Genomic DNA, 72,089 nt, shown 5'->3' with positions numbered 1-72,089 from the left:
AAATCATCTCACACTTAGATTTATTCACAGAAAAAAATTATTCTGAAATAATTTTGCTATAAATGTTAATCAACCAAAGAACTAAAACCAGCTTATGCAAAGTGCAACTATCAGAATTCATGGAGGAATGTCGTTCTAATCTTGTTCCTTTGTAGAAATGGACTCTGATTTTGTTATTAATGTCGTGGTTGGAACTATTCTACACCAAGGAACACAAACTATTAATGTGAATGAACCGTTGTGAGTATTATCTTAAGAAGCTAGTTTGAGAAAGATCTGTGTCATCATGTTTTCATGCTGTTCATCTGCCATTTAATTGGCTATTGGCTATAGGAGGCCTGTCAAGCCTAAAACAAAGTCCTCTGTAACTTTGGGTCTGGTATTTGGGGAAAAAACAAACCCAAATATTATAATCACTGTAATAATTACATAACTAGTACATTTTGGGTCTATAACAGAACAAATTATAGAAAAACTAAAAAATTTTTTTTCAATTTTAAAAAGGCCAATCTCGGAGCCCAGCTCAATGTCACTAAGCCTGGGCTCAAAAATAACTCAAAAAGAGCTCATGACCAAGCAACTGACAGCCACACTTGGGGATAGGAGGAGGGAGTTGGATTGAATAAGGTCCTTAAATACTAAAGCTGGAAGGGGAAATGAAAGAGAAAGGAAGTCTCATTTATTTAGCAAATACTATATGTCAGATCTATACTGACTGTCTTCATCCATTAAAAAGCTGCCTTAATCAATGTTTACAATGACCTTGTGAGAAAGGTAAGACTAGCCTTATTTTACAGAAAACAAAATCACTTATCCAGGGGAGCAGCTGTGAAAGATAGAGCTGAAGCAGAAATCCAGCTGTCTTCAACCCAAAGACCTCCATCTTTTCACCAGTCTATGCGAGGGGAATTTTCCCTGTACAGGAAGAGAGGATGATTTAGGGCATCAGTCTGTATCTCCATCACCCACTCAAAGATTGCCATGAGTTCTTTATCTATTTGGTGGTCCTCCTGAGCCCTGAATTTCTAGAAAGAAAAATTAATAATTTGCTTTTGGTTACTTAGTAATCTCTGACACCATCATTGAACACTTTATTAGTGACTTTTTTCCCTGCAGCACCCAAGAATCACTGCTCGGTACCCAAATGTAACATAATACTAATGGTGCTATAAAATCAGGTACAAATGAAAAAACTTTCTCTCTTATCACAACCAACTTAAGCAGTACTATAGGCATAAGAATGTAACCTCTCAGTGTTTGCTATTAAAGTAAAAAAATAATTCTATTTTCATATTGTAACAGCTTCCCCAGCTTTCCCCAGTTAGAAATAAGTGCAGTAGTTTGAAGATGACCTTAATGGACATGTATGATACTTGAAGTGTTGTGAGGCTGACTATCTATATCAATTTAATAAACAGCCCATCAAAATTTTAAATTTCCATTTTAAATTTCTTACACATTAGGCTAAATATACAAATAATAATAATAACAATAATAGTTACTTGTATTTGCTTTTTAATCTAATGTATACCATGCTAAAATTTTCTTTTCTCAATTTTGTTCGATGATTCATATTCCAATAAACTGAAATAACTATAACTTTAATGTTCCCCAGAGCAAGTTTCTATTTGTTCAAGTATCTCTCTTAGTCCAGCCAAGAAAAGGAGGTAATTAAATTTGATATAGTTTGGGGACCATGGCTAAAACTATCAAGCCCTGAAACTCCTCTTTAATGCCAAATCCAGAATGCTAAACCACAGATCTTTCCAGCATATGTCTCTTTTAAAATAAGACTGGGCAGACCAACAACCTTGAATTTCTCACTTTCCCCTTGACATTTCATCCCAATCACATCTCAGTATCCAATTAAATGCTTTCACTTACCATTAGAAGGACTGATTATTGCCAACCTTTTACAACAATGCTTATAGCCGCCTGACAAGCCAGCATCAGTTAATCCCAAGAAGGTCCACTTCAATTTGTCATTGTCCTAAAGGTTTGATATTCCTTGGATATAAATTCAAGACAGGGATGCTTAAACAGTCAGATGGCTTAGCTCCAAGCTGAGCACAGCTGGTTTATGGATGCATCATTATGGGCAGAGTCAGTCAGCATCTGCTCTGGTAGTAGACGTAAATTCTTGCTTCTAAGTGCCAGATACTTGGGCAGGCACCAGCACAGCCTTCTCACTCTAAAGCACAATGACTGCTTCAACATCAGCACGCCTTCACCTCTTTGCAGAGGGTGCCGTGACACCTACACTCATAAAACCATTTCAGGAACAAGTCTCCTTCGCTTGAAATCTTGAGAAAGATGTTTTCAAGCATTGGAGAAAGAATGTTCTGAAATCATATTGTATCCAACAGTATGAAATTAGAGCATTTAGGGCCAAGGCAGCAGCATTACTCCTTTATATTCATGAAGAGAGTTTCTTTTACAGCATTTTTCAGATACGATAACATCTGTCTGCACAACCTTCCCGCAAGGGATGCCAGTGGGAGGATGATTAACCAGATTTTGTACACCAGTAATGACATACAAAGCTCAGAGAGAGAGCGCAAGGTTTTATATTCCTTGTCCCTGGAGAGCTGAGGAAATAATTCAGGTCTTTCGAGTCTCAGGAAAATCTGCTTTCTTTTAAATAGTAAGCTAGCTTTGTTACTCATTAGAGAGCTTGTTTTAAGGGGGATACTCCTTTAAAAGCCCATTAAATGCTTTTATATCAATTTGAAGGATTTGAATCAGAAATGAAGGATGGCTATTAGAAGGTACATGCTGTGCCTGTAGCACAAGGGAAGAAATTGCAGTTACCCTGTCAGATCCAAAATTTGCTTAACGTTTACATTCCTAGGACTAGGACTCTCTGCAGACTTTGGAATTGACAAATTTAGTCAATTTGTTGTACCTCTTATTTCAAATTGGAATCATGATATTTATCCATTCTTCCATGAACAGGGATAAAACAAAAGTCAATCATTTATAGAGTCTCTTAGCACTATTTTAGGTCTCATGTGATATTTAAAATACAATAAATCATCCACCAAGTTCTCAATACTTAGAATGACATGTTGTTCTAATACAAATACACATGCCAAAGTCAAGAACACATCATTCCCATCCATCCTACTATGGCCTCTCAGCCTTTTATGCAACTTAGCATATAACCTCACATCTCAATTATTTTCCATAATTTATTCATTCTCCTCAGAGAATTTATAGTCAGAGAAAACCACAGCCAGAGAAACTGCCTGTATCTCTGATTAAATATTCTTCCCCGACAATGGAAAAGCCCTGGTCAAAATTAAAAGGCCTAAGTAAAATTTATTTTTACTGCTTTACTCCCAATCAAAAACCTTCCTAGCTTAATTTTGTGACTTTTCTTTCATGCCTCAAAGCCACATGAAAATAAAGAAAAAGGAGTGATAAGCATTTATGGAATGTAAAAGGATACCAATGCAGTGTCCTAACCCTCCCCTGCCTGGCTTTTCCTAACACCTACCCACCTCCCTCCTCAGGGCTGAACGCAGGGCAGGCTGAACCCAGGGCAGGCTGCCCCCTCGATAGTGTGTGTCTGTTGAGCACAGTTCCCCATTTCCATCCCATCAGCCACCTGTAGATTGTGCCTGTGAAATATTTCTCAATTTTACCTCCTTTTCTCTAGTTCCACTTCATGTTTTTAGTTAATGCTGTTTTCATCTCTGGCCTGAAAGCCTGCAATATTTTTCTAACTGTGGTCCCAGATGCCAGGCTCATTCCTTCAAATCCATGAATTTTCTAAAGCAAAAATGTGATCATATAGGCTCTGCTTAAAATTCATCAACCATTCCCCATAACCTTCTGGAAGATAATACCAAAACAAGGGAATCACAAGGCCTTCATTAACGGACCTGCAGGCCACTCCCGCCTCGTCCCTCCATGCCCTCAGTACGTCAGACACACAACTATTGCTCCTCTTCTTCTGCTACACATTGTGTCTCTGCCAACATGCAGGTCTTGCTTTACAGACTGCTCCTCCTCTCCCTTCCACAGTTAGCTTGTACGCGTCCCTGAAGATAGCTCAAATTTTAAATCCCTGGTAAAGACTTCTCTATTATTGGTATAACCTTTATTTGCCCTTGTTTTACTATATTAAAATTATGTATAATTTTTATTTACTCAATATTTATTGAGTTCCTCCTCTGTTCGAGCCATATAGATGTGCCTGAGCTCTGAGCATAAAGTATAAGCAAACCAAACATAAACTCAGTCTCATGACAGTTACAGTTTGGTGGGGAAGACAGACCTTCACCAAATAATCACAAAAGAATATGATTACAAACTACAGTAAGTGTTATGAAAGAACAGTAAATAGAGCAACGAAAACGTGAGCAGGAAGACCTGATCTAGTCTTCAAGGTGAGAGACGGCCTCTCTGAGGAAATCACTTTTGAACAACTGTAAAAGGGAAGACAGGAGGAAAGGAAGGAGGAAGGAAAAAAGGGAGGAGGGAATCCAAATAAGTTCAAGGGCATCCCAAGCAGGGAAAAGAACATAGCTAAAAACCCTGAATCAGAAGAGACCATGAGTTAGACCTAGCCTACATGTTGGTATACAGAATGATTCTTTGCTACAAAATGGTTCTTTGCTATCTTTCCCAACGTAAGACTCTCTGGTAAAGTGAAAACATATATATTCCGGTTTAATATGGAACTCCTAGAATAATCTCATCTAAGTCAAATGATAAGGATTAGACTCACAATGACACAATCAGGATATGTATAAGGCAAGTCCTATGTACTTAACACTGGACTCTTATGATTCGTCAACATTTTATGTAAGTGACATCAGTAAATTTCTCCTGACCAGGACCTTCCTGCTCCAGGAAGAAATTATTCTCCAATTGCACAAGTGTAAACACTATGAATTTGAAAAAAGTGGAATTTTTGCCTTGAATAATACAAATCATGCAACCCTCAACTTTGTCTCAGTTGCATAGATCTGTTCTTATCCAGATAGAGAGCATAGAATTCAGATCTAGAAGGCTGCTGAAGAAAGAATATAGCCCAGGCATACATCACTAATTGCCCACAACCATCTTTCCCAAGGACTGTCAACTCAGCTTCAAAATCTTTCTCCTGGATCACTCCAATTAATTACTTTTAATAAATCAAAACTTTTTTTCAATTCAGATACATTTTGGCGTTCCAGTTCTAATCCAGCCTTCTGCCTTGAAGTTGAATTATGTATTTGTTAATGTAATTTTTGTTATAGTAACTTTTAAAATAAAATTATACCTGCATTTTCCCTAACAAACCCTGATTCTTCATTCATATTACAACTGATGGGACTGGACAGTGTCTGTTTTCCATTTGGAACACTCTGAAGAATAAAAATGATTTAAGAGTTCCAAAGGTTTGAGAGTAAGCATTAATCTACACTGTTGGTGAGAAAGAGGATGGATGCTCACAAAGTAACAGCAGGGTGGCCCTTTGCTCTCCTTTGCTTCTAATGAGCTAGTCCTAAATAAAAGTAGTGCATTTCAGAATATGCTGCAACTGGAATTCTGGCTCCATATCAAGACAAGACAAGTCAGGACCAAACTCCTGAAGAAGTCATACACCATCCATTGTCATACATAGAAGGACCTGCTTAATTATACTAGGAAGAGAACATGTGCTTAAAAGCTACTGAGGAAGGCTTCAGCCACAACTTGATCTTGGGTAGGAGGCAGTACCGAAATGCTTGAACCAACTAAGACAGAGAGTTGTCTACTCTAAAAGTTACCTTAAAATAAAAATCAGTACTGAACCACTGCCATGACAGTATGCTCTATTTTGTTTTTTCTTAGCTTTACCTTGAAAGGACTTTAGAAACTCATCATTTTTAGTCCTCTTACCTCTAGCCGTGTCCTGCTCTAATTCATTCTTGGCATTACAATCCAAATGATATATAGTTTTTTAATTACAGGATGTTTTATGCCCATCGTCACTTAAAATTCTTCAGTGGCTTCCCTTGCTGTCAGTAAAAAGTTAAACCCTTTGATAAGGTTTATCACAATATCCATGACCTACGTCCAGCTTATCTCGCCAGCCTCTAGCCACTCCACCCTCCCTCCCCTTGCTCTCTACTCCCACCATACAGTATTGAACCACCTTCAGTTCCTCAAAAGTGATGCTGCCCCTTGCTTCCCTATTTTTGGCCATGCTATTTCTTCTTTCAAGGAGACAGTGCCACCATCACCAGTTCACCTGGCCATCTCCAGTTCCTCTGTAAGGATCAGGTGATGTATCTACTCTTCTAAGAAGGGTCCTTGGACCCCTAAATTCTGTGCCACTGCTACATGCTCCTATACCATCCTGCCCTTTTTCCATCACAGCACTTATGGTCTATTGTAAGTGCTTAATTAATAAACTGTGTTCTCTACTACTTTGTGAGTCTAGGAGGGCAGAAAAATTGTCTGTCTTGCTCACCAGTGAATATCCAGCTCTAAGTATAATGCCAGGCACATAAAATATGACATGGAAATCATCAAGTTCTCCAAAAATCAGATACCAAACTTTTCCTCAGTGAACAAATGAGTCTGATTCTCTCTCTGATATAACTGCATAAAATACAAAATCTACTTGGGTTTCTTAAATATTTGTATGAGTCTCCAAGAAAACATCCCACAAACCTGTTCCAATTGCTGCTTCTCTCTTCAGCCTGTGTTCTTTCCCCAGGTCATCACTCCTTACCCTTTGTTGCTGCATATCTGCTTCTGGAGGCTGCTGCCTTCCCATGCTATTTGGCTCTCTACTGGTGTATTAGTCTTCTATTGCTGCTTAACAGAGTACCACAAACTTGACAGCTTATAACAACACCATTTATTATCTCTCAGTTTCTGTGGGTTAGAATTCCAAGTACAGATCAACTATTCCTCTGCTCTCATCTCTCCAGGCTGTGATTAAGGTGTTAGCTGAGGCTATCATCTTATTTGAAGATCAATATCCTCTTGCCAGCTCACTGGTTCTTGGTCAGATGTCTGAGATACCTGTTTTCATGCTAGCTGTTGGCCAGAGACTGCTCTCAGTTCCTAGAAGCCGCCCTCAGGTTTTTAACACATGGCCCCCTTCTCTCACAACATGGCAACTTACTTGGTTAAGGCTACTAGGAGAGTATCTGCTGCTGCTTATTATCTCTTTTAAGGGCTCCCTTCAGTAGGTCAGGACTGCCCATGTAACCTCCCTTTTGATTAACTCAAAGACAACTGATTAGGAACTTACATTACATCTGCAAAATTCCTTTGCTTTATGAAATAACATAATCATGGGAGTGATATCCCATAATATGCTTAGGTTCCACCCTCACTCAAGGGAAAGGCACTATGCATGGCATGAACACCAGGGAGAAGGAATCTTGGGAGACACCTTAGAATTCTGTCACATCTGGAAAGAGAAAACTTCCTCAGTTCAACAAAATACAGGGATGAGTTGGCTGTGGTGTTTAAAAGAAAACATCAACAAACTGTTGAATATAGCCAAAGGAACAGCAACTTAGAAAACTTAAAACTGAATCTGATCATCAATGCCCCTAGAGTTCAAAGGTCTAACCCTCTACAGTACACCACCTTGCAGTCAGACCAGCCTACTCATCCACCAAGGAGGGCCTTTGAGTGTCCCTTCCCACCCAGAATCCAGTATCCCTTGCCTTAGCCAAACTGGGACTAGGAGGAGAGAGAAAAATAAGTTTTCCAATTATTTCCTGTCTCATTCCCATACCAATGGTTAGATTATTATCTGATGAGGATAAGCTCACTTTTTCAAAAAAGAAAAACATCTTTATAGAAAGTTGTTTACCTCTTCATTGTCTTAAATCTTTCCATTCCATATCAGAATCTTAGCTTTACTTTTACATAACCAAGAGGCCCATAAAAGTGCTTTATTTTCTTTAAAAAAAAAGTTACACACACACACACACACACAAACAGAGCAATCTGTTCCCAAGCATGGAATTCTAGCTTTACCTCTACAACAACTGGAAAAATAAACTGCTGGCAGTTTTAAAAATAAAAGTTCTTCCCCCCTTTCAACTGAACAAGTTTTCAGAAAGATAGACAAAAGGCTCATCTATTCCTTCTTCATAACACCTTTCCCAAAGAAATGTTGGCCTATCTTCTGATTGCCTGTATCCTGCCCATAACTTCTTAAGAACCACATTGACATTGCTCTCTTTGAATAGTGTTTTATCATAGAGCCTAGAACACATTAAAATTGACTGGGAATTTTTTTTTAATCTTTTTATTTCCTTCTATCCCTCCCCCACTCCCTCGACTGAGAAATTTTTGTTCCTTCATGTGTTTGTTTGTATGTTTGTTTTTAATACCAATGAACAATGAACCTGAATCTCTGTGGGGGAGCTTAGAAAATAATTTTTATTAACCCATTCTATTTCACACATTCACAGGACTGCAATTCAGGCTGCAGATCAGCAGATTGGCTGAGGTCATACTGCTCCATGCATTCAATACCTCCTCTTGGGATCCAGGCTGGAAGAGCAGTGGCTACCTAGGGCACCTCAGTGCAGAGGTGAATAACTCCCAGAACTTTCCTCTTCCAGACTGAATTTACCTATCTGCCTGAAACAACCCCTCAAATGGACAAAATATGTGAAACAATGGTTTTCAAGACACTGGACAATGGTTTTCAAGACATCAGGAAATGAGGAATAGTGATCTCTGCTAGGGATAAAACACAAACAAGTTGAGCCCTACAATTGCCTTGAGTATGTTTAGGTTATGGTTCAAAGATGGGGAACTGGGGCAGGGCCCATCAGACTCCCTGACTTAAGAAAATGAAGTACCATCTACAATAATAGAATAAATAAATGAGTTTAGCCAAGTTGCAGGATATAACATCAATATGTATAAATCAATTGTGTATCTATATGCCAGAAACAAACATCCAAAAATTGACATAAAAGACAATCCTAATTGTAATCACATAAAAAATAGAAAATACTAAGGGATAAATAAATCTGACAAAAGATTGCAAGACTAGTATACTAAAAACTAAAAAAAGATGCTGAAAAAAATTTTACAAGACCAAAATAAATGAATAAATATGCCAATATACCAATAACAAAAGACCCAATGTTTTTAAGATGTCAATTCTTTCCATATTAATCTATAGATCCAATATATTTGCAAATAAAATCACAGCAGAATTTTTTTGTGAAATTTTAAATTGATTCTAAAATTCATATGGAAAAACAAAGGATCTAATCATCAGAGAACTGCAAATCAAAACCATAATGAGATATCACCTCACACCTGTCAGTATGGTTATCATCAAAAAGAACAAAAATAACAAATGTTGGCAAGAATGTGAAGAAAAGGAAACCCTTGTACACTGTTGTTGGGAATGTAAATTAGTGCAGTCACTGTGGAAAACAGTATGGAGGGTCCTCAAAATACTAAAAGTAGAGCTAACATATGATCTAGCAATTCCGCTCCTGGGTATATATCCAAAGAAAATGAAAACACTAATTCAAAAAGGTATATGCACCCCAATGTTCATTGCAGCATTATTTAATACAATAGCCAAGATACGAAAGCAACCTAAATGTCCATCAACAGATGAATGGATAAAGAAAATGTGGTGTGTATATACATATATATATGTATAAACACACACATAATGGTATATATATAGAGATCTATAGATCTATATAGATATATACAATGCAATACTACTCAGCCATAAAAAAGAATGAAATTTTATCATATGCAACAACGTGGATGAATCTGGAGGGCATTATGCTTAGTGAAATAAGTCAGAGAAAGACAAATACTATATTATATCACTTATACATGGAATCTAAAAAATAAAACAAACTTATAAATTTTTTTAAAATAAAGCAACAGACTCACAGATATAGAGAACAAACTAGTAGTTACCAATGGGGAGAGGGAAGGGGGGTGGGAGGAGATAGGGATAGGGAATTAAGAGGTACAAACTACTATGTATAAAATAAATAAGATACAAGGATATATTGTACAGCACAGGGAATATAGCCAATATTTTACAATAACTTTAAATGGAGTAGAATCCATAAAAATTTTTGATCACTATGTTGTACACCTGAAACTAATATAATATTGTAAATCAACTATACCTCAAATTTTAAAAACTTTAAGTTAAATTTTAAAAAAAGAAAAGTAAAAGATTTGAAGATACACTTTACCAAAGGAAACATATACATGGCAAATAAACCCATGAAAAAAGGTTCAATGTCATTTGTCGTTAGGGAAATGAAAATTAAAGCTTGTTGCCTCAAAAAAAAAAAAATTAAAGCTTGTTCAGATACCACTAACTCCTATTGGAATGGTTAAAGTTAAAAAGACTGATAATACCAAGTGTTGAAAAGGATACGGAGGAAATGGAACTTTATACACTGATAGTGAAAATGTATGTGATGCTACAACTTTGGAAAACAGTTTGGCAGTTTCTTAAAAAGTTAAATATAAACCTACAATGAGATCTATCCATTCCACTCCTAGGAATTTATCCAAAAGAAAACATTCACACAAGGTCTTGTACACACGTTCACAGCAGTTTTACTTGTAAGAATCAACAACTGAGAACAACCCAACTATCATCAATAGGTGAATGGATAAACACACTATATATAGAACAAAGACAAAAATGACATATAAAAAAAAAAAAAGACATATGAGTTTGCAGGCACTATATTAAAGAGTTCTGAAGTCCTTGCATTGTCCAGGAAGAAGGGGAATATACTGACTAATATTTCACTTTGGAAAGTCAAGGAGACATATTGGATAGGGCCAACTTTGTGGGTAGAGAGGAGGCACAAGGACTTCTAAAGTGGTGGCAATATTCATTTCTTGACCTGGGTGATAGTTATACAGCTGTCTGCTTTGTAATTAATCATTGAGCTATATATTTTTGTTTTGTGCATTTTTCTGCATGTGTTATATTTCACGCTTAAAAATTTTTTAAATCTGAGGGGCATGGAGGACTCCCAGGGTCAAGCTCAAACTCTTAAACACTTTTCAAGCCTTTGTTCACATCACATCTGCTAACATCCCACTGACCAAGGCAAGTCATACGGCAAAGCCCAAAGTCCAGGGTGGGGAGGAACTCTTCACCTTCCATTAGGCCGGGGATTTGCAAACTTTTTCTGTGAGAGGCCAGATAAAAATATGTTAGATTTTACAGGCCACATACCTTCTTTTTGGCAAACTCTTCTTTTTGTCAAACTCTTTGAAAATATAAAGGCCATTATTGGCTGAGGATCTTACAAAAACGAGCTATAGCTGGATTTGGCCCACAGGCCATACTTTGCCCACCACCGCATTGGGCCATGATAACATTACTATAGGAAAGTTTTTTTAAAAAGTGGGACAAATAATTTAATCTTCCACAATTCACTTTCTTGGTTATAACTATTCATATCCCTATCATGAGCAAAATATATTCACCCCCATCCCAAAACTCTCCCGAATTCACCCAAACAAAGCATCAAGCCAATGTCCTGATCTACATCAGGTTCAAATGTGGCCACTCTTGATCCATAGATCTAGGAAGTAAAAAGACAAGTTCCACAATGGTCAAAGGAGGACAGTATAACTGTAATAAAACATTTCCATTCAAAAAAAGAGAAGAATGATAGGCACATAGGAATCATTGGTTCCTGGAAATTTTGAAATTGTATTGGGCAAATGTTACCCTCTCCATCAAAGTAAAGGAATTCTCCTTGGTAAGACTCTAGTTTTAGAAATAGATCAATGCCTTCCTGGAGCAGGGTTGTTTTTGTTTGTTTGTTTGGTTGGTTGGTTGGTTGGTTGGTTTTTCATGGTAATTATCAGGATCTCCCAGAAGGCAAACCTAGCCATGCAAGCCCCTTTCTTGTCTGCTACTATCCCATTTGTCAAAGAAAGTGATATGGCCAAGTTCAAAGTCAAAAAGTAGAGAAGTACATTACTGTACACCCACCATAAGGCCATGACAAGAATGTGGTTCCATAATACTACTACAAAAGACTAAAGCATTAAGGTCAATTGTTTAATCTGCCTAAAGTGCCCCACTTTATGATATAACGGCATAGAAATTTAGGTTTGACCTATAGTGATTCCATATTGAGACTGTTTTCCAAAAACAAATTAGATCCCAAATCAGGGTCACCTGAACATAAACACAAAGATTTTTGTTTACAACAATGAATACTAAATTTTAACAAATATTTAAAGTCAATAGACAAGATTCTTAGAATGACTGCAAAAAGTTAAACTTTATTCAAAGAAAATAAATCTAATAGTTAAAAGGGAGGAGCAGTTAATGTCAAGAAATAACGCACCTATACTGAACACCAATCTATGTGAAAATGGATTTTAGTTGATTCACTGCTTATTATGAGCGGACATTGTAATGAGTCTTCCAAAAACCTAATGGAGTCAGGCTGCATTTAGAAAGTAGAATACTCAACACAGGGGATATTGTCACTATTCTTCTGACTGTTCAAACCACATATTATAAAATATGTTCCATTTTAAGAGTCACATTTTAAGAGAAGCATTGATTCAATGGAATGGTCTAGAGGAAGGTGACCAAAAGAATGAAGTGCCTTTGAATAATGCTATATGATAAATATGGAAAGGAATTTCAAAAGTTCATCATGGAAAACAAAAAGGGAAGAGAGGGAGGGAAATATGAGAAATGCCTTGAAATGTTTTCAGGCTGTCATTTGGAAGAGGAAATAGATTTATTTACTGCTGTTATAGATCAAAGGTTGGCAATATGTAGGGCCAAGGATGGGCCTACCTTTTCAGTAATAAACCACCTAGCACATAAATATTTTAGGCCTTATAGTCTGTTGCAACCACTCAACTTTACCACTGTAACAGGAGAACAATCATAGATGGTACATAAACTAATGTGTGTGGATGTTCATAATAAAACCTCATTTATGGACCCTCAAATTTGATTTTCATACCGTTTCCACAAGTCACAAATATTATTCTTCTTTCCAACATTTTTTCAACAATTTAAAACCGCAAAAAAAAAAGAAAAATTCTTAACTCACTGGCCATACAAAAATAGGTAACAGACTGAACCTGGCCCACACACCAAGTACACCAACGTCTGCGGTAGCTAACAACCTAAGACATTGGGTCCTAGTGATAAGAAAGCAAATATCAGCACACACACACACAAAAAAACATTGTTTTAATAATTGAAACAAAATGGAATGCTGAGCAGGTGCTGTTGAAAACCTGTCCTGTATCCCCTTGGCCCACCTCTGTTTTCCATAGACAGTTCCTCTGCAAACTGATAGCTGTCCCTTTTAAATACCCTCTACTCTGCTACTCTGCCTGGAGGATTTCTCCAGCATCAGAGGAGCTGGCCTAGCCCACCTGCAGGGCAACCTGGGAGTGCTGACAATTAAATTCTACCTGGAGCAATCTTGACCAATGAGGGCTAGGAGACAGAATAATACCTCAGTTTCCTCCCCTTGGTGGAACAATTCTAAGGTGGGTTCTACACTGTCCATCAGAGACTCCCCATCATAACTGAACTCCAGTTGCCTCATTAATGCAAGCTATACTAGCTTTCCCCTGTCAATGTCTCATTGTTTTCCACTCTCACTTATACTTCTGAGGATAACCTCTCAAATTAACTACCTGCCCTCAAGGACTTACCTCAGATTCTACTTTCTGCAGACTCAAATTAAAACAGATGTGTCAGGTTGGAGTTAATGAGCATGCCCTTAGGGACCAGATGATCACTTGCTATCAAAATGGAAGCGATTTTTAAGTTAGACTAGTGATTCTCAACTGATTTTGTCCCCTAGGGGCAATTTTTGAGTATTATGACTGCCCCTACTCCCACTCTGGCATCTAGTGAGTAGAGCAAAGTGATGCTCCTAAATATCCCATAATACATGGCATAGTCCCACACAACAAAGAATTATCTGGTCCAAATGCCCATAGTGCTGAGTCTGAAAAAACCCAAGTTAAACTGGAGATTGATCTAAATGGACTCTAATGTCCATGTACTATTCTAAGATTCTACGATTTTAAGAAATCACACTGGGATTCTTAACCTGATGAGCTTCAAAGGATTCATAATGTCTTGGAATTTAAGTGCATAATTTTTTGCCTGTATCTATTTTTACATTTTTGTGGGGAGTGTGCACAGTTTTCATAAATTTCTCTAAGGGGTCTGTGACCCATAAAGGTTAAAAACCAAGCTCTAATAAATAATTCTTAATAATTTTACTATAGGTCTAAATCTTTAATCACCTTTTTTTCTCTTCCATAACATTAAGAAATATAGGATTGACTTTTCATGTTTGACAGCAGCTTTTCCTAAGTCTGTGTAATTCTGATAGGTATAAGAAGTAGGCAAAGAAGAGACTGAATTTAGTTAATTATGATACATTAACAGTACACAAACTTCCTGGCAATCAATCTGGCACTTTCCTCAAGTACAAATAAAACTATTTTTTAAATCCCTAATTAATATAGATCAGCAAATATCACTACATATTGAGGAAGAAATTGAGCAAATGAAAATTGCATAGAGAGAACAGTCCTTTACATCCTCTTATCCCATATCTTTTTGGACATAAAGCCACTGTCAATGAAGTGCCTAAGATAAAGAATTGGTATAGACCTTCCCTTCTGTAGATTTCTTAAGCTGGGACCATATAAATCAAATAGGATTACTTTATCTGCAGCTAAGAATTCTGTAGAGACATATTGAACCTATAAGAGATGGCAGAACCTGGCCAAGTTCTGTCTTTTAGATAATAAATTCTACTACCATTCTGACTCTGCTTTCAGAGTCTTTTCTATATTTATTTTAGGGCAAGATATGTGGATTTATCTGCAATATTAAACAGATTTTTGTTTTACAAAACAAAGTTTTCTGGCTTAGATTAAGTATGACTCTTGTCATTGTGCATATGTGAAAGAATGAGAAAAAATAGTAACAATTAAATATATGTGATATAAAATTAAATGTAAAACACAAGTCAGACATTAGACCACTCTGAAATAATATGATATGCAACTTTCTAATGATAGTTACCCTTTATGAGAACTTACTGCCAGATATGATAGATTCAGGTAGATAGGTAGACAGGTTATAGATCAATACATAGATATATTTAAATCTCACAACAGTTATTTGAGCTAGAAACAATTTTTCCATCCCTATTTTACAATTTGAGGCTTAGAGAGTTAAAATAATTTACCCAGGGCTATGGAACTAAAAATGCCAGAGCAAGTATTTGAATCCAGGTCTCTCTAGCTCCAAAATTTATCTTTATCCCCACAATACAATACTGCCTTACATGGTATAGCAGTTTAATTAGGAAATGTTGGGAAGATGTGAATCTCTGCACTGGGAATATCTGAGTCACCATAGAAAATTTTGGAAAGTAGCTGGAGTTGATAACCTGACCTGAAAATGTTTTAACCTTCAAATAAGTTTTGGGGCACCAAGCCTTCTATGCTGTACAAGTGAGCAAGGAATTTGAGGTATTCATCACCAAAAGAGGCCAGAGCTTTGTGGGAGGCATAAAGACACATTTAGGCTTTGAAAAAGAGAGTAGGAGCCGGCTTCTGTCAAAAGCAGAAAGCTGCATCTATCAAAAGTGTATGAGAGCAAGAAGCTGCCATCTACCAATGACTAAAAAGACTGAGCCAAGAACCTGGCCTCGAAGAAGTGAAGAGTCTAACTTACACCTGGTTTTGACAATTAACTACAAAATCAATTTAGATTAATGGAATAATTCAGAGACAAATGGGTCAAAGGTGAGAGTAAGACTTCCAAGTCCTAGAACAATTCAGAGTAAAGATGGTAACTAAATGTCAGCACACACTCTACAGGGGATATTTACTGAGAAGAATGTGGGAAGCAGCAGATAGGAAAATGCTTCTGTATTCGTAAGGACAATTTCAGTTTTAAACCAAAGAAACTAAACTTACCCTACCTTAGGAAAAAATATATCTATTGGCCATACAACTGAAAACTCCAAGAATAAATCTAGTTTCAATTAGGGCTAGATAGAGGTGATCAGAGGTTGCCAGAGAACTTTCTTTCCAACTCAATTCTGCTTTCCTCTGTATAGGCTTCCTCCTCAGGTAGACAACTTCTGTAATAATAAGGTGGCCACCATAAGCTGCAGGCCTACAAGGTCCTAAAAGATCTTAGTCCGCCCAAAAAAGAAAGCCTGTTTCCTGATAGCGTTGACAAAAGTTGGAGTCTGACCTGGCTTGGATCATGTGACCATCCCTAAGCCAACCACTGTGGCCTGATGGCACAGGTCTTGATGGAGTAATTGCATGTCATTCCTGGCCCTGTTTTAGGTAGAGTAGGGATTGAAATCAAGCCGACTCAAACACGGGGACAGAGCATAGGTGGGAGGGATAGTTTCCTATAAGAAGATGCTGGGTAGGAGAAAAAAATGAAAATAGAAATAATGTATCAAAGCCTGAACAGGATTTGCAGTACAGGTACAGGTTGAAATGCAGTGCGGTCTGGAGCCAGAGGCACACACGTGGGGTATCAGGGGGCGGGGAGTCACACTTCAAGCAGTTAAGCATTTGTTGAATATTTACTACCATATTTCATTGATTGTAAGATGCACAGCTAAGCATTTGTTGAATATTTACTACCATATTTCATTGATTGTAAGATGCACATTTTTCACATTTTAACAACTCAGATATCAGAATGTTTCTTACAGTGAATGACATCCTATAATGGCTGCTGGCCAGAGGGCAGCTGTGATATAGTTTTCAAAGTCTGCACAGAACTGGGTCATAATTCTTCATATTTTCATCTCTTCAAATGAGTTATATACATTGTTAATACTATATTTGTAGAGTTCAAATGCTGTTTAAAATATTTTCTGAAAGATTAAACTATGATCCGGCACTGAAATGAAATATTATATATGCAGAAAAGGAATCTGCGTGACAGGGCATCCATTTAATATTAATGAAGCACGCATTAACGGTTGGGAGAATGATCGCAATTCCATATTTTTTTTGCAAAGTAACACCAAGTGCTTTTTGACACCTAAGAAGGGATGACACCTGAGTGAGTGAGAAAGGATGATACCCACAAGTAGATGAAGCTGTATCACATTTTTTTACTGATATAGATGAAAAGCATTGCCTTTCACATGCCAAATGCCCCTAAAGATAGTAACACTGAATGATAAGCATGGATTTCTAAATAGTCCAAAATAACTCTTTCAATAAATTTCTGTTAAATTAAATTTATAATTATAATTAAAGTAATAATAAGTCACTTAAGTAAGTGGTAGCATTTGTTGGTAGTACATAAAATGTTATGTCTTAAAATCAATAGCAATGGATTGATGAAATAAGGTATATGACAGGCACTGCGGTAGGTACCAAAAATGCAAGAGAACTAATTCATGGTCCCTATATTTGAGATGTGCACTTTTAGTGGGGTGTGGTAGGGAGGGGTTATCAAGACAACCTTCACTAAGTCAGAAACGTTACTTCACATATCACACACCTCTTGTATTCTGACCCAATCTCCATTTCCAAAGTATTATATGAAAAACATTTATGGGAATGTTTGCAGATTTTAAACTAATAAATGTACTGATTATAAAGTATTTAACTGCCTTGGAAACTCCAATACTCCAAATACTTAAGCCAAAAACCTTAGAGACATCCTTGACTCCTCTCTGTCTCTCACATTCCACATCCAATGCATCAGAAAATCTTTAGCTTCAAAATATATCTAAAAAATCTGAGTACTCTGCTACTGTTTTAATCCTACCCACCATGACCTCTTACCTGGAGTACTGCAAGAGTCTTCGTACAGGTCTTCCTGCTTTCATCTTCCTTCATCCAAAGCAAAAGTGATTCTTTTAAGCATAATGTAGATTATGACACTCCTGTGTCACAAATTCTGAAATGGCCTACCATTTCACTCAGAATAACAGCCCAAGTCCCTGCAATGACCAACACCCTAAATGACTAACCTTGTGTTACCTCTCTGATTTCTACTATTGTTCTCCCTTTTAGTTACTTCACTCCAACGTCCTGGCCTCCTTGCTGCTCTCTGAACACACCAGGCATGCTCCTGCTTCCAGCCTTTGCTCTTGCTCTTCCCTCTGCCAAATGTTCTTCCGCGAGATAACTGCTTGGCCAACTCTCTCACCTCCTTTCAGTCTTTGCTCAAATCTCATCTCGTCAACGAGGTCCCTCCTGATCACTCTGATGACGACTGCAACTGTCCCCTTTCCTCGGCTCTCCCAGGCCCCCTTACCCTGATCTAATTTCCCTTTTTACTATAGCATTTATCTGCTTCTAACACATTATATAATTTACTTATTTGTTATGTTTATCTCTTATTGCTTCATTCCCCACTTCTTCCATCTCATGAATCTAAGCTCCATGAGGACTATCTTTCTTTTTTCTGTGTATGTTTATTTTTTATTTATTTATGTTTCTTATTAGTCATCCATTTTATACACATCAGTGTATGCATGTTAATCCCAATGTCCCAATTCATCACACCACAACCCCCACCCACCACCGCTTTCCCCCCTTGGTGTCCATACGTTTGTTCTCTACTCCTGTGTCTCAAGTTCTGCTCTGCAAACCGGTTTATCTGCACCATTTTCCAGGTTCCACATATATGCGTTAATATATGATATTTGTTCTTCTCTTTCTGACTTACTTCACTCTGTATTACAGTGTCTAGGTCCATCCACATCTCTACAAATGACCCAATTTCCTTCCTTTTTATGGCTGAGTAATATTCCATTGTATATATGTACCACATCTTATTTATCCATTCGTCTGTCGATGGGCATTCAGGTTGCGTCCATGACCTGGCTATTGTAAATAGTGCTGCAATGAACATTCGGGTGCATGTGTCTTTTTGAATTATGGTTTTCTCTGGGTATATGCCCAGTAGTGGAATTGCTGGGTCATATGGTAATTCTATTTTTAGTTCTTTAAGGAACCTCCATACTGTTCTCCATAGTGGCTGTATCAATTTACATTCCCACCAACAGTGCAACAGGGTTCCCTTTTCTCCACACCCTCTCCAGCATTTGTTATTTGTAGATTTTCTGATGATGCCCATTCTAATTGGTGTGAGGTGATACCTCATTGTAGTTTTGATTTGCATTTCTCTAATAATTAGTGATGTTGAGCAGCTTTTCATGTGCTTCTTGGCCATCTGTATGTCTTCTTTGGAGAAATGTCTATTTATGTCTTCTGCCCATTTTTGGATTGGGTTGTTGGTTTTTTTAATATTGAGCTGCATGAGCTGTTTATATACTTTGGATATTAAACCTTTCTCCGTTGATTCATTTGCAAATATTTTCTCCTATTATGAGGGCTATCTTTTCGTCTTGTTTATGGTTTCCTTTGCTGTGCAAAAGCTTTTAAGTTTCATTAGGTCCCATTTGTTTATTCTTGTTTTTATTTCCATTACTCTAGGAGGTGGATCAAAAAAGATCTTGCTGTGATTTATGTCAAAGAGTGTTCTTCCTATGTTTTCCTCTAAGAGTTTTATAGTGCCCGGTCTTACATTTAGTTCTCTAAACCATTTTGAGTTTATTTTTGTGTAGGGTGTTAGGGAGTGTTCTAATTTCATTCTTTCACATGTAGCTGTCCAGTTTTCCCAGCACCACTTATTGAGGAGACTGTCTTTTCTCCATTGTATATCCTTGCCTCCTTTGTCATAGATTAGTTGACCATAGGTATGTGGGTTTATCTCTGGGCTTTCTGTCCTGCTCCATTGATCTATATTTCTGTTTTTGTGCCAGTACCATATTGTCATGATTACTGTAGCTTTGTAGTATAAGCTGAAGTCAGGAAGTCTGATTCCTCCAGCTCCATTTTTTTCCCTCAAGACTGCTTTGGCTATTTCGGGTCTTCTGTGTCTCCATACAAATTTTAAGATTTTTTGTCTAGTTCTGTAAAAAATGCCATTGGTAATTTGATAGGGATTGCACTGAACCTGTAGATTGCTTTGGGTAGTATAGTCATTTTCACAATATTGATTCTTCTAATCCAAGAACATGGTATATCTCTCCATCTGTTGGTATCATCTTTAATTTCTTTCATCAGTGTCCTATAGTTTTCTGCATACAGGCCTTTTGTCTCCCTAAGTAGGTTTATTCCCAGGTATTTTATTCTTTTGGTTGCAATGGTAAATGGGAGTGTTTCCTTAATTTCTCTTTCAGATTTTTCATCATTAGTGTATAGGAATGCAAGAGATTTCTGTGCACTAATTTTGTATCCTGCAACTTTACCAAATTCATTGATTAGCTCTAGTAGTTTTCTGGTGGCATCTTTAGGATTCTCTATGTATAGTAATCAGGTCATCTACAAACAGTGACAGTTTTACTTCTTCTTTTCCAATTTGTATTCCTTTTATTTCTTTTTCTTCTCTGATTGCCGTGGCTAGGACTTCCAAAACTATGTTGAATAATAGTGGTGAGAGTGGACATCCTTGTCTTGTTCCTGATTGTAGAGGAAATGCTTTCAGTTTTTCACCATTGAGAAAGATGTTTGCTGTGGGTTTGTTGTATATGGCCTTTATCATGTTGAAGTAGGTGCCCTCTATGTCCACTTTCTGGAGAGTTTTTATCATAAATTGGTGTTGAATTTTGTCAAAAGCTTTTTCTGCATCTATTGAGATGATCATATGGTTTTTATTCTTTAATTTGTTAATATGGTTTATCACATTGGTTGATTTACGTATATTGAAGAATCCTTGCATCCCTGGGATAAATCCCATTTGATCATGGTGTATGATCCTTCTAATGTGCTGTTGGATTCTGTTTGCTAGTATTCCGTTGAGGATTTTTGCATCTATATTCATGAGTGATATTGGTCTGTAATTTTCTTTTTTTGTAGTATCTTTGTCTGGTTTTGGTATCAGGGTGATGGTGGCCTCATAAAATGAATTTGGGAGTGTTCTGTCCTCCGCAATATTTTGGAAGAGTTTGAGAAGGATGGGGGTTAGCTCTTCTCTAAATGTATGATAGAATTCACCTGTGAAGCCATCTGGTCCTGGACTTCTGTTTGTTGGAAGATTTTTAATCACAGTGTCAATTTCATTACTTGTGATTTGTCTTTTCATATTTTCTATTTCTTCCTGGTTCAGTCTTGAAAGGTTATAACTTTCTAAGAATTTTTCCATTTCTTCCAGGTTGTCCATTTTATTGGCATAGCGTTGCTTGTAGTAGTCTCTTAGGATGATTTGTATTTCTGCGGTGTCTGTTGTAACTTCTCCTTTTTCATTTCTAATTTTATTGATTTGAGTCCTCTCCCTCTTTTTCTTGATGGGTCTGGCTAATGGTTTATCAATTTTGTTTATCTTCTCAAAGAACCAGACTTTAGTTTTACTGATCTTTGCTATTGTTTTCCTTGCTTCTATTTCATTTATTTTTGCTCTGATCTTTATGATTTCTTTCCTTCTGCTAACTTTGGGTTTTGTTTGTTCTTCTTTCTCTAGTTCCTTTAGGTGTAATGTTAGATTGTTTGAGATTTTTCTTGTTTCTTGAGGTAGGCTTGTACAGCTATAAACTTCCCTCTTAGAACTGCTTTTGCTGCATCCCATAGGTTTTGGATCATCGTGTATTCATTGTCATTTGTCTCTAGGTATTTTGTGATTTCCTCTTTGATTTCTTCAGTGATCTCTTGGTTATTTAGTAACGTATTGTTTAGCCTCCATGTGTTTGTGTTTTTTACATTTTTTTCCCTGTAATTGATTTCTAATCTCATAGGGTGGTCAGAAACAATGCTTGATATGATTTCTTAAATTTACTGAGGCTTGATTTGTGACCCAAGATATGATCTATCCTGGAGAATGTTCCATGCACACTTGAGAAGAAAGTGTAATCTGCTGTTTTTGGATGGAATGTCCTATAAATATCAATTAAATCTATCTGGTCTATTTTGTCATATAAAGCTTGTGTTTCCTTATTAATTTTCTGTTTGGATGATCTGTCCATTGGTGTAAGTGAGGTGTTAAAGTCTCCCACTATTATTGTGTTACCGTCAATTTCCTCTTTTAGAGCTGCTAGCAGTTGCCTTATGTATTGAGGTGCTCCTATGTTGGGTGCATATATATTTATAATTGTTATATCTTCTTCTTGGATTGATCCCTTGATCATTACGTATGGTCCTTCCTTGTCTTTTGTAACATTCTTTATTTTAAAGTCTATTTTATCTGATATGAGTATAGCTACTCCAGCTTTCTTTTGATTTCCATTTGCATGGAATATCTTTTTCCATCCCCTCACTTTCAGTCTGTATGTGTCCCTAGGTCTGACGTGGGTCTCTTGTAAACAGCATATAGATGGGTCTTGTTTTTCTATCCATTCTGCAAGCCTGTGTCTTTTCATTGGAGCATTTAATCCATTCATGTTTAAGGTAATTATTGATATGTATGTTCCTATGACCATTTTCTTAATTGTTTTGGGTTTGTTTTTGTAGGTCCTTTTCTTCTCTTGTGTTTCCCACTTACAGAAGTTCCTTTAGCATTTGTTGTAGAGCTGGTTGGGTGCTGCTGAATTCTCTTAGCTTTTGCTTGTCTGTAAAGCTTTTGATTTCTCCATCGAATCTGAATGAGATCCTTGCTGGGTAGAGTAATCTTGGTTGTAGGTTCTTCCCTTTCATCACTTGAAGTATATCATGCCACTCCCTTCTGGCTTGTAGAGTTTCTGCTGAGAAATCAGCTGTTAACCTTATGGGAGTTTCCTTGTATGTTATTTGTCGTTTTTCCCTTGCTGCTTTCAATAATTTTTCTTTGTCTTTAATTTTTGCCAATTTGATTACTATGTGTCTTGGCGTGTTTCTCCTTGGGTTTATCCTGTATGGGACTCTCTGTGCTTCCTGGACTTGGATGGCTATTTCTTTTCCCGTGTTAGGGAAGTTTTCGAGTATAATCTCTTCAAATATTTTCTCTGGTCCTTTCTCTCTCTCTTCTCCTTCTGGGACCCTTATAATGTGAATGTTGCTGCATTTAATGTTGTCCCAGAGGTCTCTTAGGCTGTCTTCATTTCTTTTCATTCTTTTTCCTTTATTCTGTTCTGCAGCGGTGAATGCCACCATTCTTTCTTCCAGGTCACTTATTCATTCTTCTGCCCCAGTTTTCTGCTATTGATTCTTTCTAGTGTATTTTTCATTTCAGTTATTGTATTGTTTATCTCTGTTTGTTTGTTCTTTAATTCTTCTAGATATTTGTTAAACATTTCTTGCATCTTCTCGAACTTTGCCTCCATTCTTTTTCTGAGGTCCTGGATCATCTTCACTATCATTATTCTGAATTCTTTTTCTGGAAGATTGCCTATCTCCACTTCATTTAGTTGTTTTTCTGGGGTTTTATCTTGTTCCTTCATCTGGTACATAGCCCTCTGCCTTTTCATCTTGTCTATCTTTCTGTGAATGTGGTTTTTGTTCCACAGGCTGCAGGATTGTAGTTCTTCTTCCTTCTGCTGTCTGCCCTCTGGTGGATGAGGCTATCTAAGAGGCTTGTGGAAGTTTCCTGATGGGAGGGACTGGTGGTGGGTCAGGACTATCTTTTTTCTTCACTGTTGCATTCTAGCACTTAGAACAATGATGGGCAAATAAGTAGGTGCTCCATAAACATTTGCTGAATGAATAAATGGGTGATTTTTACTAATCCAAATAGGTATATGAGTATAAATTTATGTATATAAAACCACTTGGGATGGGCAGAGAGGACATAAGCAAAAAATCCTCTAAAATCGAAAAGTAAATTATGTCCTGACAGAGTAACCAAAGGAAAATTACCTATAGAAGCTATAGTACTAAGAGTCCAGAAAACAGAGAGGGAGGAGAGACAGGGAAAACAGAAAAGAGGATTGCTACCTTGGGTGAAGGGCAGGTCTGCTAAGATTAATGGTTCAAGCTTCTGGCATTAACGCCTCCAGACTACACTCAGTTGAATGGATAAAAGCTTCCAACTAGCTTCTCCAAAAATGAGCAAACTCAGGGACATCTTCCATTCCCCCACACCTACCCCTAACCCCTACCTGGGGCTACAAGGAATGTCCCAGGAGGATACTCATCTTCTAAATAGAACCCAGATCTGCGTACCCAAAGCTGACATCTCTCACTTCTGTCAAAATGAAGCCCACAGATTGCCTGTGGACACACAGCCGGCATAAGCAAGCCAGCAGCAATCCAATCATGTATTCTGCTTTCTCTTCTTTCTCCCTTATGTTCTATATGCCAAAGGGGTGAAAGGAGAAGAGACAGTAATAAAGCTAATTGGAGAACCATTAAACGTTTTTTCACTCTCAGCTCTATCTATATCTGTCTTTAGGGTAAAACTCTGTTATGAAAATAAAGGTTTTGAAATAATATTCAAAATCCAATAAAAGTATATGTCATGGAAAGCTGACTACCTGAAGGTTCAAACTACTCTACCTCCAGAATCTCAAATTCTCTCTCTGACACAGGCATCTTATTTCTCACTTTTCTCTCTTCTCTCTTAAATTGGACAGGCCCCCTAGAAGACAACACACTTCCTCCTAACATTTGCCCCATCTCTACTGGCAGAAATCCCACCCATCCTTCAATGCCTAGCTCCAATTCCAAATCCCTCGGGAAGACTGCAGCATTTGGCTTGTTCCCTTCTTCTGACATATCCCTTGTCCTTTTTCCTTTTCAAATGCATCATGTGTGCATTTGATACAATTTTCCATAACAGACCTGAGTTTCTCCCTTATCTCTGCATCCCAAAAGCACGCTGAGCATAATAGCCCTGAAGTGCAGGACTGTAGAGGCCACAACCATGAAGGAAGCACACTTGGAAATGCAAGAAAAAAGATTGTTCCAAGAAGATAAAAAGGATCTGAAGGATTTTCTAATGCCCTCATTTATATCACACAGACACCCTTCCATATTTAGAACCTAGTAGATTTTTTCAAAAATTTAAAAAAAATTTATCTACCCAATTGTTGTTATTATTATTGTTGTTTTTATTATTTTGCTCTATCTTGGTAGCACTTGTGGGAAAAAGGTCAAATTTATAACGCAGACGAATTCAACTGACTCTTTTATTTTCTCCAGAAAACTTGGGAAAGAGAGTAAACTCAGTTTGCCTCTATGCTGAAGGTCTCTCTCTCTCTCTTTTTTTTTTTTTTTTTTGGCTGCACCAGGCAGCATGTGGGATCAGTGCTGGAGGTCTCACAAAAGGTGTAGGAAGAGGAATGTGGTACTGTTGCCAATACCTAAGATAGCACTTCCAGGAATGAGTACACCTCAATTCAAGGAGAGGAAACCCTTCAGGTGTAATAGAGCCAAGTTAGTAGGTAACCCTACAATTTATTGTCCAAACTAGGTCACTTTTGAGAGTGAAAGAGGCACCATTAACCATGACATCAGGCAGCAGGTATTAACTGGAACTGTCCCAGGCAACCGGAACCTATGACAACCCTTCAAAAAAGTCAGTGAACCTGAAGCTTCAGGGTACACACAGCAGGAGAGAGACCATTGTAGGTCTAAAGCAGCTCTAGCTAGCTTAGAATAAATCCTCTGACAAAGCTGCCTATTGAAAGAGCCATTCAACATTCTACCACTTCTAGAAAGCTCAGCAGGAAAAAAGAAAGTGTGGAGAATGTTATGTTGAATAACTCAATCACCATGGGATTAGGAGAGTGGAAGCTCCTAGAAGTCTTTACCATCCATCAAAATCCACCTCCCACTGCTGTCATCAACAATTAGGACCAGCAAGTAACCTACCAGGATGAAGAGACCTTATTATCTAGGAGTCTCTATCTTCTCTGCCATCAAGGCAGAGGTAACGACTGAGAAAGAAGAAAGGCTCCATTATCTTCCACACCAAATGAAGAAAAGAACCATAGAGATACAAAATGTTGACACTAGAAAGTGTCTTAGAGACAATCTAATCCAGGTTCCCAATTTATAAATGAGGTAATTTAGCTCAGCAAGAATAAATAAAACATTTTATGTACCTAGAAGAGAAAAACATTTATGATTTCATTCATTTATTCCTTCATTCAACAAGCATGTATTGAGTACTCCCAACATGTCAGGTACTATGATAAGCACTGGGGGGGAAAAGGATAAATAAGACATATTCCTGCCCTTGAGCACCTGTGTATTTATAGTTTAAATGTTTAATTATTTAAATAATAATATTTTAAATACTGTTTGTTGAGTATATCATGAGACTATTGGGTTAATACCACTTGACAATTCTAACCAAATGGCAAAAAGAAAAGGATTCTTAGGAATCCCTAAGGATTCTTAGGAATCCCTACTCTTATTAGGGAGAATGTGGGTAAATACTGCCACTATATGGTAACTTTGCTCAGAATTCTTGCAGTGAAAAAATGTTTAATAATAAACCTTCCATTTGTCTTATTTTTCTATTCTTTCTTACCCCACATGTAAGCATCATCATATACAAAACAATGAGAATCAAATTGAAGCCTACAATATTCTTGTGTATATATACGATAAATATTGAAGTTCAAAATATACATTTCCAGATTTCCTAGAATCCTAAAGAAAACAAAGCTAACTTATACTCTTTTTTTTCTATCTGTAAAACAAATGTGCCTCCAAAACCACACTAATGAATCTTTACCATTTATTCATAGAATGTCATCATGTAGAAAGATGGTCATTATGTGAAATTAGTTTAAGTAGAAGATCTTCCTGATTCATTCATTCTTTATAGAATTTATAATAATAATCATGTGGCATTCTAAATGTTTTGTAAGAAAGAAGGATTTGGAATTTAAATGAAACCAGTATCTAGAAGAACAATTTCAACATACCCAAATAAAACATTACTTAAACCTGAAAATATTGGTTACACTCTTTCCTAGAAAACCATTTCAATTACTGAATAAAATTATTTAACATATCAATAAAGCATCCGAACCCAACACTGTGAAAAGTTTTGTTGTAGTGTGACAATTTTATTTTATTTTTTCTAACTTCATTTCTCAATATTGTAAATTCAAATTTTAATCAACAGTTTCATTAGTCTTCCATATTCAAGTATAATATGGTTTCTCCTTAAATACTCATTAAAACAAATGTTTCTTTATGTACACGTGAACAGTTCAAAATATAATGTGTCATGAAAGAGACTGAAAATAATATGAATTTCTCCAATATTGTACTTTAGTATCCAATTACAATAATAAACTGGCACATGTTTTCACAGCCTTAAATATTTTCAAATTACATTGAGCATAATGGTTTGCATTACATGAATGCTAAATTAAATGAGGATGAGGGGAGTGAAAATATATTCAGAAAATATATTCAGAAACCCTCATACCATTCCTGGTTAGTATGGTTTCTTTATGGGACAAAAGGTATTCAAATATAGTCCAGTGCTAAAAATATTTGAGCCCCCTGTAGTTCATAGGAATAATAATGATTAAAAAAGAAAAGAATAGTATTAACTAAAATATATTATTTCCAAAACAGAAAGAGACTCACAGACACAGAAATCAAACTTATGGTTACCAAAGGGGAGAAGGGGATTGGAGGAGGGCTACATGGGAGACTGGGATTAACATATACACACTACTATGTATAGAATGGATAACCAACGGGGATCTACTGTGTAGCACAGAGAACTATATTCAATATTATGTAATGATCTATAAGGGAAGGGAATCTGAAAAAGAATATGTGTGTATATATATATATATATATATATATATATGTATGTATATATATGTGTGTGTATATGGCCGAATTGCTGTGCTGTACACCTGAAACTTACACAATATTATAAATCAGCTATACTTTGATTAAAAAAATTTTTAATATAACTACCAAGTCTATATAGTGTGGTTAAGCACAGATGAAAAAACCAGTATTCTCCTGAGCAGGTTCTATACATGTTTGGGACTTCACAGACTGCAAATGGTGAGAAACATTCTAAATCATAAAACAAAATAAATATTTTATTTCACTTCATAATCACACATGTAAAAGGTCACCAGCCTAGACTGAGACTCTAAAATGTGTTTAGCTTGATTTAGCACTGGCCTTCATGCAAAACCATAGAGTGCTGTCATAGAGTCAGGTTTGCTGCACACTTTGTTCATTTACTCATTAGAGGCAGGAAGAGCATAGCACAATGTTTACAAAGATGGGCTTTCAAATCATACAGACGTGGGCAAAATCCTGGTCTTATGATTTTGCACAAGTTCATCCAAGTTTCTAAACCTGTTTCCTCATTTCAAAGAGTAGCTGGATAAAATGAAACTCAATATGTTAACTGTTTATAATTATCGCTTATTAATAGAAATTTTATCCAGCATCACCGTGGTAGGCAAAATAATGGCCCTCCAAAGATGTCCACTTCCTAATCTCCCGAACCTATAAATTTGTTACCTTGTGTGGCAATGGGGAATTAAGGTTGACAATCAGCTGACCTTAAAATATGAGGGTTATCCTGGATTCTCCAGATGGGCTCAATGTAATCACAAGGGTTCTTAAAAGTGAAGGAAGGAGGAGCTTCCCTGGTAGCGCAGTGGTTAAGAATCCACCTGCCAATGCAGGGGACACAGGTTCAAGCCCTGGTCCGGGAAGATCCCACGAAGCAACTAAGCCCGTGTGCCACAACTACTGAGCCTGCGTTCTAGAGCCCCCGAGCCACAACTAGTGAGCCCGCATGCCACAACTACCAAAGCCCACGTGCTTAGACACCATACTCCGCAACAAGAGAAGCCACTGCAATGAGAAGCCCGTGCACAGCAACGAAGAGTAGACCCCGCTCACTGCAACTAGAGAAAGCCCACGCGCAGCAATGAAGAGCCAACGCAGACAAAAATAAATAAAATAAATTTTAAAAAAAGAAAGACTGTTTAAAAAAAAAAGTGAAGGAGGGAGGCAGGATTGTTGGAGTCAGAGGGAGATGTGACTACAGAAAAACAGCCACAGAAATTCAATGTTGCTGGCTTTGAAAATGAAGCAGGGGGCCATGAGCCAAGGAATGTGGGAAGCATCTTGAAGGTGGAAAAGGCATGGGCAACGATTCTCCCTTAGAGCCTCCAGAAAGGAATGCAGCCCTGCCAACACCTTGACGTTATAGACCAGTGAGACCAGTGCCAGACTCCTAACCTGCAAAATTGTAAGACAGTAAATTTGGGTTTTTTAAGCCACTAAATTTGAGGCAATTTGTTACAGCAGCAATAGAAAGCTAACAGCATTACCTATATGGCAAGAGCTCTGCTGGGTTCTAGAGATAATGAATTAAGTAAGACACCCTAAGGATGTATTTCCATCTCAACAAGTCCCATTTTATAGCCCTGGAGAAACTTATTATAGTATACAATATCAAGAGTATTGCTCAGAAAAGTTCTATACCTATAGTCTAGACAACTAAGATAATTTATTAAAACAAATCTTTGGCATTCTACAGACCCATATCTTGCTCCCCTTCTACTTAGGGTAAATAGTTGAAAGCAGAAATTTTGGCATAGATGAAGCTTTTGGCAGAAATAGCAAGTTGCCTGCCAAAATTCTGTCTCCCCTTCTTCCCTTACTCTTACACAATTGGTGTAGCAATGTTTCCAGCTAAAATCCTAAATTTCTAAGTTGCTCTTGCAGGAAAAGGTATCTAATGAGATGTGAGCTAAATTCTCAAGACAGAACTACATGGAAAGCTCTCTTAAGGGGATTACTTATCTGACAGACACTCTTATTCCTTTCTCCTTCTTTCTGTCTGGAATAAAGTAGCAACTTTGTGACCATAAGAGAATGATGATAGAAACCAAGGATAGAAATTAAGAGAGAACCCAATAATAAAAGCCATGCTTAATGGAAGGGGTAACAGAATTATTGAAGGAGCCAGGGATGACATGGTGTAGTATGAACACTAGACTGCCCACCTATGGAATTCTTTTACATGAGGAAAAATAAATTTTTAACTTGTTAAGCCAGCCAAAAGCAATTCCTTATGCCTGACCTAGTATTCCTTTCTCTAGTTTTTCAAGTGAAGTTTCCTTAAAATCAGTCAGAATTTAACACTGAAAAGAGGCCTCTAAATGGTGCTGGAACAAGTGGACATCCACATGAGAAAAAAATGAACCTATACTTAACCTTACAACCTTCACAAAGAAATAACTCAAAATGGGTTACAGACCTAAATGTAAAATGTAAAACTATAAAATTCCTAGAAGATAACATAGGAGAAAACCTAGGTGACCTTGGGTATGGTAAGGTCTTTTTAGATACAACACCAAAGACATGATCTACAAAAGAAATAACTGATAAGCTGGACTTGATTAAGATCAAAAACCACTGCTCTGCCAAAGATACTATCAAGTGAGTGAAAAGACAAGCCACAGAGTGAGAGAAAATACTTGCAAAAGATATATCTGGTAAAGGAATGTTATCCAAAATATACAAAGAAGCCTTAAAACTCAACAATAAGAAAGCAAACAGCCTGATTAAAAAATGGACCAAACACCTTAAAAGACATCTCACCAAAGAAGATATTCAGGTGGCAAATAAGCATATGAAAATATATTCCACATCAAATGTCATCAGGGAAATGCAAATTAAAACAGAAATGTGATACTACTACATACCTACTAGAGTGGCCAAAATCCAGAACACTGGTATTATCAACTGCTGGCAAGGGTGTAGAGCATTAGGAGCTCTCATTCATTGCTGTTGGGAATGGAAAATTATACAGCCACTTTGAAAGACAAGTTGGAGGTTTCTTACAAAACTAAACATATTCTTACCATACCTCCAAGCAATTGTGCATTTTGGTATTGCCCAAAGGAGTTGAAAACATGTCTGCACAAAAACCTGCACCTGGATGTTTACAGCAACTTTGTTCACAATTGCCAAGACTCAAAAGCAAGCAAGATGACCTTCAGTAGGTGAATGGATAAATAAACTGTAGTACATTCAGACAACAGAATATTATTCAGAAATGAGGTATCAGGCCATGAAAATACATGAAGGAAACTTCAATGTATATTACTAGTAAAAGAAGCCATTCTGTCAGAAAGAGAAAAACAAATATCATATATTAACACGTATATGTGGAATCCAGAAAAACGGTACAGATGAACTGGTTTACTAGGCAGAAATAGAAACACAGATGTAGAGAACAAACGTATGGACACCAATGGGGGAAAGGGGGTGTGGGATGAATTGGGAGATTGGGATTGACATATATACACTACTATGTATAAAATAGATAACTAATGAGAACCTGCTGTATAGCACAGGGAACTCCACTTTGCTGTACAGTAGAAACTAACACAGCATTGTAAAACAATTATACCTCAATTAAAGAGAAGAAAAAGAAGCCATTCTGAAAAGGCTACATACTGTATGATTACAACTATATGACACTCTGGAAAAGGCAAAACTGTGGAGACAATAAAAAATTAGTGGTTTCCAGGGGTTAGGAGGGAGGGAGGAATTAACAAGCTGAGTACAGTACTACTCTGTCTGACACTATAATGGTGGATACATGTCATTATAAATATGTCCCACCCCATAGAACATACAACATCAAGAGTGAACCCTAATGTAAAGTATGGAGTTTGGGTGATAATGATGTGTCAACATAGATTCATCAGTTGCAACAACTGTACCACTCTGGTTGGGAATGTTGATAATAGGGGAGATTATGCATGTATTGGGGTGAAGGAAGTATATGGGAAATCTCTATATATTCTGCTTAGTTTTTTGCCCTCTTTTTTCTCAGTTTATTTATGTCATTATAAAGATTTATATGTAGAGACACAGAGAGAGACATATAGACATATATATATGTATATAAAGATTTTATTTTTTGAGCAGTTTCAGGTTTACAGCAAAATTAAAAACTACTATTTCTTTCATGGATCTTGCCTTTAGTATTATATCTAAAAAGTCATTACCATACCTATGACAACGTTATCTCTTATGTTATCTTCTAGGAGTTATATAGTTTTGCATTTCACATTTAGTTCTGTGATCCATTTCTAGTTAGTTTTTGTGAAGGGTCTATGTTTAGATTCACTTGTTTGCATGTGGATGTCCAGTTGTTCCAACACCATTTGTTGAAAAAATTATCTTTGCCCCAATACATTACCTTTGCTCCTTTGTCAAAGATCATTGACAATTTTGATATGAGTCTATTTCTGGGCTCTATATTCTGTTCTATTGATCTATTTGTCTGTTCTTTCACCAATACCACACTGTCTTGATTACTGTAGTTTTATAGTAAGTCCCGAAATCAAGTAGTGTCAGTGCTCCAATTATCTTCTTCTCTTTCAATATTCTGTTGGCTCTTCTGGGTTTTTTGCCACCACATAAAAACTTTAGAATCAGTTTGTTGATAACCACAAAATAATTTACTGAGATTTTGATGGGGATAGGTCAACTTAAGAAGAACTAACATCTTGACAATACTGAGTCTTCTTAACTATGAACATGGAATATCTTTCTATTTATTTAGTTCTACCTTGATTTCATTCATTAGTTTTGTATCTTTTTCTTATACAGATCTTGTCAATATTTTGTTAGATTTATACCTAAATATTTCATTGGAGAGGGGGTGCTGGTGTAAACAGTATTGTGTTTTTAATTTCAAATTCCACTTATTCATTGCTGGTATATAGGAAAGCAGCTGACTTTTGTACATTAACCTTGTATCCTGCAACCTTGCTATAATCACTGATCAGTTCCTGGAGTGTTTTTATTGATTCTTTTGGATTTTATACACAGATGATCATGTCATCTACAAACATAGTTTCATTTCTTTCCTCCCAATCTATATACATTTTATTGCCATTAATGGTCTAATTGCATTAGCAAGGACTTCCAGCATAATGTTGAAAATGATTAATGAGAGGGGACCTCTTTGCCTTGCTTCTGATCTTAATTAGAAAGCTTCAAGTTTCTCACCATTAAGTATGATGTTAGCTGTAGTTTTTCTGTAGATAGTCTTTATCAAGTTGAATAAGCTCCCCTTAATTCCTAGTTTAATGGAAGTTTTTATCATGAATGGATACTGGATTCTGTCAAATACTTTGTCTGCATCAATTGATATAATCATGTGATTTTTCTTCCTTAGCCTGTTGATGTGATAGATTACATTAATTGATTTTTAAATGTTGAACCAGCCTTGCATTCCTGGGATAAAGCCCACCTACTTGTGGTGTATAATTATTTTTATACATTGTTGTATTTGTATTCTTCCTTAAATGTTTGGTAGAGTTCACCAGTGAACCCATCTGGGCCTGGTGATTTCTGTTTTGGAAAGTTATAAATTATTGATTCAGTTTCTTTAATAGATATATGCCTAATCAGATCGTCTATCTTCTTGTGTGAGTCTTGACAGCTTACATATTTCAAGGAATCGGTCTCTTTCATTAAGGATATCAAATTTGTGGGCATTGAGTTGTTCATAATATTCCTTTATTAGCGTTTTAATGTCCTTGGAATCTGTAGTGATGTCTTCTCTTTCAAATCAGATAATAGTAATTTGTGTCCTTTCTTTTTTTCTCAGTTTGCCTGGCTGAGGCTTATTGATTTGATTTGATCTGTTCAAAGAACAAGTTTTCGGTTTTGTTGATTTTCTCTATTGACTTCCTGTTTTCAATTTCATTGATTTATGCTCTAGTTCTTTTTATTTCTTTTCTTCTGCTTACTTTGGATTTAATATGCTCTCCTTTCTCAGTTTCCTAAGGTGGAAACTTACATTATTGATTTTAGATTTTTCTTTTCTAATGTATGCATTCAACACTATAAACTTCCTTCAAGCACTGTTTTTATTGCATCTCACAAATTTTGTTTAGTTCACTTAGTTCAAAATACGTTTTTTGTGAAAAGGAACAGGTGAAGTAATAAGTGAGTATAATTCAAAATATGATTTTGAATATACATTACAGTAATTTTTGAACAAGTACTTGATTATAGCATAAGAATCAAATATGGAATACTTAAGAGGGAAAGAAAATGAGCTGCCCAGCTACACAATGAGGAATAAGTTGCTAAGTATGTGTCAAACAGAAAAATATGTAGAACTTAGTAGTCCACAAAATATCAACAAAAGGAACGGCATATCATAAGAAATGCTAGATAAATCTCATCAAATTCTAAGCTTGAACAGAATCATTTTTTAGTTTCAGTTGTACAACATAATGGTTTGATATTTGTATATATTGTGAAATGATCACCATAATAAGTCCAGTTAAAATCCATCACCATACATTGTTACAATTTTTTTCTTGTGATGAAAACTTTTAAGATTTACTTTCTTAGCAATTTTCAAATGTGCAGTAGAGTATTATTAACTACAGTCACCTTGCTATACACCCCTGTGACATTTATTTTATAGCTGGAAGTTGTACTTTATAACCCCCTTCACCCATTTTGCCCACCCCCCACATTCCCACCTCTGGCAATCACCAATCTGTTCTCTGTATATATGAGCTCAGTTTTGTTGTTGTTGTTGTTGTTTAGATTTTTGTTTTTAGATTCCATAAATAAGTGAGATCATATGGTAATCGTCTTCCTGTCTAACTTATTTCACTTAGCACAATGCCCTCAAGGTCCATCCATGTTGTCATAAATAGCAAGATTTCATTCTTTTTTATGGCTGAATAATATTCCATTGAATATATATCCAGTATATATACCACAATTTCTTTATCTATTCATCCATCGATAGACATTTAGGTTGCTTTCTTATCTTGGCTATTATAAATAATGCTGCAGTGAACATGGGGTGCATATAGCTTTTTGAATCAGTGTTTTTGTTTTTTTCAGATAAATACCTAGAAGTGGAATTGCTGGATCATATGGTAGTTCTACTTTTAATTTTTTGAGGAAACTCCATACTGTTTTCTATAGTGGCTGTACCAATTTACATTCCCACCAACAGTACACAAAGGTTCCCTTTTCTCTATACCCTCAGCAACACTTGTTATTTCTTGTCTTTTTGATAATAGCCATTCTAACAGCTATGAGGTAATACCTTGTTGTGGTTTTGATTTGCATTTCCCTGATGATTAATGATGTTGAGCACCTTTTCATGTACCTGTTGGCCATCTATATGTCTTCTCTGGAAAAATGTCTTTTCAGATCTTCTGCCCATTTTTAAATTGGATTGTTGGGGTTTTTTGCTATTGAGTTGTATAAGTTCTTTATATATTTTGGATGTTAACCCCCATCAGATATGTGATTTGCAAATATTTTCTCCCATTCTGTAAGTTGCCTTTTCACTTTCTTGATGGTTTCCTTTGCTGTGCAGAAGTTTTTTAGTTTGATGTAGTTCTGCTTGTTTGTTTTTGCTTCTGCTGCCTTTCCTTTTGGTGTCAAATCTAAAAAGTCATTGCCAAGACCAATGTCAAGGAGATTACCATCTATGTTTTCTTCTAGAAATTTTATTCTTTCAGGTCTTACATTCAAGTCTTTTGCCTATTTTGAGTTAATTTTTGTGTATAGTGTAAGATAGTGGTCTAGTTTCATTCTTTTGCATGTGGCTGTCCATTTTTTCTAAAAGCATTTATTGAATAGACTATCCTTTCCCCATTGGATATTCTTGGCCTCTTTGTCATAAATTAATTGGCCATACATTTGTGGGCTTATTTCTCGGCTCTCTGTTCTGTTCCACTGATCTATGTTTTTATGCTGATACCATACTGCTTTGATTACTACAGCTTTGTAATATAGTTTGAAATCAGGGAACATATGCCTCTAGCTTTGTTTTTCTTTCTCAAGATTACTTTGGCTATTCTGGGTCTTTTATGGTTCCACAGAAGTTTTAGGATTGTCCTATTCCTGTGAAAAATTGCCATTGGGGTTTTGATAGGGATTGCACTAAATCTGTAGATTGCTTTGACGAGTATGGACATTTTAACAATATTAATTCTTCCAATCCATGAGCATGAAATATCTTTCCATTTATTTGTATTTTCATCAGTTTCTTTCATCAATGTCTTTCACCTTCTTGGTCAAATTTATTCCTAGGTATTTTATTCTTTTTGATGCTAGTTCAAAATATTTTTTAAATTTCTCTTGAGATTTCTTCTTTGATCCATGTGTTATTTAGCAGTATTTTGTATAATCTCCATATACTTTGAGATTTTTCCAATTATCTTTCAGTTATTAATTTCTAGTTTAATTCCATACTGGTCTGAGAGCAAACAGTCTGTGGTTTTCTAGTTTAATTCCACACTGGTCTGAGAGCAAACAGTCTGTGGTTTCTATTCCTTCAAATGTGTTAAGGTGTGTTTTATGACTCAAAATGTATCTGTCTTTGTAAATGTTCCATGTGAGCTTAAGAAGAATGTGTATTCTGCTGTTATCGATGAAATAGTCTATGGATGTCAATTATATGCAGTAGACCGACAGTGTTACTGAGTTCAACCATGTCTTTACTGACTTTCTGCCTGATGGATCTGTCCATTTTTGATAGAGAGATACTAAAGTCTTAACTATAGCAGATTTATTTACTTCTCCTTGCAGTTCTATCACATTTTGCCTCATGTAGTTTGATGCTTGGTCGTTAGGTGCATACATGTTAAACATTGTTATGTCTTCTTGGAGGATTGACTCCTTTATCATTATGTAATGTCTTTCTTTATCCCAGATAACTTCCCTTTTTTTGAAATCTAAAATTAATATAGCTCCTCCTACTTTCTTTTGATTAGTGTTAGCATGGTATATTTTTCTCCATCCATTTACTTTTAATTTATAACTGTCTTTATATTTAAAGTGGTGTTCTCGTAGACAACATATTGAGAGATTATTCTTTAACCACTCTGACAATTTCTGTCCTTTAACTGGTTCATTTAGACCATTGAAATTCAAGGTAATTACTGGATTAATTTCTACCATATTTGTTACTGTTTTCTATTTTTTGTCCCTGTTCTTTGTTCCTATTTTGGTCTTCCACTCTTTTTCTGCCTTTTGTGCTTTTAACTGAGCATTACTTGATTCCATTTTCTCTCCTTTATTAGCAAATCAGTACACATCTTTTCTTCCTTTTTTTTAGTATTAGCCCTAGCATTTGCAATATACATTACAACTAATTCAAGTCCACTTTCAAATAACACTATATCATTTCATGGGTAGTGTGAATACCTTATAAAACAAAATTATCCTAATTTCTCTCTCCTATACCTTGCATCATTGTTGTCATTCATTTCACTTATATATAAACATACTTAATTGTGTATATATATATATATATATATGGCTTACATAATTAAATACAGTGTTGTTATTATTATTTTGAACAAACTGTTTATCTATTAGATCAATCAAGAATTTAAAATTTTCAAATTTATTTTACCTTTAATTATTCCTTCTTCAATGCTCTTCCATTCTTTATGTAGATCTGAGTTTCTGACCTATAAGATTTTTCTTCTCTATAAAGGACTTTTAACATTTCTTGTAAGGCAAGTCTACTGACAACAAATTCCTTCAATTTTTGTTTGTCTGGGAAAATCTTTATTTCTCCTTCACTTTTGAAGGATCATTTCACAGTGTACAGAGCACTAGGTTGGTGGGTTTTTCCCCTCTCAACACTTTAAATATCTCACTGTATTCTCTTATTGTTTGCATCATTTCTGAGAAGGCAGATGTAATTCTTATCTTTGTTCCTCTACAGGTGAGACTTTGTTTCCTATAGTTTCTCTCAGTATTTTTTCTTTATTTTTGATTTTCTGTAGTTTGAAAATTACATGCTTATGGGGTCATTTTTGTTGTTGTTGTTGTTTTTGTTGAGGGAGGGCAGTGGCATTTATCCTGCTTGGCATTCTCTGTGCTTCCTGGTTCTGTGGTTCGGTGTCTGAGATTAATTTGGGGAAATTTTCAGTCATTATTGTTTCAAATATTTCTTTTCTTCCATGCTTTCTCTTGTCTTCTCTGGAATTCCCATACGTTACATATGCTACTCCTTTTGTAGTTGTTCCATTGTCCTTGGATATTCTGTTCCTTTATGTTTATTTGGTTTTTGGAGTTTTGGAGGTTTCTACTGAGAGATCCTCAAGCTCAGAGATTCTTTCTTCAGCCATGTCCAGTCTACTAATAATAAGCCATTCAAAGGCATTCTTCATTTCTGTTGCAGTGTTTTTTTATCTTTAACATTTCTTTTTGGTTCTCTCTTAGGATTTCCATTGTTCTGCTTACACTGCCTATCTGTTCTTGCAGGCTTTCTACTTCACCCATTAGAGCTCTTAGCATATTTTTCATAGTTGTTTTAATACCCAGTGCGATAATTCCAACATTTTTGCCATGTCTAATTCTGACGTTTGCTCTGTCTCTTCATGTTCTGTGTTTTGCTTTTTGGTATGCCTTGTAATTTTTTTCTTGATAACCAGATATGACGTACTGAGTAAAAGGAACTGATGTATATAGGCCTTTAGTAATGTGGTAAGGTTTGGGGAAAAAGGAAACGTTCTACAGTTCTATGATTAGGTCTCAGTCTTTTAGTGAGATGCCTCTGGACTGTGAACTTCTCAAGTATTTCACAGTTTATACTTCTCTCCTTTGGTGGGACAGGATGGCGAAAGTTGGCTGGAGTTGGGTATTTCCCTTTCCCCAAGTGAGTTAGGCTTTGATAACACCCCAGCAGTTTAGGCCTTGTTAACCAGTTTCTCCTAAAAGCACGCCTTGTTAAGGAGAACAGAGTGCACTGGGTACTTCAAAATGCCTCCTTTTTCTCCCTCTGCTGGAAGCAGAAGAAGATTTTTCTCCAATATTTGCTGTGAGAACTGGTCAAGCTCCTTGAGGTAAAACTCACAAAAATATGGGGCCCCCTATGACTAAGTTCCCCTTGAGCTTTTAACTCCCAGAGTTGTCCACACTGAGCTTCCATCAGAGTCAATTACAGTTCAGATTTTCCTGCCCAGCACTAGTTCCCATAGCAGTTTCCTCTTGTAAGGCTCTGCTCTATCAGCCATGACTCCCTGTTTTTGCCTGAATGTCTCTCCACTCTTTGGGGCAGTGGTTTATCCTGTGTCCTCACCTCTCTTATGGATCCTAGGAGAGTCGTTGATTTTTCAGTCTGTTTGGATTTTTTACCTATTTTAGGATAAAGTGGCAAATTCCAAGCTCCTTACATGTAGAACAAGAAAGAAGTCACTTCTGCTCAATTTTGTGGTGAACCTAAACTGTTCTAAAAAATTAAGTCTGTTAATAAAAATATTTTTTAAAAGAGGCCTCTAGCTCCTTCAGACTTCTGGGAACTGATAGCATAAACTACCCTTCACTTAACCCAGTCTCCTGAGCCTCCAGAGCTCTTACTTTCAATAAATAATCAGTATTCTGATAAATACCTATTCACAAATGTTACAGTCTTAAAGAATCCTTCCTATGTTTTTGTGTCTGAACAGAGCAGCAACAGTATATGCTATTTCCTTGGAAGGAACTATAATGAACTACTAAATGGGTTTAATAATGAGGCTGCTTATAAGAAAGCTTGAGAAGTGTTAAGCCTTTCCTGTTTGCATAGAAATTCTAAATACTAGTATAGTATGTAGATGACAATTTTAAGGGACCTAGATTTCCACCCATTACTGTTCTGGTGTGAAGACCTGAATATTTTCCATCATGGCAACTCAAAACTTGCTTTAAAAAAAAAATCATTATAATCAGTTCACAGCAAGACATTGAGGAACAGCCAGAGGCAAGAAAAATGTACGGGCCTCAAAACTAACTTTAAGAGAGTTAAATTAGTAAAGTAGAATTCTGTATCACTTTTTCTCCTAGATTTTTGCCTTGGTAGCACCAAAGATTTATGATGAAAAGCAGCAATTTCTCATCTAATTCCTCCCCTCTTTCAGATACATCTCCAAGGATAATATCTCTTAACTTTTTATGTTTCTGGGAGTTTCAGTGGTTATCTCTATAAGTGTAAGTAAGAAGTTTGTTTCTTTTTATTATCTTGACTTATTAAGTTTAGATAATATCTGTTGACTGCCATCTTTATGAATTGTGAAAATTGAGTTCATTTTCCTTGCTCCCTCCTCCCCTTCTCCTCTTCCCAGTGTTGGATATTTATATTGTTATTTTTGCTTTTGTATTTGTTAACCATTAACTATAAATAACATATTAAACACCTACTTCTCATTACATTGCCTTTCTACAGAAGCTCCCGAACACACTTTGTAACATAAGCACATTAACATCCAAACATATTTTCTCTGGTTTTCATTAGATTGATTCTAAAAGATGGAAATCAATAAACACAACAATAATGACTATGTAAATTTGCTCTAGTGTTATACTAGAAATATATTCCCTTCTCTACAGGTCTCATTATTTGAATAACATATATATGTTATAATGTGGGTTTTGCCTAAAAGAATTAATTCAACAAACATTTATTTAGCATTTACCACACACAAGTCAATATCAAATCTGATGGATAAATCTATGAAGGAAAACTATGTGTTCCTGTACAAAAAAAAACTACGATTCAGGCAGAAAGTCATGAGATCTGAAAAGTATTCGGTATGTTGTGAATACTGATTTAACCCTTTTTTTAAGTGATTGGAATTTTAATTATTGGGATGCATTTAGACATGCAGCAAATATTCAAGTGCTTACTATGTATCAGGTACTACATAGAGCACTCAAGAAAAATTGGTAAGCCAAAATAAAGACGGGGCTATAAAGACTCTAAGGAAAGGTACGTTATAAGAACATAATAGAAGTGGACATGATTTAGTCCTGGGAAAGTGAAGACAGAGTTGGGAATGACAGTTGTGCTAAGATTTAAAGGAAATGAAAATTAAAATATGTCGAGAGGAAAGTAGGAAAATGGCAGGGAAAGTAGCATCCTGAGCAGAGCAAACAACATGCCTAAAGCCCTTGGGATTGCTCTTTAGATAAACAGAAAGAAAACCAGGTGGAACCCAGAACACAAGGGAGAATGCAAATTGTTTGATGCTTGATAGATGAATGATATGTATGTGTGTGATTACAATACATATTATGTAAGTAATTTTACATATATGTGTGTTCATTTGACCCTTGAACAATGCAGGTTTAAACTGTGCAGGTCCACTTACACTCAGGTGTTTTTCAATAGTAAATACTACTGTACTATATGGTCCACAGTTGGTTGAATCCATGGATGCAGAACCACAGATATGGAGGAACCAAATCACATATACAGAGGGACAACTATAAGTTTATATAGGATTTTCAACTGTAGGAAGTGTTGGTGCCCTAACCCCTTGGTTATTCAAGGGTCAACTGTGTGTGTGTGTGTATATATATATATATATATATATATATATATATATATATATATATATATACACATACATATATACATATATATAAATAAATATATAAATTTCATATATGTGTAAAAAATTTAAAAGGATATATTATCATAAAAAATCATATCTGATGTTAATTCCTATATATCAATATTATACATATAATAATACAATTATGTATCCCTATATGTATTATATATGAATTTCTAATTAATTTACCAATTCCTCTATGGATTACTAAAATAATCAATTCTTTTTTCCAATAGAATTGTATAAGCAAACTATGAGAACCTATGTAACCCCATATGTAAGATTTAAGTTATTTCTTCCAAAAAATTTTCAGCCACCTGTTTATTGTAGCTGGAAAGACAAATATGATTTATGTAATGTCCACACTAGTGAAATTACTCACTGCTTTGCAGTTCTTGCAGCTCTTTTTTACCCCTCCCCTTTGTTCTTCAGACACTGCATGCTCTTGTAAACTCTGTTGTTTCTGTATGGCCCATTTCTTAGAATAGTATTTTTTTCAGCGGAACTTTGAATCCATTAATAAAATCAATTAAGTGAGTTGATTTTTTAAAAAGTAATAGGATAGAATCAAACTTTAAAAATGTTACAGTGCGGGGCTTCCCTGGTGGTGCAGTGGTTGAGAATCCGCCTGCCAATGCAGGGGACACGGGTTCGATCCCTGGTCCGGGAAGATCCCACATGCCACGGAGCAGCTAAGCCCTTGCGCCACAACTACTGAGCCTGTGCTCTAGAGCCCGTGAGCCACAACTACTGAGCCCACGTGCCACAACTACTGAAGCCCGTGCGCCTAGACCCCATGCTCCACAACGAGAGAAGCCACCGCAATGAGAAGCCCACGCACTGCAACAAAGAGTAGCCCCTGTTCGCTACAACTAGAGAAAGCCCGTGCACAGCAATGAAAACCCAACACAGCCAAAAATAAATAAATAAAATAAATAAATTTATCAAAGAAAAAAAGTTAAAAAAATTCATTAAAAAAATAAATGTTACAGCGCATTATACGTAATGGGCAGTGTTGTTTCTGAAGCTTTTGTTTTATTTATATATATACACGCATACACACATCATATGGAAACTTTCTTATTGTCATAGTCAAAAACATGCGAGAAATACTGATCTAGAAACCATTATGCTAGAATAGTCAATAACAATGCCAAGGGAGTATTTTTTCCAGCATATATATGATTCAATCTGTCTGCAATAGAAGTGTTTGCACCATCATCATCAAATGTTAGGAAAAGCAGTCTCATGCATGCTATCTTTTGGCCACATAAGAACGAGCCTTGGGCCTAGAACACGAACACTTCCTCACCAAGAGATAAAGAATCCTCACAGTCTGTACTGGGTTATCACCTCCTGTGAGATTATCTTTCCCTGTTTCAGACTCAATGTGTATTCCTTTGTTCTGGTTAGGCACATATGTCAAAGGCCCTCACCCATGTTCCCTGCTTTCTCTATTTCAGACCCCAGAGGAGAGAGGCCAAGGTCTTTCTACTGCAGTAGGAAATGGGTGAATACAGCTACACTGCCTGTGCTGGCTTGCTGCAGAGTAGATCCACTGGCAATGGGGGACAGACACATTGCAAAGAATTGGATTTGTGCACTCTTTCTCTCCACTTGCTATAAGTAAATGCTGTACCACTTGAGCCTGGGGTACCTGTTGTCTGTTCTCAGCAACCTCAAATAATGGTCTGGTTTCTCCCCTGTGTGGCACTTACTGCCTTTTAATCTTGGCTGCATAGCCTGGCCACTTAGTGAATGGTGAAACATTAAGTATATCATCAAATAAGATTTAGTAAATGACTATTTAACTTGTAGAATACAGACAGAATTGAGCCTTGTTAAGACAGAGTTATATAAACGGTGCAACTTCCTGATTGCACATATTCCAAACATCTGAATCTTGACTGGAACAGAAGATAGGGTTCACCAGATCAGGCATCTATGTACAGCAATACTTAAAGTAGTTAGTTAATTTACAAAAGAATTACAAAAGTTGAACCACATTCAGTGCCCTTCAACATCATATTAATATACAATAAAATATAAAGAATATACACTAGTTCTCATGTCAGACTCCAGTGTTGACTCACTAAGGAACTATTGATAACCTCTAATGTTTGTGGTAAAGGAAACAGTTGTGATCAATATACAATCCTCTTTCCATTTCCAACACTGGAGAATTTTCTGAAGTGGTAAGACTTTAATCAGTTGGGGGACACTATTCACTGAACACCTAGTATACCAATCAGGGAAGACCTTTCATGGACTGAGAGTGTGTCATATACTAAGGACTATGGTTAAATCAAGTCTGTGCATCTGAAGTTTGAAAAAACAAAAAAAGAGGACGAAGAAAACAAGCATAAACATTGCTCCCTATGTCAAGAGACTTAAAAATTAGTACAAATTAGGAAAGAAGGAGAATTTTTCAGCAGTATGGAAAACTGATTGTAGGGAGACCATTCTAGGTGAGAAGAATAAGGAAGAAGAATATTCAAGTTTCTCATAGTACTGAAATTGTTTCCTAAAGATTTGTATAAGCAAATATTTAATTTGTCCTACTTCTAGAATTTTTTTTAATCAAAAGTCTGTTTACAGTACTCTAAAATCAGTATTCTTTTTGTGAAAATAAGTTTTAAAATATACCAGAATCTAAATCAGAAGACTATAAGAGGAAAAATTATTACCTAAGAAGCTGGGTGAGCAGGTTTTGAAAACTCATAGTCATCCCTTCAGGAAGAAGCAAGGTAATTTAACTGGAAAGGATGCTGGTTGAAAGGGAGATCAATATGTAATTTTAGCTAGATCGCTTCCCTATTGTCTTTTGGGCAAATGCCAAAGAAACTCTCTGCCTAGCTTGGGACAATGGGTCAAACCAGAAACACTGCTTTGCACCTGAAAGAGAAAATGAAGCTGGTACAGACAGTATGCTGAGACAGTCTGAGATTCCATTAGAGTGTCAGTCGTGAATAAGGTGAGATGCAATTTCTGTGGCTTTGAGATAGTTTCACCATCACCAAGTCTCCCTGGGCAAATTCATTGCTGTATTTATGATGAAACTTCTCATTTTCTGCTATGTTTTCTCTCTTGGACCTTAAAGTACATTCATCTTTTATCAGTTCCACACTTCACTGAGTGTCATGAGCTGGAAGAGATAATAAAATACTGGCTGGTGCTGCCCCGAGAGAGGACACTGAACCTGCCTTCATTTCAGGAGACTGTTCTTACAGGAATTGATTTACCTGCCAAGACCACTGTCTATTAAAAAAAAAAAAAAAAAATAAGAATCATCTTAGAGCAAAGCAGAGCCAGAAAATTAGAAGCTGTTGTCTAAATGTAGACACTGTCCTCAAAGACTGGTAGGAAGAAGGATAAGATGGTATCATCAAATTCAGAGAAGCAAGAATGAATAATTATTATCATTAATTCTTCCTTGAATTTTATTTTTATTTACAAATATTTTTCAGTGTTTATTTTGCCCTCCACTTCCAGGCAATAGCATTCACATTATTTTAAATCCCATAGATTTTCTAGAGAGAAAAATAACATTTAAAAATAAGTCTTCTCAAGATCATGGTTCATATTACTGGTGTGTGTGTATGTGTGTGTGTGTGTGTGTGTGTGTGTGTGTGTGTGAACACAAAGGTCAGGCATATCATTATCTAAGATCTTAACCATCAAAGTAATAGCACTTTTACCTTGAGACATGCCTTTAAATACAAAAGTTTTAGCCCTAGTACTTTAGTGATTACCCTCTTGCTCAAACTTGTTCTTCTCAGCCAAAAAAGTGGTTTCTTCCATATTGAGAAAAGTTTTCCAGATCAATATATTTTAATTCACAGTCAATGATTTTTACCTCTATTTAGACAAATATTAGGAGAATATAGTGAAATTAGGAAAAGACCTGGGGAAAACGGCACAGCTTAAATTGGAAACATTGAATCCCATTGGCCTATCTATTCTGTAAGACTTTTATGAAGTCAGCTATCTTCAGAAGACTCTACAAAGGAGATACAGTTATTATGGGATTATTTTCTGATTTATTTTGATTTAACATTAAAATCTGTCAAATATCATGACTGCCTCTGAAGGCAAATCTAAAATATCCTTTCATAACCAATAAATGAATCCAGAATGTTAAATTCCTAAGTAATAAAAAGAGTTAATTTCCCTCAGATAATTTGTATAGGGGACATCGTTGATGGCATCTGTTTTCCCTTCCCTGATTTCTAACATGTGCTCAAGTATCCACCCCTAGGTCATTTAGCTCATGAACTTGAAGAGAAATTGATCACACTCACAATTTGAGGGTTGGCCCTGAGTGCTCCAACATAATGCAGTTTCCTTGCCATGACTGGTTCAAAAACCAGACCTAACCCAACCAGCCCATAGCATTCCTTTGGTTGCAGGTTATTAACTAAATGATTAGGCTAGTGAGGCATGAGGGGAAGTTTACTAGACAAAGTGAAAAGAAAGTTGCCCTGCCGTAAGAGAAAGGCAGAAAAGAGAGCCCATGTATGTAGTTGTGTATGGATGTGAGGCTTAGTACTGCTGCAGCCTTCTTGTGACAAGGCTAAGAGGAAAACAACACAAAAAGGATGAAAATGCCAAGAATATCTCAGCCAATCAGACCAAGTTCTGGTTAAACTAGGCCTAGTTGCCACCCCAACTATAAATATTTTGGGGTTCTTGAGGGCTAGTTTGAGTTGAATCTTCCATTACTTATGACTTAAAATACTCTAACATATATAATTAACAGGCTTCTCTTTCATAATTAAGACAATTATATAACTAATCATGTTTCACTTTTTGCTGCTAGGAATTGAGAGTCAAATTTGAAACTCAGCCGCAAAAATTACGTAAGCCTTGTGGCCTACATTTTTAGTACCATTTAATAAGGTCCAGTTTTCCCTCCTGTCTATTTTTTTCTGGTTTTTCAACTTTTTCTTTATAATTTTTAATTTTTATTATAAACCACCACAGATTACTTGCAGAATAAGTTGAGGTATAAATAAGTTAATAAAATAAAATAAAATGAATTAACACAAAATAAGTGGAACTTTCTCAGAAGGCCCATAGTACAAACACAAGCAAGGAAAATCAAAGAAATGATTAAAAGTATTTTACAAATCAGAAACTTTTTATTAAAGAAAGTATGTTCTGTTCATTTTCCAGATAAATGAAACTTATTATTATATTTTATGTAATCAACCAGAAGAAACAGAATTGGTTTTATATGATTTTTGATGATCTAAATAGAATTCAAATTGCAAAGCAACAGAATTGATAGCCTAAGAATTACTGCAAAGTGGCTCATGTTATGCAACTCATTTTATTTTTTCTGACTCAGACCATTTCACTTCATTAATCTAATTAATTTGTACTAAAATATGTCAAACCTGCTGCATTAAATTTTACATTAAAGTTGTTTGCTTGCCAAAGAATGTTTTTCTCTAGAATTGGGTTTTGGAATAAATGCATATTGCCCATTACACATTTTTCACCATTTTGATAGGCATACACTTTCTTTTCATAAGTATCCACAGCATGGAGATCATAGTGCATTTTGTACCTGAAATACATATTAAATATCTGATGAGAGTATTACAAACACAATTTAAATATATATATGAATTTACAGTAAGTCTGGTGGAAAACAATCAACTCTGCTTAATTTCATCTTTCCTTCTTTGTGATTACAAATCCAAATTTTATTCCTATAGGACCTAAACCTTAAAAAGCAAGACAGACTGTCAACCAGACAGGAGGAAAATGTTTGTCAATCAGTATAAGGACTAGCAAATATGGTTTCTCTAAAAAAATTAATGGATAAAATATTTTGATAATTCTTTGGCACATTAATGGCTTACAAATAATAGAATGGGTTACTTTGAGGAATACAGGAAAGCACACTGAAGAAGGAAAAAGAAAAAAAAAGGAAGACTTCCCTGGCCCCTGAGAGTACAAACTCCCACCATTAGAGCTTCTTTTTTATTGAGTATTACTTTCATCACTAAGACACTTGGGATGATCACTTAAATTTTCAGTTCTCTTAATATCATGAAAGCAAGATTTGATTAAGGGAAGAAAGTAGCATGGTGAGATTGGACAACAAAATGGGAACACCATAAACTTTGCCTATTTCCTCATTAAGCCCACGCCAGCTAAGAGGTATGCAAACACAGGTCAGCACTATTTCAACCTGTCTAAGTCATCCACATGTGCTGAAGACTCAGCAACCAGGCCAACTACAGAGAGAGGTTCTAGGCAATCTTATTGACCTCTCACTGCTCTACTTGTAGCGCTCATTGTAAATGATATATTTGTTATGTGGTTGTATAAAATCATTTACAAATCAAAATTCATGAAAAATTTCTCTTGTAATAATTTGGAAATTTGTGTCAATTATAACTACAAAATTAAATATAAACAATTTTAAAATCTGCAACCCCTATACAAATGTATCTATAAATGATTTTCATTTAGTGAAAACTATATATTTCTATGTGTGCCTTCATTAGATGGCAGCTGTCTTTAACAAATTGGCATAAACTGCAAAAGGAACTCAGAGATTTGTTGCTGCTTGTCAGTCAAGCAAACACTTATTTAAGCACCTATACAGTTCTGGGCACTTCTGACCACCATGAATATTCCCACCCCATTTTCCATCACTAATATGCTCTTGGGTAGCTTCATGGACAGCTCATCTGGGGGTTCGTAAGACTATTGCTGTAAGTAACTAGAATCTGAATGTGAGCAAATCACAACATATACCCATGTAAACTCTCTGTGCAGGAAGACAGGCAACTCTCTCTTTAAACAGATTATTTTTAAACTTAAATGACTTGAACAAAGCAAATAATACAAGACTCTAGGAGCAGGGCAAAGTTCAGTGTCTGAGGCCTCCGTACCTTAAACCAAAAGTCTCAAATCAGGCTTCTTATGGAAACAATAAGAATGGAGAAAAAGCTATTCCCCATACACCCTTATGCCCCAAAGCAGAATTTCCTCACTCCCATTTCCTGAAGGGCCCACAGACCTCTCTGGCCTCAGAAATAGTTATTCTGAATTTGTTTGTGGTTTGAGAATTGTGGATAACATTTTACTTATTATAGTATTTACATGTAACACTCATTCACCTGTTTTCTTGCTCTCATTTGTCTGTTAGAATTATTGCAATAGCTATCCATTATTTACTAAGACAAATAAGAATTCAAACTGACAAGAACTTTCAAACTCCAGCAGAGCAGAGATTATGCTTTAGTGACTAGCTGTGAATTCATGTATATGGATATTCATAAAAACAAGTAATTTCAATTTTTCTCTTTAGTGTGTCTGCTCTTATGGAGGGATAAATGCTGACAAAGAGATGTTACACACGAACTCAAAGACCTAAGAGTTAATGTGCACTTTATTGTTGTCCTGCAATTCCTTCCAATCTGGCCCTAAATCCCTAACAATGACTTAAAAAGCTTTCAAGAAAAATACAAGAATATTGACAACTTTCTGAAATGCTGCCCTCAAAGTCCATGCCATCGATCTTTTATTCCCCAGTCCTATGCAGCTATAATCACAGAATGCCACAGAAGACAGGATTGACTTCTGAGTCAGACAGCCCTGGATTAGTATTCCAGCACAGTATTCTTCTTACTGTGCACTTATCTGCTCTAAGCCTCAGCCACCTCATCTACAAGATGGAGATAATATGAGCACCCACTTCAGAGGGTTCTGGAAGCTTTAATGGGACACCTAACGTACAGCGGCAGTGTCTGGCACAGTGAGTGCTCAATAAACATTACTCCTTTCTCCATACCCCTCTACAATGCCTAAACTATTGCTAACCAGGGCAAAACTACAGATTAGGAGACAGAATCTCTCATGTAAATGGGATTCATAATTATGACTGCCATAGTTTCAGTATCAAACATGTGTAGGTAAATCCTGGGCCCATGCATGCTCACAGCCCTGTTGCTTTCACCTAATTCCTCTTGTCACCATTGGACTTTCTGCTGTGTTCAAACTGAACTTTCTCAGATGAAAATGGAGCATTGTTTATTTCCTTGGACTGACACTCATCCTACCTCTTGCCAACTATTTCTCCAAGGAAGCAGAAAAATTCAGCCTTCTCCCTCACATCCTTAAAGGATGGCTAGAGTTCTTCTTCAAATGAACAAATTATCTGAAAACTTTGAGTAATGCTGCCGTTAAGAAACCCCTATCTTTGTGGGAATGTAAATTGATACAGCCACTATGGAGTACAGTATGGAGGTTCCTTAAAAAACTAAAAATAGAGTTACCATATGACCCAGCAATCCCACTACTGGGCATATACCCAGGGAAAACCATAATTCAAAAAGACACATGCACCCCAATGTTCACTGCAGCACTATTCACAATAGTCACATCATGGAAGCAACCTAAATGCCCATCAACAGACGAATGGATAAAGAAGATGTGCTACATATATACAATGGAATATTACTTAGCCATAAAAAGGAATGAAATTGGGTCATTTGTAGAGATGTGGATGGACCGAGAGACTATCATACAGAGTGAAGTAAGTCAGAAAGAGAAAAACAAACATCGTATATTAACGCATATATGTGGAATCTAGAAAAATGGTACAGATGTACCAGTTTGCAAGGCAGAAATAGAGACACAGATGTAGAGAACAAACGTATGGACACCAAGGGGGGAAAGGGAGGGTGGGGTGAATTGGGAGATTGGGATTGACATATATACACTAATATGTATAAAATAGATAACTAATGAGAACTTGCTGTATAGCACAGGGAGCTCTACTTCACTTCACTGTACAGTAGAAACTTACACAACATTGTAAAACAATTATACCTCAATTAAAAAAAAAAAAAAAAGAAAGAAAGAAACTCCTATCTTGCTCGCCAATTGGGTTCCATGGTTACTGGGGAAGATAACATTTCCAGAAACAGCATAATCTTAGTAACAACATTTTGCAAAACATACTACTGAAATCATAGGCTACATTTATGGAAGGCCAAGCTATGCTCAACTTAAATGTCTTATGTTCCAAAACACCATGTGTAAGCCAATTATTTGGAACTCAAAATGCATTCTCCCATAAAATGTTATACATTGATTTAGTGTTTCTGTCTATCACACATAAACTACTATAATTCATGATGCAATCTACCTGAGATAGAGTACCAGACATACTGATGTGCACAATTAGTCTCTATTTGTGTAACTCAAGTATTCACAGCCCTCATCAGCCTTCAAGTTTAAATTTGTTCATTTGTTCAACACATGAATATGATATGCATTGCCTGCTGCTAAATGCCAGGCACCTTTCTAGATACTTCAGATATAATGACAAGACAAAGCTCTTGGCCTCATCATGTTTACAGACTAATGGGGGAAAGAAACAAAGAACAGATAAGCACTATATAACTTCAGGTATGGAGAAGTGCTATGAAAGATTTTTTAAATCTTAGAGACATTCTTTCTGAGGAGATGACATTAAAGCAGACTTAAATAAGGTGGGGATGGTAGCAAAGCTACTATCAGGGATAAGCATTCCAGTCAGAGAAAACAGCAGTGCAAGTGTCCTTAACTGGATTGGGCTTGGTAGTCAGAATGTTCTCAGTCAATGTCAAAGGAAAATTGTAGCAGATGGAGTTAAATAGGAAGGAAGAGTCTGTTCAAGACTATTGCAATAGAGAAAAGAAACTTAACTCTGCTGAAACAAAAGGTGGGAGAGTTTTTAAGCACTGTGGTGAGCTAGTGGAAAAGTACTGGAGTAAGTTAGGGAGGAGGTGGGTCAATCTGATTATACCATCTGTGTTTGCTAATTGGTGGTAATCAAAGTTGGGCTCCTATCCTTCCATAGAGACTGAGAGATAAAGGTGCTTTCTTTCTTGACAAGATTCCATTTCAAAGGGATGGCTCTCAGGTCCTTAAGAAAGACATTTTTGGGTTGAAGAAGACCTCAAAGGGGCAAAGAAAGAATTTACAGTTGCAATTTTTCTAAAGTAAACACTTTAAAGTGATATCTAATTGTGGTTTTGATTTGCATTTCTCTGAGGATTAGCAATGTTGAGATTTTTTTGTGTGCCTGTTGGCCATTTGTATGCCTTCTTTGGAAAAATGTCTCTTCAGGTCTTCTGCCCATTTTTTAATTGGGTTCTTTGGTTTTTTGATATTGAGTTGTATGAGCTGTTTATATAGTTTGGATTTTTACCCCTTATCGGTCATATCATTTGCAAATATTTTCTCCCATTCAGTAGGTTTTCTTTTCATTTTGTCAATGGTTTCCTTTGCTGTGCAAAAGCTTTTAAGTTTAATTAGGTCCCATTTGTTTATTTTTGCTTTTCTTTCTTTTGCCTTAAGAGATGGATCCAAAAAAATATATTTCTACAATTTATGTCCAAGAGTGTTCCACCTATGTTCTCTTCTAGGAGTTTTATGGTTTCAGGTCTTATATTTAGGTCTTGATCCATTTTGATTTTATTTTTGTATATGGTATGAGGAAATGTTCTAATTTCATTCTTTTACATGTAGCTGTCCAGTTTTCCCAGCACCACTTATTGAAGAGACTGTCTTTTCTCCATCGTATATTCTTGCCTCCTTTGTTGTTGATTAATTGACAATAAGTGCATGAGTTTATTTCTGGGCTCTCTATTCCGTTCCACTGATCTATATATCTTTTTGTGCCAGTGCCATGCTGCTTTGATTACTGTAGCTTTCTAATATAGTCTTAAGTCTGAGAGGGTGATACCTCCAGCTTTGTTCTTTTTCTCAAGCAATTCAGGGTCTTCTGTGGTTCTATATGCATTTTAGGATTATTTGTTCCAGTTCTGTGAAAAATGTCATGGGTGTTTTGACAGGGATTGCACTGAATCTATAGATTGCTTTGGGTAGTATGGACATTTTAACAATATTTATTCTTCCAATCCAAGAACACAGGATATCTTTCCATTTCTTTGTATCATTCTCAAATTCCTTCATCAATGTTTTATAGTTTTCAGAGTATAGGTTTTTTCACCTCCTTAGTTAAGTTTATTCCTGAGTTTTATTCTTTTTGATGTGGTTATAAATGGCTATCATCAAAAAGTCTACAAATAACAAATGTTGGCGAGGATGTGGAGAAAAGGGAACCCTTGTACACTGTTGGTGGGATTGTAAATTGGTGCAGCCACTATGGAAAACAGTATGAAAGTTACTCCAAAAACTAAAAATAGAACTACCATATGATCCAGCAATTCCACTGCTGGATATACAACTGAAGCAAACAAAAACATTAATTAAAAAAGATACATGTAAAAAAAAAAAAAAAAAGATACATGTATCCCAATGTTCAAAGAAGCATTATTTACAATAGCTAAGATATGGAAGCAACCTAAGAGCTCATCAACAGATGAACAGAGTTATATATGTATGTATACACACACACACACACACACACACACACACACACACACTGGAATATTACTCAGCCATAAAAAAGAATGAAATTCTGCCATTTGCAACAACGTGGATGGACCTAGAGAGTACTGTGCAAAGTGAAATAAGTCAGACAGAGAAAGACAAATACTCTATGTTATCACTTATATGTGGAATCTAAAAAATGAAACAAATGAAAGTATGTCAAGCTGAGGGGAATGTTAAGGCTGTCTTGGTCAGTAAAAACATCAATATTCAATGACTACAGTTAATAAGAGAAATCTTTGTCTAAAATTTTGCCAGCTCTCTGTTCATTGCTGCTAAAATTCCTTAAATAAAGTGATACATAATGTCAGCACATGAATGCCATCTGCTCCAGAAAAGGTTGTCAAAGGCCCAGAATACTGTTGGAGCAGACAGTACTCAGCTATAGGTAAATACAGCTCTATCCACCTCCCAAATGGTTAGAATGTCAGATACATGAAATTTCAGAGATTGATATACCTCTTTGTCTTTGGGGTCTGGAAATGTCTGCCTTGTTGTTTTCTGTTTGTTTTCTTTGATTTGTTTTTTAAGTATTAAAAACCAAAAGTTTAGTCTAGAGAAAAGAGTCAGCCCTGATTATGGCAAGGGCCTAAAAGAGTTATTTCCTAGAACTTTGAACCTGAGAACATTGCCTCCTGAGAAAACAGAGTTTCTTGATTCAGGCTTCCACACTATTCATACAAGGTCATGTAAATCAAATATTTATAAGTCAAGAACTGCATACATAATGTCAAGATTAATAGACAGTTTTTAATTCTTTGTCAGTTTTTAAAAGATAGGGACATCTTTAACATTTGCAAAATAACAAAATTATAGAGATAGAGAATAGTGGCTCCTAGGGGTTAGTGATAGGGGAAGGGTGCAGGTGTGACTACAAAGGGATAGTACAGGGAGCCTGTGGTGATGATACCACCATAAGTTTAAGAGTAAATTAAGTATCTTAATTGTGGTGGTTTCACAAAGCCATATATGTGATTAAATTGCATAGCTATAGAGAAAGACACACACACACACACGCACACACACGCGCGCGCATGCATATGTAACAGATGAAATCTAAATAACCTCTATGGTTTCTACCAATGTCAATTTCCTGGGTCTGCAACGGTACCACAGTTACACAAAATGATAACATTGGTGGAGGATGGGTGAAGAGTTCACAAAACCTCCCTATAAATTTCCTGGCAACTTCTTGTGAATCTACCATTATTTCAAAATAAAAAGTTAAGAGAAAAGATATGGACAGATTGAAGTGCCTCCAGAGGGTGACCAAAAAGGTAAGGAATTGGGGATATTTAGTCTTGATAAAGAAAGTAGTAAGAGGAGGCACTAAAGACCTTAAAATTGTTGAAGCATTATTATAAAGAAGTTGAGATTAAATTTATTCTGGAGAGCTCCAGAATTTAAAACCAGAAACAAAATGTAGAAGTTCAAGAGAGGAAGATTTCAGCTCAGTGGAAGGGAGGGGAAGGTTTACTAATAAATTAGAGCTTTCTAAAATGAAAATGGAGTCTTGAAACACAGTAAACATTCTTTTACTGAATGTGTTCAATCAAACCTGGTTGAGTAATTTTCAAGAACACTGCTGGGGTAATTTCAGAATAGGGTAAGAAGATGGATTTTTCTAAAGTATTTGGCCAAAAAAAATATCCCCATGACTACTGTCTTCTCTGGCTGTAAGCATTAGTACATATAGTCTCTACCTACCTTATACTTACCAGCCCAGACTTGAGTAGGAAAAAAAAAAGTAACTGTAATGAACAATGTCATTTTCTCTGATTATCCAGAGAAATTCAAAGGGTGACACACTTATGTTAAAACAAATGGAAAACATATAGCAAATTATTTTCTAAAATATTTGAGTGAACAGCTAAAATAGAGCTGTTCACTCAAAACAGGAAACGTGATGGAATTTAGAAAAAGAAGCAATATTGCAATGCTGCAATGCACAACTTCTAACATGTACAAATTTGAACCAGATTTTCAAAATTTAAATATATGCAGTAAAAAAAAAAATCCCCCAAGTGTTGGAAAACTATTTTCTAGTTCAAATTACATTAAAACCAAGTTTGTTTTTAAATTGTCTAAAATTACAGACACAACGTGTCAAAGGTATGATGGAATGATAGAATGTTTAAGACAGAATGGACCTTCGGGTTCCTTTGGTTAAACTGAAGGACAAACCACCTAACTCTAGCCAGAATTTCTAGACCAGTGTTTTTTCTACTATTCCTCGTTCTATCTAAATTGAATACCCCTTAAAGCAGTTATGCTGCAAAGAGCTTAAAGAAAGACAAACCACACTTACGTGAGTAGACAGAAAAGCTAGAAATATGAAGTCAGACAAGGAACATGCACTAATGGCATGATTGACACCCTGAATACTGTCTCTGAAAGAACAATGATTGAAAATTGCTTATGTTTCTAGTACATTCGGGGTTTTATTTTAGTTTGTAAAGGACACATAAAGAACAAAAGGATAAAATGTTTCCACCTTATGCTCTAGCATGAGGGTCACACTTGGAGATGAAAAGCTCACATATAACCATTTGAGTGAGAAAAAGAACTACTTAATTCAGATGGCAGTGGTGTGGTGAGGAATGAACAAAAAAGGCAAGCAGTCAGCAATTTAGTGGTGAGGCGAGGAGCAAAATCATAGGAACCAAATTTATTTAACCAAACCAAAATTATAGGAGCAAAATTATAGTGAGTTCCAAATGAGTTCTGAGTAAGCATGCTCCTAATGGTGCACTAGCAATTAGATTAAGTTTTGTAGCATCAATAAGAACTGTTATTGCAAGTGAAATGAATAGTTTAAGCATCGATTTCTTCAGATCTTCCCTAGAAATATATAACTTGCTTGATACAGCAGCCATATAAATTGTATTCTAATAACTGTTTAGTTCATCCATATATTCATCTAATACCCACACCGGGGTCACTTTAGTGCATCTATCCATTCATTCACTTATTCAATGTATATTTACATCATGCTTGTCATATGACTGTTACCTTCCTAGACACTAGTGATACAAATATAAATAAGTAAATGTTTTAACCTTCCAGCCAATGTAGGATTCTTTCTTAGAATGCCCCTGAAAGCTAGTCCCTGTTTGACTAGATTCAGTGACAGGAAACTTATAATTTCTCTGGCATGCAATTTCATTTTTGGACTGATAAAATTGTTTAAGAATTCTATTTGAGATAGGTATAAACTGTTTTAAAATATTGAGAACACATATAATGTCATATTTTTGAAATCAGAAAAACCAAATTAAAACAAATTCACCAAGATTGGCAGGAAAGTCACTAGGAGTCATTCCATGGGACTTCCTACACTCTCTGCATGTGCAATGACTCTATGTGACATAAATTTAGGTACTTATGATTCATTGTGGGTTGGCAGCTCAGTTGGCCATGGCAGATTCTCCCTGAGACCCAGACACTTAGCACCAAGACCTTCATAGCCTCTCACCGCCACAACCTCTAAGGTTCTGCAATCTCAGAGCTGATGCATTCATGGAGGCTCCAGAAACCAAGTTCACCTGAAAATTTACTACCCTCTCTAAACTACCAACAATGTCTCTAGGTCAACACTTTAAGTCTAAGCACACAGCTTGTATCTCTTTCTCTCTTAGACAATTCTCTAATTGCTTCTCAGAGCCTTGATTTGTTAATTTCTCCTTGAGGGTAAGAAAAATATGGATTTTAAAGAAAATGCTGCTACTTCTTTGGAATAAAGAAGGGGAAAATACTTTTCATTTGTTTAAGCATGAACAAGACATGGTTAATTTCTCCATAGGTGGTTCTGAATAATTAAATGTTAATAACTTATCTGCTACATTCATCATGACATGAAATCTCTCATCCTGTAAATTCTTCCAAACAGTCCTAATCATGCCTCTTGTAAAGTCTACCATCAAAGGAGAGAGGCCGTGATATTTTAAGGCAGCTCTCCAGTTTAAATATTGAAGTCTTCTCCAGTTGAAATAGGCTCAGTGCCTTCAACTGCACCCAGCAGCACTTTATCATATTTAACACTGACAACCTCTAATATGGCTAGAAAAAAAATTTTAAGTAGAAGAATGGTATGCCAGAATAGTGGCTGATTTTAAAGCACTTGATTTGCATCTCAGGGCTCAAACTCAATGACGGGTGATTCTAGGTTTGGCCCTCATTAAACCAGCATTAAGAATTTCTTCACTTCTTAACATCCTTTTCTTATCTCTTCCCTGTTCTCATCAGCTGATAAAACTGTCTCACTGTCAACTCTAACTCAGACATGGAGATTAATCCATCAAGCTATAATAGTAAGTCTCTAGTCATTAAGATGATCCAGCTAACTCTGCTTTTTATTATTCTTTGTGTATTAATAAATCACCAGTACCTATATAAAGAAAAAGTGAAAGAACCTATACAAAAGAATATTCAATAGCAAAACAAAGAGTGGTCGATTTAATCAAGGAAAGTTGATGAGAAGTGGGTCGATAAAAGCTCCAAAGAAGAAGAAAACTTTGAAATTTAACTCTGTTAGCTGGGCAGGGATGAAAAAGAGAAGGCTTTTTTTTTTGCTTGTTTTTGGGGTTTTTTTTTGGTCACACCCCACAACATGCAGGATCCTAGTTCCCCAACCAGGGGTCGAACCCAGGCCCCCTGCAGTGGAAGCGCAGAGCCCTAACCACTGGACCACCAGGGAATTCCCCAGAAGGACCTTCTTGACAAAGAATTTTAGGTCTGCCCCAGACTGTAGCCCCTCAGGTACTGAGTTAACAGAAATCAAAGGAGTCTGGGCTTCAGGAAATCACTGGTTCTAGTCAACCTTTCTCTGGCTGGATTAACTATGGAAGTTTGCCTTTTTTCTCTGGCCAACCCCTTGGCTTTTCTCAAAGGATGTAAATCCCTGCCTTACTTTCCAGTACTTCTATTCCCCAAGGCTTAGATTCCTTCCTTCCATTTCAAGCATCCTAGAAGAGAAAATGCTGTTTGTAAATCTGAGCCTTGTAACTGGGCCCCCCAACACACCCCTACACACACATCTACAGCCAAATCAGCCTGCCTAGATTTCCACCAAAGGTCTTCAGCTAACCCTGAATTCTTTTCCCTGCCAAAATGCTAAGACATTCTCCTATTTGAGCTTCCTTCATCTGGACATTTTCTGTAATTTCTATGAAGATTTTTCCTACTAGTGGGTTTGTTTGGTTTCTGGATTCCAACCTTTCCCAGTCTGGCCATCATAGAGAAGTCATAATTATAATTCATTTGTAAAACATCTACTTTGCTTGTAAAGAGCAAAACTGACTTGCGTGTGATTTATTTCACCTAAAAAAGTAATGCTGCTTTGAAAGACTTAAAAAAACCTTAAACAAGAATTCCAATTTGGATAGGCTAGAATACTTTGTGGCAAACTAAAGTTGCCATAAAGAACAACCAGATCAGCCAGATAAAACAATGTTTATAATCATGAGAGGTCTGAGGAACCAACTCAAACTATGGGAGTTAAAATTCTAAAGGGAGAATCTCAGAAAGGTAAGCTAGTAATCTGGAGCAGCTTTTTTCCTAGGGTCATTTGCTGACTCTGGCACTCAGGCAAAAGGATGAGGATCTGAAAAATCTGGTCTTGCCTCAAACAGAGTGCCATGGAGTTAGGGTGACAAAATTGGAGACTTAAAAGGTCTCAGAATGACATTTCCCAAATTTTGAAGGCACATGGGGCTGGAGGCAGAAACTTCTGAAAAGTAGGATATTTTTCAGAGTCTTTCAAAGCTTTGAACATTACAGATTGGAGATAAGGAACGAGCAGAGAAAGGGTTCCCAGTAAATACACCAGGCTTTTAGTTCAAAGACTTGTAGAACTGTACCCTAGGCGCAAGAGCAAGTAAAAGATGGACTACATCCTTAAAAACAAAATAAATAACTCCATTCAGCCTTAGCACAGCTCAGTCATCAACTGGATCAGTGTGATTAGCTTCCACTCTGTAAGCCACACTCCTTATAAACAATGTCTAATATTAAATCAAAATCAGTATGCATGCCAAAAGTATGAAAACCAAGAGAAAAACAGGCAATAAAAATAGATGCACGAGTGATCCAAATATTGCTTTAGCAGACAAAAGTTTAAAAGAATTATAATTAATAGGTTCAGGGAAAGAGAGGGAAAGATGGAGAAACTATATTAAAATGGAGACTTTTGCCACAAAATTAATATCTATAAAATAATCAAGAGCTTCCCTGGTGGCGCAGTGGTTAAGAATCTGCCTGCCAATGCAGGGGACGCGGTTCAAGCCCTGGTCCAAGAAGATCCCAAGAAGATGCCGCGGAGCAACTAAGCCCGTGCGCCACAACTACTGAGCCTGCGCTCCAGAACCTGTGAGCCACAACCACTGAGTCCACGTGCCACAACTACTGAAGCCCGTGTGCCTAAAGCCTGTGCTCTGCAACAAGAGAAGCCACCGCAATGAGAAGCCCGCACGCAGCAACGAAGAGTAGCCCCCGCTCGCCACAACTAGAGAAAGCCCGCGCGCGGCAACAAAGACCCAACGCAGCCAAAAATAAATAAATGATTTTTGTTTAATTAAAAAAAAAAATCAAATGAAAATTCTGGAATAAAAAAATGTGTCTGTTATTAAGAACTCAATAGATGGGCAAACAAAAGGTTAGAAATAGCAAGAAACATGATTGATGAACTAGAGGACGGACCAATTTCTGGAAAGAAACACAAAGAGAAAAAAGGATTAAAAATCCAGGAAAGATTGGTAGAAATGTGTGGGACATAAGGAAAAGGTCTCATACTACATGTGGCTGGAGCACAGAAGAGGATTGAAACAGTGGGGAGGAAGAAATATTTGCAGAGATAATGACCAAGACTTTTCCGCTGATGAAGGACATCAATCCAGACTTAAGAAATCCATTTAACCACAAGTAGGATAAATGCAAATAAAAACTATACTTGGCATATAATAGTAAAACAGCTGAAAACCAAAGACAAAGTCTATAATATGTCTGACTGCTTTTAAAAGTTTCTCTCATAAAACATATCACAACTTCCCAGTGAATAATTTTCAGCAAAAATAGCTCTGGAAAAATTACATCACTTTTCAGAAAAATAAAATTTTGATATAGTAACTTTTTCCCTCAAAACAAACAGTATTTGTTTCCTAAGAATGCTGTAACAAATTACCACAAACTAGGTGGCTTAAAACAATGGAGGCTAGAAGTCGGAAAACAAGATAACAGCAGGGCCGTGTTCCCACTGAAACCTGTAGGGAAGAATCCTTGCTTCTCCTAGCTTCTGATGTTTGTCTGCAATCCTAGACATTCCTTGGTTTATAGATGCATCTCTCCAATCTTGGCCACCGCACCACATGACTACCTTCTCTCTGTGTCTCTCTTCCCTCTTCTTATGAGGGAGGATACTAGTCATTCAGGAGTAGGGGGTCACCCTACTCGAGTATGACCTCATCTTAACTAATTATATCTACAATAACCCTATTTCCATATAAGGTCATATCCTGAGGTTCTAGAGTTAGAACTTCAACACATCTTTTTGAAGGGCACAATTCACACTAGATAATTATATTAAGATAAGTGATATTTCAATAAGAGTTCATGAAAAGACATATTCACCAATTTACCCAACTCAAGAGTTTCTAGTCAGAGAATACCATATGAAACAAATATGAATTACATACCATGTTTAGATATCCCAGAACACATTCTTTTACAAATGTACACCAGGTAAGAAGGTTGGAAATGTAGCATTTTCAACAATTCTTCAGAAGTAGTATTTTTTACCACTCTTCAATTTGTTGTATGTATGTTCTATGTTTATGTGTTTTAAACGTCTCTCACGTTTAGCCTTTATCCTCCCCTAAAGTTATCCCTGTGGCTATAAATTTCTGATTAAATAGTGTTTAGATATTAGCCAACCAAGAGCCTCAAAAAAGTTGAAAAATTGGTGATGGAAATGGTGCAGAAAGAATGTTCCTTCCAAAAGAGTGATTCTGTTGCACTCCTCCTTTACCAACTACTACCTCCTATCAAGTCTTCCTTTTTCAGTGAGTACAACAGACCTTCATTTATTGCATTTCAAATTTTGGTTTATAACCTTATAGACTTTTTTCTTTGTTCAGTTCAATTATTTGGGTGCCTTAGACTGAGATGGACTATGTTATAACATCTCATTAAAATTAAATAGAATTTTAAAAATTTAATAGCTCTCCACCTAATGTCAGGATTTTCAAGAAGCATTAGTCATTAAACAACCAATGGATATAAATTCAAAGGAGCTACAGTAAGACTAAAAGAAAATTTCTCAACAAAAATGATAGAAGCCAAAGATGATGGAAAGACTTCCTTGAAGTTCTAAAAGAAAATAACTGCCAATTTCTAATTCTATGTGAAAATATCCTCCAGAAATAAAGAAAAAATGAAGTCATTATTGAGATAAATGAAAACTGAGAGAATGTATATCCATCAGACATTCACTAAAAAAAATTATAAAGGTATATCTTCAGGCAGAAGGAAAATTATCATCAAAATGCTAAAAGAAATGAAGAGCAAGTGTAAATGAATTGGTAAATATTTGCATAAATATAAATATTACTTTGACAATATAGTAATATCTTCTTGGATTGAAAGTAAGTAAAATTAAAATGCATAACAGCAATAACATAAAAGGAGAGAGGGGATAAATATAGCATCATAAGATACCAGTATTATCAGGGAAGTGGTAAAATAATTGGTATTAGACCATAATAAATCAAGGATACCTGTTATAATCTCTCATATCAGTCACACTAATAGTGAGAGAATGTATAACTAACCAGTTATCATGTGAAAAAATTAAAAGAAAGTATTTATATATGTATAAGTCCAGTAAATAATAAGTATTTAATTAAGTCTTTGTTATTATTAAAATCAATAATAATTTTAAACACAGCCTATGCCACCTAATAAGGCAATAGTTATAGAAACAAAATTACCTTGAATTATAATTACAAGCCTCAGGAAAGGCACTTTGGCTCTCAGAGGTGTGACTAGTCATACCTAGCAATACTATTAATAAATCTCACAGGCACTAGATTTTTTTTTCTCAGGAGCTATCCAGTCCAATCAGGCTAAGATGGAAATTCTTAAGAAGCTTCACTATGTTTATCAAGATGCTCACTTCTCCCAAGAGAATACGGAGTAGGAAATAGGAGTGAGGAGAATAGAGACTCAAAATTTCATCAAAAATTTGAGTCCATAGCTACTGAAATCATATGTATTTCTTATATTGCTTCATCATCACCTTCAATCACAAACTCTACTGAGGGTTAATTGACAGACTGAAATCACAAACCACCATGAAACCCAGGTGGTATCCCAGAACTTCCTTGTGATACAACACTGTTGAGTTGGCTGCAACTCTGCTGTATTAGCAGCATTTGAATACTAAATGGTAAAATGACTTTCAAATGGCTGCTGAATGATTAAGTAATGCAGTAAAGTCACAAGAACAGAGAGTAATTAATGTTGAAGAATGAGAGGCACACTTCCCTGGGAAATAGTAGCAGTGGGGAGTCCAGCACAGTGAGCGGCTATCAGGGAAGGATTACTCTTGGAGCAAAGCCAGAAGCCAAACTCTAGTATAGGTCTATAAACAACTAACTCTTCAAATAATTAATTTCCTTTATCTAGTGTACAAAGTATCTTTGGCTCTACATTGCACTGGAAAGGGAAATATCCTCTCCCATGTTATTATACCAGACCCACTTCTACCCACTTTCCTGCTAGTTACCAAGGGTGGTAGAGTCACAGTCTGCTGGGTCAGAGCCCAGACATTCACTGGGCCATGGTTACGTAGTAATTGAAGTAATTGGGCCTTCAAGTCAGCACTGTGGAGTGTAGCATTCTATTCTATTTTCTGTGGCAAACTTCAACTTTTTTTCTCTGCATCTTCAACTGTGTCATCAGTTAGGTAACGGTAATCTCTGAATATCCAGACATTTTTTTGTTCTTTTCCCTCACAGACATGCCTAATGTACCAAATTTAGACTTACAGAGGAAGTGCTCTCGCCATGTGCTCCAAGTCAGTGTACCAGAGGGCCTTGCAATTGCAGATTATTGAAAGTTCTTGACATAGATAACAATAAACTTGCATTTTGATTGTCAGTTTTGTTATTTCTTATGCATAGTTCCCACTTTTTAAAAACTTGAGGGGAGGATAGATGATCAGTAGGGCGTATTTTGGACACTATAGAATCTGTAGCCATAACACTATTATAATAATGCCAAAATCCAACCTCCATCACAAATAGTCTTTTCAGCTACAGTCGTGATCATTCTAGCCATAACCAAAAATCATTATAAATATCATAATATTTTTATTAACATCTTTATTGGAGTATAATTGCTTTACATTGGTGTGTTAGTTTCTGCTGTAAAACAAAGTGAATCAGCTATACGTATACATATATCCCCTCCCTCCTGCCTCTCCCTCCCACCCTCCCTATCCCACCCCTCTAGGTGGTCACAAAGCACCGAGCTGATCTCCCTGTGCTATGCGGCTGCTTTCCACTAGCTATCTATTTTACATTTGGTAGCGTATATATGTCCATGCCACTCTCTCACTTAGTCCCAGCTTACCCTTTCGCCTCCCCATGTCCTCAAGGCCATTCTCTATGTCTGCGTCTTTAGTCCTGTCCTGCCCCTAGTTTCGTCAGAACCATTTTTTTTTACATTCCATATATACGTGTTAGCATACGGCATTTGTTTTTCTCTTTCTGACTTACTTCACTCTGTATGACAAACTCTAGGTCCATCCACCTCACTACAAATGACTCAATTTCATTTCTTTTTATGGCTGAGTAATATTCCATTGAAATGTCATAATATTTTAATATATAAAATCAATCTAGATATATTAAGTGGTAATCCTAATTTTAAACCTACAAATATGTCATGTGTGTGCAGAAATATTTCATATCCTCCAAATATGAGTATGACAGTAAGAATACCTGAAGGCCTAGGATCTCTATAAGTTTGAATTATTAATCACTTTAAAGTGAGTTCTATAACAACCTTTTATATAATTAGAGAGCTGAGGACACATCAATAAGGTCTTTTCTGGTTGTAAAGGACAGAAAACCAACTCAAGCTCGTTTAAGTTAAAAAGAAATTTGTTGGCACAGAGATGAAAAGTACAAAGATAGAACTGACTCAAGAACTTTGCAAGGCAGTTACTCAAAGAATGTCATTAGGATGTATCTATCTCCATCTCTCAATTCCTCTTTTTTCTGACATACCTTCTTTCCCCGTAAGATATCCACAAGTAAATTAGACTTAGAAATCACAATAGAATGAAACTGTCCCCAGACTTCCCTGGTGGTCCAGTGGTTAAGACTCCATGCTCCCAATGCAGGGGGCCAGGGTTCAATCCCTGGTCAGGGAACTAGATCCTGCATGCCACAACGAAGGAGCCCACACACCGCAATGAAGATCCCGTGTGCCGCAACTAAGACCCGGTGCAGCCACATAAATAAATAGATAAATAAATATTTTTTTAAAAATAAAGAATGAAACTGTCCCGTTCTTAATAGTTATAGCAGAAGCCCCATGGTTGCTCTTCATAGGCCCAGATTAAGTCATATATCTATCTCTGAAACAATCTCTGTGACTCTAATTATTTGGACCTAGGTCATGTACCCGGCCCTGGACAACATGGGCTGAGGGTATGAGCGGTTCCCCTTTAAAAGATCAGTGTACAGTTAACAGGAAAAGGAATGAGGTTGAGTAAGATAGAAATAAGCAAATATCTTTTCTCTGAAATTTTCTCTACAATGGAGAAATTTTGCTTAATAGAATCTGTGGACCTGATAATGAAACACTTGCATAAATTCATATTTCAAAATTTTTCTCCAAATATAAGAAATCCTATTTGACAACATTTGAAATTACTGAGAGTGCAATTATCATATAAGCTAGGGCGCTCATCCATGCAGTGATTCTTTCCCCTCCTCTCTAACTTCTTACTAGCATTTAAACTGTCTCTTTTGATGGCTCCAACTTGATGGAGACTGCATAATTTTATGTATTTATCATAAATTCAAGTTTGAGACAGGCATAAAGGGAGAAATGTATTCTGCATGTTCTATATAATTTATTCATGATTACAGATGTTAGAAGTTTAAAATTAGAAATTATCTAATGCATTACTACTTTCTATGTGGTAGAAAGATTTTTAAATGCTGCCTTGGAATAGATCATTACTTCGAAAAATATGTATCTAAACTCTTCATAGGTCCCCCAATTTGGCTCTACAAATGTTAAAGAAAATAGGATTTCCATTATCTCATTCCAGTTGTTACCTTACTGATTTGCTATGGGCTGAACAAAACTTTCCATTGGGCTGCACAAAGATTCTGGGTGGCTTTTCAGAGTTCACTGTGGGTATTGCATAAAACTGAAGAACAAAGCCATTGTGAATCATGTTTCTGCCTTCATTCAAAGAATAATAGGACAGTTAAAAGACCTATACCAAGTCATTAAATTCAAAGCATTCCTCTTCCTCTCTCTCTTGCCTGTGACAGACATCACTAACTGATCAATGTACTCCTTACACCTTTCTCAAAATAGCACTCCAGACAGCCACTGTAAACAAAGGAAGCACTGAAAACAAATTTACCAATTTTGTCCTTAACAATGTTTACTAAGCCAACCAACAAGAATTGAAAAATTATCTTACATTTTATCAATGACCTTATATGGATTTTTCTTCCAATCCTGGATCTTTTGAGCTTAATTTTCTGGGAATTATATCTATCTATACTTTTAGGCATAAACAATATCAATAGCTACCTAAGACTCCAGAGTTATTGGAATGTTCCATGAATCCCTGCTTAATCCCATCCAGAGGGCAATTTGAAATAGCCAGGAACAGCACTCAGAAGTGCTATGGACAGTGTTATGGACTCCTCCTGCCCTTTAGAATACCTAAAGCATCTCTATCAGAGTGCATTCCTGGGAGTGTCTAAGGAACCCAGAGAGATCAGGAATAGCCCCTTGCCTTGCATAAGCCCAAATGTTGGCTCCAAAGATTTCCACATTCTCCAGGATTCCCTCAGCACAGAAACCTTCTTCTAGTCCTTTCCCCAGATGAAAAGTCTTTTTTCAAAGAACGATTCATTTAGCCAACTCAGTTTGCTTTTGAAATAAGTGCAAAGATCTGCTTTGAGATTTCAATCCATTTGCTTTTTCTTTTTTTTTTTTTAACGTCTTTATTGTAGTATAATTGCTTTACAATGGTGTGTTAGTTTCTGCTTTATAACCAAGTGAATCAGCTATACATATACATATATCCCCGTATCTCCTCCCTCTTGCGTTCCCTCCCACCCGCCCTATCCCACCCATGTTCCCTTTGGTTGCCTTGATAAGGAAACATAGCAATGAATAAATTAATAAATAATTAGAACAGTGTGATTGTTTTGATACAAATGTGCTTACCCATGGGATGACCGTATGGCTTTGGCATCATGTACTGTGCATCTGGGCAGAAGTCTGCTTGGGGAGTTACCTTGAGTCATACCCTCCCTCAGTGTGTGGAAGCAAATTCATGGAAATGAATTATTCAGTCTCCGGGGGCAAGAAAGCATTCTGGCAATGACATGAGCATTAGTTTCAGCACTGTTTCTAAGAGAACCAAAGGACCTTTCTATGAAATGAATTGTTATTAAACTTACAAAACATAGTAAAAAATATATCTCATCAAGCAATGTGGTATCCCTCACTTTATAGAATAGTGGTGTTTGGCCAAACAGTTTATAAAGGCAAAGTGAATCACATGTTGTAAATGTCTGTTATAAAAATCATGTGTGTTTCCACATGGAAGAGTCCACCAAATGATGGAATTTATCAAGTTTTAAAGGAAAGCAGTCACAATTATAGCTATGTCCCATGGCATGCATTATGCCTGCACTTAGGGATAGACCTCCCTAGCAGTTCATTTTTCTTCTGCAGCACTTTTCTCGTTACAGACCTTCTTCCTAAGGCCAGGCACAATACTATCCCCATCACCTCAAAATAATATGAATTCTGGACAATCCCAGAAATTATGTGACTCAACATCCCCAACATGTCCCCTCAGATGCTTTTTGTCAAGACATTTATAGTATCTAACAGCTTAAAATTGTCAAATTAAGTGAAACTGGAAAGGTGGAAAGGGCAGACTTGAGAGAAGCTTTTGAATTACCAAATTACCAGCAGGTACTTTCAACCTGAACAATTATGAGAATGTAAGTTCGGAGGTGTGTTTATAAATAGCTACCTGTCATCTACAGAATTCCTTATCAGAAGAAAATATTCTCATTTGTTCCTCTGATTTGACATTAAATTTAAATATTTATTTTAGTTTAGTTGATTTTTAGTATGCCTGAAAAAGTATCAGTACACTGCTATACAGCACAAAGAAACTAAGTGACTTGCCCATAATTTGATCATTTGCTAAGAATCACTGTCTTTTTTAAATATAATTTTTATGAAATAAACTTGATGTCATTTATGCTAATTCAAATGACTCAATAAAATTTCAGAGTTAAGATGTAACTAATTACATTAGATTAAATCATAGGTTCTCCTATACAATACATGCAACATTGCCAGTTAATTAGCCAAGTCAGTCCTTCATTTATTCATCTCATTGTGTGCAAGTTATTATGCTAACTGCTGTGAAGACTGGAGCAATGTACTCAAGCAAGTAAGACATAAACAGTAAAACTACAACCTAGTGTCAAAACTGATAAGTGCAACGAGAGAGGAACAAGGAAATTTCTATGGGAGTTTAAAGAAGAGAGACAATATTTCTATTTGAAGGAATCAAGAGAGTAGCAGAATTGGCCTTGAAAGATAGGTAGGATTGTATTTTTTAAATAGATCTTTATTAGAGTATAATTGCTTCAAAATACTGTTTTAGTTTCTGTTGTACAACAAAGTGAATCAGCCATATGCATACATATGTCCCCATATCCCCTCCCTCTACAGCCTCCCTCCCACCCTCCCTATCCCACCTCTCTAGGTCATCGCAAAGCACCATGCTGATCTCCCTGTGCTATGCTGCTGCTTCCCACTAGCTACCTGTTTTACATTTGGTAGTGTATATATCAATGCTACCCTCGCTTGGACCCAGCTTCCCCTTCCCACCTCATGTCCTCAAGTCCATCTTCTATGTCTACATCTTTATTCCTGCCCTGCAACTGGGTTCATCAGTACCATTTTTTTTTTTTAGATTCCATATATACGCATCAGCATACAGTATTTATTTTTCTCTTTCTGACTTACTTCACTCTGCATGACAGACCCTAGGTCCATCCACTTCACTACAAATAACTCAATTTCGTTTCTTTTTATGGCTGACTAACATTGCATTATATATATGTGCCACATCTTCTTTATCCATTCATCTGTCGATGGACACTTACGTTGCTTCCATGCGCTGGCTATTGTAAATAGTGCTGCAATGAACATTGGGGTACGTGTCTCTTTTTCAATTATGGTTTTCTCTGGGTATATGCCCAGTAGTGGGATTGCTGGGTCATATGGTAGCTCTATTTTTATTTTTTTAAGGAACCTCCATACTGTTTTCCATAGTGGTTGCATCAATTTACATTTCCACCAACAGTGCAAGAGGGTTCACTTTCACCACACCCTTTCCAGCATTTATTGTTTCTAGATTTTTTGATAATGGCCATTCTGACTGGCGTGAGTTGATACCTCACTGTAGTTTGATTTGCATTTCTCTAATAATTAGTGCTGTTGAGCATTTTTTCATGTGCCTCTTGGCCATCTGTATGTCTTCCTTAGTGAAATGTCTATTTAGGTCTTCCACCCATTTTTTAACTGGATTATTTGTCTTTTTCATATTGAGCTCCATGAGCAGTTTGTATATTTTGGAGATTGATCCTTTGTCTGTTGTTTCATTTGCAAATATTTTCTCCTATTCTGAGGGTTGTCTTTTTGTCTTGTTTATGGTTTCCTTTGCTGTGCAAAAGCTTTTAAGTTTAATTAAATCACATTTGTTCATTTTTCTTTTTATTTCCGTTACCCTAGGAGGTAGGTCAAAAAAGATCTTGCTGTGGTTTATGTCAAAGAGTGTTTTTCCTATGTTTTCCTCTAAGAGTTTTATAGTGTCTGGTCTTGCATTTAAGTCTTTAATCCATTTGGAGTTTATTTTTGTGTATGGCATTGGCTAGTGTTCTAATTTCATTCTTTTGCATGTAGCTGTCCAGTTTTCCCAGCACCACTTATTGAAGATGCTGTCTTTCCTCCATTGTGTGTTCTTGCCTCCTTTGTCATAAATTTGGTGACCATGTGTGCATGGATTTATCTCTGGGCATTCTATCTTGTACCAATGATCTATATTTCTGTGTTTATACCAGTACCATACTGTCTTGATTACTGTAGCTTTGTGGTATAGTTTGAAGTCCAGAAGCCTGAACCCTCCAACTCCATTTTTTTCTCAATATTGCTTTGGCTATTCAGGGTCTCTTGTGTTTCCATAAGAACTGTAAAATTTTTTGTTCTAATTCTGTGAAGAATGCCTATGGTAGTTTGATAGGGATTGCATTGAAATTGTAGATTGCTTTGGGTAGTACAGTCATTTTCACAACATTGATTCTTCCAATCCAAAAACATGGTATATTTCTCCTATGTCATCTTTGATTTCTTTCAACAGTGTTTTATAGTTTTCTGAGTACAAGTCTTTCGCCTCCTTAAGCAGGTTTATTTCTAGGTATTTTATTCCTTTTGTTGCAACGGTAAATGGGAGTGTTTCCTTAAGTTCTCTGATTTTTCGTTGTTGGTGTATAGGAACGCCAGAGATTTCTGTGCATTAATTTTCTATCCTGCAACTTTACCAAATTCATTGATTAGCTCTGGTAGTTTTCTGGTAGCATCTTTAGGATTCTCTATGTATAGTATCATGTCATCTGCAAACGATGTGTTTTGCTTCTTCTTTTCCAGTTTGTATTCCTTTTATTTCTTTTTCTTCTCTGATTGCTGTGGCTAAAACTTCCAAAACTATGTTGAATAATAGTGGTGACAGTGGGCATCCTTGTCTTGTTCCTGATTTTAGAGGAAATGGTTTCAGTTTTTCACCATTGAGAACGATATTGGCTGTGGGTTTGTCATATATGGCCTTTATTATGTTGAGGTTGGTTCCCTCTATGCCTACTTTCTGGAGAGTTTTTATCATAAATGGGTGTTGAATTTTGTCAAAAGCTTTTTCTGCATCTATTGAGATTATCATATGGGTTTTATCCTTCAATTTGTTAATGTGGTGTATCACAATGATTGATTTGTGTATATTGAAGAATCTTTGTATTCCTGGGATAAACCCCACTTGATCATAGTGTATGATCCTTTTAATGTGCTGTTGCATTCTGTTTGCTAGTATTTTGTTGAGGATTTTTGCATCTGTGTTCATCAGTGCTATTGGCCTGTAGTTTTCTTTTTTTGTGACATCTTTGGTTTTGGTATCAGGGTGATGGTGTCCTCATAGAATGAGTTTGGGAGTGTTCCTCCCTCTGCTATATTTTGGAAGATTTTGAGAAGGATAGGTGTTAGCTCTTCTCTAAATATTTGATAGAATTCACCTGTGAAGCCATCTGGTCCTGGGTTTTTGTTTGTTGGAAGATTTTTAATCACAGTTTCAATTTCAGTGCTTCTGATTGGTGTTTATATTTTCTATTTCTTCCTGGTTCAGTCTCAGAAGGTTGTGCTTTTCTAAGAATTTGTCCATTTCTTCCAGGTTGTCCATTTTATTGGCATATAGTTGCTTGTAATCTCTCATGATCCTTTGTATTTCTGCAGTGTCAGTTGCTAGTTCTCCTTTTTCATTTCTAATTCTATTGATTTGAGTCTTCTCCCTTTTTTTCTTGATGAGTCTGGCTAATGGTTTATCAATTTTGTTTATCTTCTCAAAGAACCAGCTTTTAGTTATTGATCTTTGCTATTGTTTCCTTCATTTCTTTTTTATTTATTTCTGGTCTGATCTTTATGATTTCTTTCCTTCTGCTAACTTTGAGGGTTTTTGTTCTTCTTTCTCTAATTGCTTTAGGTGTGAGGTTAGGTTGTTTATTCGAGGTGTTTCCTGTTTCTTGAGGTAGGATTGTATTGCTATAAACTCCCCTCCTAGAAGAGCTTTTGCTGCATCCCACAGGTTTTAGGTCGTCGTGTTTTCATTGTCATTTGTTTCTAGGTATTTTTTGATTTCCTCTTTGATCTCTTCAGTGATATCTTGGTTATTTAGTAGCACACTGTTCAGCCTCCATGTATTTGTGTTTTTTATAGATTTTTTCCTGTATTTGATTTCCAGTCTCATAGCGTTGTGTTCAGAAAAGAAGCTTGATACAATTTCAATTTTCTTAAGTTTTCTGAGGCTTGATTTGTCACCCAAGATATGATCTATCCTGGAGAATGTTCCATGTGCACTTGAGAAGAAACTGTATTCTGCCACTTTTGGGTGGAATGTTCTATAAATATCAAATCTATCTGGCCTATTGTGTCATTTAAAGCTTGTGTTTCGTTTTTTATTTTCTGTTTGGATGATCTGTCCACTGGTGTAAGGGGGGTATTAAAGTCCCCTACTATTATTGTGTTACTGTCGATTTCTCCTTTCATGGTTGTTAGCATTTGCCTTATGTACTGAGGTGCTCGTATGTTAGGTGCATAAACATTTATAATTGTTATATCTTCTTCTTGGATTGATCCTTTGATCATTAGGTAGTGTCCCTCCTTATCTCTTGTAACAGTCTTTATTTTAAAGTCTATTTTACCTGATACAAGTATTGCTACTCCAGCTTTCTTTTGATTTCTATTTTCATGGAATATCGTCTCTCATCCCTTCACTTTCAGTCTGCATGCGCCCCTAGGTCTGAAGTGGGTCTTTTGTAGACAGCATATCTATGGGTCTTGTTTTTGTATCCATTCAGCCAGTCTGTTTCTTTTGGTTGGGGCATTTAATCCATTTACATTCAAGGTTATTATCAATATGTATGTTCCTATTACCATTTTCTCAGTTGTTCTGGCTTTGTTTTTGTGGGTCTTTTTCTTCTCTTGTGTTTCCTGCTTAGAGAAGTTCCTTTAGCATTTGTTGTAAAGCTGGTTTGGTGGTGCTGAATTCTCTTAGTTTTTGCTTGTCTGAAAAGCTTTTGATTTCTCCATCAAATCTGAATGAGATCCTTGCTGGGTAGAGTAATCTTGGTTGTAGATTTTTCTCTTTCATCACTTTAAGTATATCCTGCCACTCCCTTCTGGCTGGCAATTTCTGCTGAAAAATCAGCTGATAAC

Source organism: Balaenoptera physalus (assembly GCF_965194825.1).
Source record: "Balaenoptera physalus genome assembly, chromosome: 6".
In the NCBI taxonomy this organism is placed as follows: Eukaryota; Metazoa; Chordata; class Mammalia; order Artiodactyla; family Balaenopteridae; genus Balaenoptera; species Balaenoptera physalus.
The sequence above is the reverse complement of the archived record's forward strand: the minus strand, read 5'-3'. Positions refer to the sequence as shown.